The following is a 72,089-nucleotide window of genomic DNA, read 5'->3' as shown; positions in this document are numbered from 1 at the left end:
AGTAATCTGGGAGCTAAGTTGTAGATTTTCTGGGGTTGAGTAGGAGGTGAGGTGAATTTTCCTAGAAACGCCTTGTAATTATTGGAGCAGGTGCTCTGACTGAAGTTAGATTATTACCACCCTAAAGGGGTCAACGACAGGTATAATAGGGACAGATTGAAAACTTACAACTTGGAAGGGCAGACTAGGGGGAAATTGGACAGATAATAGATGAAGAGGGTGGTGATTCAGTGCTGGCAACACGATTCAGGATGGTTCATCTTCCCAATCTTTGATTGATTGATTGCCTATGCTGCAGTCAGCAGGAAGCTGCCTTCCACCCCTTCCTTTGGAGACCACTGATCTAGGAGAGTAGGAATCTCACTGAGCTGTTTTGAATGCCCTCCAGTATGCCATGACTATTCTTTAATCCTTAAACAGTAAAAGCAATAGAATCAAGAAATAAGAAGAAACTTAAAATCTGGCTCTCCAAACTGCTCTAAATTCAATGTAGTATTTTACAGTGGATGCCAAAGTGGGATTGCTATTTACGACTGAAAAAAAGACTAACATATCAAAGATATAAACAACGAAGGAATATGTGAATGAGACAATAAAATACCCAGAATGCTCTGAGATAGAACTTTCTCTATATAGTTAGAAAGTGACCATTATTGATTATAGGCATCAGTTAATATTAGCAGACGGAAAGCAATCCAGGTAAGTGAATAAATTGTTTTTTTTTTTAAGACTTACATTGGATTCCCTGTATTCTAAAAGATGAAAAAACAGGAAGGAAGTGAATCTATATGTATAAGGATATTCATAGTAGCTCTTTTCTGGTGGCAAGAAATTGGAAATTGGGGGGGATGCCCATCAATTGAGGAATAATTGAATAAATTGTGGCATGTGATTATGATGGAATGTTATTTTGCCATAAGAAATGATAAACAATAAAACCTGGAAAGACTCATTTGAGCAGATGCAATGGGAAATGTATTGTATACAAAGTAATTACAATACTTTACTGATCAACTGTAAATGATTTAGCTTTTCTTCATAAGTACTGTGACCCAAGACAACTCTGAAAGACTTATGGACTTATGATAAAGAATGCTATCCATTCTCAGAGAGCACTGATAGTGTCCAAATACAGATTGAAGCATACTTTCTTTTTTATTTTTCTTGAGGTTTCTTTTTTGGGGGGGAGGTCTATGCTTAATTTCACAAGGTGATACATTTTTAATCTATATCAAATAATTTTCTTTCTCAATGGGTGGTATGGTAGAAAGAAGGGAAAGAAAATGGAACTCAAAATTTTAAATATGAATGTTAAAACTTGTTTTTAAATGTTACTGGGGAAAACAAAATATATAGTTGTATTTATATATACATACATACATAACACACACACACACACACACACACAGACACCTATTGGACCCTGGGAAGAGAAATTAATTTTATTTTCAGCAAGAGAGCAATCATAAGTTTTAATACTCAGAATTTTTATTCAATCTTAATTGACTTTGATAAATGAATTTCTAGTTGTTTTTTTAAAGGCGATCATAAAGACTAGGCATTAGAAAAGACTTAGATTTGTAAACTTTTTTTTCAAATCTACTAGGAAACTTAGGGATCAACTAACCCAACCTCCCTGCCCCAATTTGGAGAAAGGGAAATTGAGGCTCCTAGTAGTTAAGTGAAGTAACAAGACTATGTACTTAGTGGCAAGGTCAGAATTAGATTCCAGCTCTCTAAGCCCTAGTCCATTTTTCTCTCCATTAGCCTGACACCTTTTACATGATGTCTTGTAAACCTATGTCTTACCATACTGCTTGAAACATGATTTGGAAGAGGAAAAAAGTGACAGTATTGGATGATTAATTGGCATTGTAAGAAATAAATCCACTCCTCCCACCCTCTCCAATCCTCAAAGCTCAGTCTTTCTGACTCCTCCTAAGTACTACCTCATTTCCCCAACAAAAAAGAATTTACCTTGCATTCACTTTAGATTTACTGATATTTATATATGTAACATATATACAACATATCTAACGCATATATGTTATATATAAATTTTCTAGGCTCCTTGAGGGCATTTTTACTTTTATGTCTCAACACTTAGCAGTTCTTAACTCTATTCTTAACTCCTTAACTCTACAAAATATTTTAGATTAATAGAGTTTAAATTAAATATACTTGGCATCATGTGGAGAGAATCATATATATATATATATATATATATATATATATATATATATATATATATATACACATCTATATATATGTGTGTGTATATATGTATTTGGCCAATATAGTCAGCCTGTGGTTTTTCTCCTGCTACATCTGGTTTAGCCACAAGAGGGAACCAACAAACAAAATTACCAGATATTGTTGATGTGCATTTTTTTAAAGCATAAAAAAATGAATAGGCACCAACCTCCTAGAATCTTTTTCCAAACACCTTTTGTTCTCTCTAAAGCTTTCAATCATTGTTTTCAGTGAAGTGCTAGACAATCCAGTTGCTCCACACAGTCAACAAAATGGAAGACTCTTAAGCTTGGGCTGTCTTGCCCCAGGTTAGATGAAGTATTAGTTATCTTAAAGAGAAGCACATGCATTATTTATTTTTGGAGGTTGCCACACAACCTGGAGAAACCTGATCTTATCTTTTCTTCTAGAGTGCTCCCAAGCAAACTTTCAGTAAGAGTGTTCTGTGGCAGACATAGACCTGTCTTTCCTCCATGTGCTTCCCACAAGGGAAATATCCCAACTGCTGGGATTTTTAGTTTGAGGGTATTTTTTGTTTTTCTTCTTCTAATGGGTTCAAGCCAACAGAAACAAGCAGTTAGATTTCTTACTTTATTTGGCTATAATGTCAAGGCTGAATCCATTAGTTGGATTTTAGAAGGATAGGGTTTTTTTTTTAATATATATTTTTGAGTCCAGGTTTGGAAAAACCAATAGTAAAATGTATCCAGTTTCAGTACTGAAGATTGATCATTGGTTGTTTTGGCTGCTTATGTAGAGTTTGATCCTGGACACTCTTATTCAATACCTATGGCTGGATGTTCAACCACAGGGTGGGGTTGGAGGGAAGGGGTGTGCATTCTGAGAACTTAAGCATTTCTAGTCACAAAAGCCTGGAGTATTTGAATACCTCCCTAACCCTGCTAATAATCTCCCCACTTCCTCCCCAACCTCTTCCTTCTAGATTGATTTCATGTAGTCATTCTGCATATTTTTAGATCATTACACAACTATCCTCCTTCACTTAACACTTGCAGTTCTTTAGAAATTTCTTCCAAGACCTTTTCTTGCTGTTCAAGGCCATTTTCCTCTTGTTTTGCAATCCCTATCTTCTCATACAACATTAAGCATCCTCACAACTGTTTTTAAGTTTTATTTTGATTTTTTGTTTTCTTCTGAGAATCTTTTGCAGATTTCTAGTTGTTTTTTTTTTGTTATCCTCCCATTTGAATTTGAGCACCAAGAGAGTTAAGATTGTTTTTGCCTTCCCCTGTACTTTCAACACTATGTCTGACCCATAATTAAGACTTAATCAAGGGGCGGCTAGGTGGTGCAGTGGATAGAGCATGAGCCTTGGAGTCAGGAGTACCTGGGTTCAAATTTGACCTCAGACACTTAACTTAGTGCTTACCTAGCTGTGTGGCCTTGGGCAAGCCACTTAACCCCATTGCCTTGAAAAATCTAAAAGAAAAAAGACTTAATCAGGGGTTCTTGATTAACTATGAGAATGAAGAGGAAACTGGTTACTGACCCCCATCTTCATAACCTTGAAAAGCACAGTCATTTCTGGCCCTCCAAATACCATTTAGTCCACTTGGGAACATTTTTCCTCAACTGACTCCTTTAAGAACCAAAAATTCATCGCTTTATCTAAAACTGAATTTTACCTAGAGAAGCATTGAAATATCCCTTTAATGTTTCCCTAATCCAGCTTTTATACTCATCACCTGGAATGCATGGCAGAGAGGAGCTTTAATGAGTGAGTGAGAAGAGGTATTTATTGAGCAGACCTGCAGTCTCTAACTAATGTGAATGAAGCACAATCTTGTTCTCTAGCTCCAGCCCCTTTCCTAAGATTACTTCCTCTCTAAGTTTCTAGTATGTAGCTATTTATAATTTTACTTCCCCTATTACAATGCAATTGATTTAGTTTTCCTTTCCACAATAATAGTATGGTCATTGGTACCTAATAAGGTGTTAATAATGCTTTATAATCATGGAGAAATGAGGGATAAGAATAGGAGAGATTTCAATCAGCTTCAAGGTTTGTGAAGTTCTTTTAGATATAATTTCATTAGATCCTTTCAACAACCTTATGAAATAGCTACTCCAGATCTTGTAGAAGAGCCAGATTTGAAGAGATTGTTAAATAATTTATTCAAAACTTTTCAATAATAGAGACAAGATTTGAAGTCAAGTCCTTTTAGATTCCTAGTCTAGTGTCCTGCCTACTTTAACATATATAGTGGAACAGGAAAGACAGATATTACAGAAATGGAGAAAGGAAATAAGAAAGAAACTAGATGAAAAAGGATGGAAATGTCATTCTCCTAATGAGGGGGTCCAGCCTCCGAGGGGTTCTTGGAACCTGACAAGGAGGGATAGAGTCGTTGAAATGAGTTGAGTCAAAACAGGGGTAAAGGCAGGAGCAGGTTGACTGACTGTCAACTGCTTGGATTTATTTTTATAGTCTCAGAATCATGTATGCATCAAGCAAGCTGAGATCATTTCCTTGGTTACCAAAGTGTACAATTTTCATCATCAATCATATAATTCATGTGGTTACAAGTTTTAATCATGTGATTACAAGTTTAATTAATAATCATATAGTTAATTGATTTCTTATCCCTACTCAGACCATGATGACCTCAACCTGTTACCTTGTTTATTACTACATTGTATAATTGTTAATTCATTTAAAGTTATTAAGCAATTCTTTTAATGGAAAGTTTTTTATATTTTTTGTAAGTAATGTTTTTTGATACACTACCTTAACAATCTATAGTGAGGGTCATTATGCTTGTCCACCCATCCGTTAACTCTTACAATAACCAATTTTTCTTTCAGGCCTTGTTGGTAGAAACCACGGTTTCTGTGACTTATTCTTTCCCATGAAACTAAGGCTGCTAGAGTTCACATGTTGGTCACCTGTACTATTTTCTCACCATCTTTTTCATATATTCCTGTGTATGGTAAGGGGGGAAAAACTATTAATTTCCCTGGAATTCTATCTGACCCATCTTGTATCTGTTTTCCCTCTATATATTCTTATATCTCCTTGGAATTCTCAGTGTTGGGTTTTCCAGAGATTTCATAATGTTGAAGCCTTTTGTATGCCTCAGGGAGAGGCAGTCCTGTTAAATTTGGACAGAGTTTACAATCTGTTTTATTCAAGGAATTTTTCTGAAATCCTTCCTTTATAGTCATTCCACTATTAGGGTGAGTAAGTTTTGCAATCTATAATAGACCTATAAATATTGGTATGCATGAAATCCATATACATATATATATATATATATATATATATATATATATATATATATATATATATGAAAGAAGGAAATGTTGTTCCATCAGGCAGTGTGAATGCCTTGAGTCTTCTTGCTGCTACTGTGTCAAACAGCTTAGAGACCCTGGCTCCCAACATCCTAAAGTCAATTTGTAATGGGAGGACCTGTGGGTCAGTCTCTCAATCTCTACTTGCTTGTTGTAAAGCATTCTTTTAGGGAATAGAACAGCAATGCAGAGTGGACTTGGCTATAGATTTACTTGAGTTTCAGACTCAACCCTAGACCTGAGAGTAGACTCCACCCTTAATAGTTTAAGGACAAACATGCTAATGTTAAGGAAAAACTGACTTGAATGTTTGACTCAAAATAATCAATTTAATTCTTCACATGAGTATTTAAGACACACTGAACCATTCAGTTCATTGTTTTATAATCATGATCATACAGATAAGATTTGAAATTGGAAAGGACCTACAAGGTCAAGTCCTTCATTTTATAAACAAAAAAAGTGAGACAGAGAGGGGAAATAGCTTGCCCAGAGTTAGTGAGTGGTAAGACATTGCTGAATTGCTTTGAGTAATTTTTGAAGGAGGGATAATGGATTTTTGACTAACTTCTCCTCTTTTTTCTTCATAGGCATCTTATATCATTGTCTATGTCTCATTTCTCCTCTTCCTGTCCCTACTCCAATTAGATTGAAATCTCTTTTATGAGTAGAGTCTAGATTAAATCAAAACTGACTTTTGTATTTGTGATGCTTGGCAAAATGGAAGATAATTAAATTGTAGTCTTTCTCACTTCATTTCCCTTAAGCAGATGTTCAAAGGGAAGAAGTGGTTGATTAAGTTTAGGGATCCTGTCTTGTACCCCTGAAACAGAGCAAAAGAAACTGACTCATTCAAATAGAGAACGCAACCTTGGCCTTGGATAGCGTTCTAACCAGTTAGTCCAGATGTTTTGGTGTTGAACAATTCACTAAACTGTTAATCAACCAGACTGATCTAAATGAGTTGAGACCTTATGGGCACAATGCATAAGTGAAATCATAATGAACCTTTAGCCTAATTAATATTTCACATATCAGCACAGGCTACTAGGAAAACATGATCCTACTGCTGGCATTATTGACTTTGCACCAGTGAAAAGCAATGGCTCCATATACTCTGTAGATAAACTCCCCTGGCTGAATTTCATTGGTTGAGGAAACTCCTAGGTGAGGAAATTCCTTCTATCAATAAAGGCCAGACTTTTTTTCCTGTAATTTATAACCTCAGATTATCTCCTAATAGCACTGAGAAGTTAAGTGAATTACCTGAGGTCATGAGACCTCACTCATCTTTAAGGAAACTTTAAGGCCAGTTCTCTATTTCTACCTTCTGTGTTTGTTCTTTGAAAAAAATCTTGGGCGGGGTGGAAGTTAGGCTGCTGCACAGTGGATAGTGCATTGGCCCTAAAGTCAGGAGGACCTGAGTTCAAATTCCACTTTAGACACTTGATACTTACTAGCTGTGTGACCTTAGGTAAGTCACTTAACCCTATTGCCTCAAGGGAGGGAAAAAAAAACTCATTTGTTTGGCCTCTCACTTGTGTCTCCACCAACCTCTTGACCAGAAACTGGACTGGGGAAAAGGTGTCTGAAGAAATACATTATAGTCATCAATTCCACATTAGGACTTTCCCCCATCGTGGTTGCAATATATCAAGGGTCAGCATAAGAAACTCAATGGCAGTTTTGTGGAAACAGCAGGTGACACAGAAAAGGTTTAGAAACTCAGAAATGCATAAAATATGTGTATGGTATTGTATAGTATCAACATGTTTTTATCTTTTAATGATTCAGACTTCTCTGCTACTAAGGTAGGGCCAAAAAATTTTACTTGAACTTTAACTTGCTGTTTCCACAAAATTCCCGTTAATTTTCTTATGCTGACCCTTGATATATTGCAACCACAAAGGGGGGAAAGTCACAATGTGGAATTGATGACTATAATGTATTTCTTCAGACACCTTTTCCCCAGTCCAGTTTCTGGTCAAGAGGTTGGTGGGGATACAAGTGAGAGGTCAAACAAATGAGCTGGATTTTATTCCCCTCATGGGGCAATGGGGTTGAGTGACTTCAATATGGAAGGGATAATTTTAATGTCAAGGGAATGGCCAATTTGATTTTAGTCAGTTTGTTTCAGTGCCTGCAAGGTAGAGGGTATATATATATATGGGAATAAGCTGAGAGCAGGGACTTTTATATTGGCATCTCCAAGCAGCAGAAGGAACTGAAAAGTTTGTTGACTGTTGAATCCTTCAGGACCCCAGGAAGACAGTTAAAAGTAATATTAAGTAGGAACAGTGAACCATGAGAAAAGGTTCCCCACCCCACCCCGTGAATAGTAAGTAGATTTAGAATTAGAGGAAAAGGCAAAGAAGCTTTGAAAGCAGTAATCATTTATAGGAGTTGACTCTGGGAGTTGATGCTTAGAAAAGAGGGAAGAAATTCCCTCCTGACTGTAACCTAGGCTAATATAATTTGGATTTAAAATCAGCAACCTAGGCAGCTTTCCAGGTTACATTGTACAATGGGAGGCAACAAAGAACCCTTTTTAATGCAGGACATCCCCAAAGACTTTTTAAAGTTTAAAACTAAGACTTTTGGGATACCCTCATTTGCTTTTTCCTAACTTTATCTATATCTATATATATCTATGTCTATCTATCTATATATATAATCTTTAACACTAGAAAAATTCAGTTTTATTCTGTAATGGCATGTAGATATTTTGTAGGTCCGTTTGTATTACAGTTGGAAGCCTAAAGCCTAGGGAATACAATTTTCAAAAATAGGACAGTGGCAAAATTTTCTAAAGAACTTGTTTCAGGCTCTGGAACATAACTGCCAATCTAACTATCCAGAATTCAGTTATTTTTGCTTTCTTTAGGAAAAATTTCCAAAAAATTGACAGCTGGGTGGCACAGAGCTCTGACCCTGAAGTCAGGAGGACCTGAATTCAAATCCAGCCTCAGACACTTAATAATTACCTAATTGTGTCCTTGGACAAGTAACCTAACCCCAATGTCTTGCAAAAACCAAAGAAAAAACTTACAAAAAGAATACAGCTGTGGATTTGGTAATACATGAAATTTCCAATGACCTTCTAAGTGTCCTTAAAAATTCTCTCATGTTCTATCTTTGCGACATAAGTGAAATGTTGCTAAGGGAGTCTTTGTTTCATGGAAAATAATGAAATTGTTCCGTAAGATTAGAGTTGTCATATCTGATTTTGAAGAACATAGGACATATCAGGATACTCAATGTCATGGGGAGCGGGGAGGGAAGGGAAGAAGAAAAATGTGGAACTCAAACTTGCAAAAAGATGAATGTTGAAAACTATCTTTGCATGCAAGTGAAAAAAAACCCAAAATAACATTTAAAAAAAGAAAAGAGCGAATGTGGCAGAATTACAAAGAATAAGCATGGCCTCAAAGAAGAGATATGAGGGGAAAAAATGCTTCTAACTTGTTTGCAAATACAAGAGGTTCGTGGTTGTAATAGGCCTGCAATCATGAAGATAGTAATTGTGTAACCCTGGACAAGTTACTTAACTTCTATCTGCCTTAGTTTTCTCAACTATAAATATAATAGCAGCCACAATAAAAGTGCCTCCCTCCCAGGGTAGTTGTGAGAATCAAATGAAATAATATTTGGAAAGTACTTAGCTAGTGCTAAGTAGGAGCTTAATAAATATTTATTTCCTTCCTCTTACTATGAGGTGAGCCTTTGGAGGGGACAGAAGAAGGGATACAGTGGAAAACTTAGGTCATGTAAAAAATAAAGACCAATTAATTTTAATTTTTGATCAAGCATTCATTTCTGAGTATGTATATATTGGGTGATCTTCAACAATAACTGATTCTTGTCTCTGACCTTTATGAATTGTCACCAAAGAGCTCTACAAGCCTTCCTTTAGATATTTTAATGTTTTTTGGATGTTGTTGATACATTTCTCTGTTCTTTCATCATGCTCTGTGAGCAGTTCACTCTTTTTTTAGTCCAACATTCTTGATCATGTCTTTTATTCAATTTCTTGCCCTCAAGGCATCACTGGTGACATCTTGCAACATACTTAGATTGCTCTTTGTGTCACCTGTGATTTTGATAATTTTGGAGAATGGCGTGTTCATAATTTATAGCCATACAGAACTACTTATGGGTTATTGGTGGTGAAAAGAATTGTTTTTGGTAACAGGGATGCAACTGGTGATCACTGAAAGTGCTGAGGAGGAAAGTGCTTTTCCTACTGACATTATTATCTTGCAAATGCTATCAGACCACTTTGTATAACATGTCAAGGAAGGTCCCTTCATTTGCTTTTGCCGAGTGTGTATGTATGTATGTTCATTTATACACATGCATATGCAGGAGTGATGGTATAATGACAATTGATCACCTGGTCAATCATGGGCTTTAGTGAACTGAAGCATCAAAGTTCCTTTCTCTCTCTCTTAATCTCACATCCCTTCCCTAGGACAACTTGACAATTAATTCTTGCTTAGTTGTTAGTTTTAAGAGGTTCCAAATCTCGAAGGTATTTTAATTGGAGACTTCTCTTTTTGAGTCTCAAATAATCTACTAATGATGGAATTTCAAATACTAGGAAAAACTGCCATGAGATTTTTGGGGGGGGGTGGAGGGGAAGGTAGGGACCCACTGGTACTTCTCAAATAACTCCAGGAATGTACCTCTGGGTACCATGTTTTTGGAAGAACATTGTTAAACTGTAGAAAGAGGGAGGAAGAGAACCCTATATAATTAAAAGTTGATGTATAAGGATCAGTTGAAGGACCTGGGGACATATAACCTAAAGAGAAGTTTAGGGAAGAAATGATAGATATCTTTAAGTATTTGAAGAGCTGGCATCTAGAAGGTGGATTAGATCTGTTCTTATTGCCCTAAGGGGCAGAATTAGAAATTGAAGAGAGGCTAGAGATAAGGAGAGGACTTTCTAACAATTAAAGTTACCCTCTGGGGCACCTTCAGACATGATTTTATTAGAGTAAAAACTAGATGACTACTTATTGGGTATATTGAAAAAGGGATTATTGGGGTGGGAATGGCACATGGCTCCTGAAGGACTTTCTAATTAACTCTGTGATTTGTGTCTATTTTTCATTGTAGTGGTATGTGTTTGGGTCAGCCAATAACCACAACTGGAAGGGGTAAGGCAATACAGCAGGCATGTGGTTTTTTGACTGATAGTTGAATAGCACCCTACCTGTGCTGAAATGATGACACTTGGAATTCTAGTCTCAAAGTTGTTTTTAAATGACCTTAAATATGAGTCTTGGCTCAGTTTCTGTCATCTTTTCCCATGACCTAGTTTGCCTCACACAAAAGTTAACAGCTTTATTTGAACTAGAATAACCAGAGTTGACATAGAAATGGAATCATTTGTTAATTGCCTGATATCTTAAATAAAAATAAAAAATTGTGTGCTATTATTTTTAAACATTTTATTTTTTATTTTTTGCTAGAAAAAGGGCCATGGATACTGAAGTGGCTATTGACGCCTCTTCCAAGCTAAGTGATGTCAGAAAGAGAATGAAAGAGAAAAGATGTGGATCTTTGAAAACTGCAAAACAGAATGCTTTTTTAGCATCCAAAATAAAAAATAAAATAAAAAGTAAGTTTCGCCTATTAAAATTTCACTTATTTCACCTATTTAAATAAACTGTTTTAAGGGATAGATCTGTGGTATACTACACTATTTCATGAGAGTCATTAGTTCTCAAAAACAAAAACAAAAACAGAACAACAGATAGAATAGAAAAGAGCTTTCTGGAGTGTTTTCTGTAAAAAATACAAAATTTTAAAAACTTAAAATTCCTGCTTCCAACTTCTTTGAATGACTTGCCATATTCTCTATAGAATGTAGCCACCTATTTGACAAAACTGGACTGACTGCTTCCAAGGAAGCATATCTCTTAAAACCCTAGGGGTTGACTTTTTTTCAAGAGAGGACAGATTAGTATCTCATGATCCTTTGTGGATTGCTGGTTAACATGTAGTTGGATCCTTCATGGAGGAACCACATTTTATTGCTAGGAGTTTGAAATGAAAGTCAAGATGTCTACTACCACCCAACATAGTGTGTGATTCTATTTCACTGTGCTAGCTAGACAATTAATAGACAGCTAGAAGTGGATAGATTTTTAGACCTGGGTTCAGGAAGACGACATGGGTTCAAATCCAACAGCTTTGTGACTCTGGGCAAATCACTTTACCTCTGTCTGCCTCTGTGTCCTCATCTGTATAATGGGGATATTATTATTACAATACCTACCTCTCATTTGAGATGATAATTGCTTTGCTTTGCAAACCCTAAAACACTATATAAATGGTGGCTACCATAATCATCTTAAGGATTTCAGGAAGTACATTGTTGGTTGCATGGACATATATATATTTGTAACATCTCTAGGCTAAATATCAGTATGTACTTAAAGAGATGGAATTATTGTTTGGATAGCTTGCTCTGCAAGGCAACGTCTAATCATTTAGAGCAGTAATTATCCTTTTAAACCAGAATTTCTGAAACTTCCAGTACCCTGATTGTAAAAAATAAGGATTTTATTAAAATGATTTGGTGTTTTTTTAAAATAGTCCCTGGTTGATGAAACAAATTAAGTCTATTCTTGTTGATAGCAGGTGATTATTCTTTTAGACTAAGAGTCTCTTTATATTATTTATAATTACTTCTTTGTACATTCAGAGAAAATGTTTCTAATGATACTGAATAAAAAACAGCTTACTTTAAAAATGATAGTAGCTCTTGTTCCTTCTTGAAATTTTATGCATTGATTAAAAACTATCTCTACTGACTTTAACCTTCTTTAAGAGAATACTTCATTTTCTCTTCTAAAGTTTCTTTGAGATTTTATCCCTAAACTAGCAAACGAGAAATTATTTGCGAACACATTCCTAAAGGTCGGTGATATTAAAAAAAAAAAGTTAATCGGAAAGAATGGACAAATGCTCTACTATGAGTCCCATGGATTGAGAATTTAGAATGAATGAACTCACTTGTTTATTCAGTGTGTGTGTGTGTGTGTATGTGTGTATGTGTGTATGTGTGTTTGGGGAAGGGAGTTGTGGACCTATTATTTCATTCCTGTGGGGAACACCCAGCATGGTAACTTTCCATATGTAGATCAGCAACTTTTCTGTAATTCATGGTCTTAAAGAATTACCTGAGACCCTGAAAAGTCCATTGTCTTTCTTCTCATGGTCACAGCTACTGTGTGTGTCAGAGGCCAAGTCTTTCTGCCTCTTCACCTTGCCATACTGCTTCTCTAATATAACACAGCAACACCTAAAATGGTCTCCAGAGAAATTCAAGGTAGTTGGCTGACTTGTTTGCCTCTATCTCCCCTTTTGTTTTCTTGATTCTGTGTCAGTGAAAAAACATTTATTAAGCTCTTAAGAGCAGCTAGATAGCTCAGGAGTAGAGGGCAGGACCCGAGTTCAAATCATCCCTCAGATACTTACCAGCCATGTGACTGTGGGCAAGTCACTTAATCCTGATGGCCTCGCATCCAGGGCCATCTCCAGTCATCCTCATTCATATCTGGCCACTGAACCCAGATGATTCCAGAAGAGAAAGGGAGGCTGGTAACTTAACAATGCACCCCCTCAGTCAAATTCAATTCACTTGCATGTCCTGGCATCACCTCTCTGATGTCATGGTCTTTTTCAAGAACAAAGGACAAACATTGTCATTGTCATTAAGCACTTATGTTCTAAGCATTATACTAGCCCTGGGTATACCAAAAAAAAAAAAAAAGACAAAATGGACTCTCTAACCTCAAGAAGTTAATATTCTAATAAGGGAGATGTCATGCAAACATCTATGTGTGTACAGATGAATACAGGGAAAACGGGAGGTAATTTCAGAGGGAAGACACTAGTAGTGGGGGAGACTGAAAAGAATTTGAGCTGATTCTTGAAGGAGATCAGAAAGAAGTTAGAGGCTTGGAATGTTTTGTACTATTTTTCTAGTGGGTCTAAATGAATGGTATCATTCACTTTGAAAAGCTCAATATCAATCAGGACCACTCATTCTGAGTCTTGAGTTAGACTGAATAGTTAGAGTTCCCCAGATTTAATGCTAGATTTTGAAATTAGTATTTTTAAACAGTACATGCAGGTAACTTTCATGAATTTTAAGCCTGAATTAAGAAAGTACTTATAATTTAAGAATCGTGGGAATCTTTGATGGAAGAAATTGATTCTGGCTTTGAGTAAGAGAGAGCATTGCACTTTTGTTTTTGAGGAAAGATTTACTATTTTTAAAAAAAGTAGGCAAACAAGAAGTTGAATGGAAATTAAGTAGAAAAGAGGTAGGTGACTAGGAAAGAGGAATAGTAGTATGTGAGCACAAGACTACTGTTTGGAGTTGGTCTCCTCTACCCCTCAGCAACAATCAAAATATGAGTTTACATTGAAAACCATGCATTTGAGCTTCAGTAGGTAATTCTGGCACAATCTGTTTCTAACTTTTTAACCACAGGAGCATAGGAGAGAAGATTCTGAAGAAGTAGAAGTAGAAATCCTTTGACTAAAATATTTTGTTTTTCTGTGTGTTTGTTACCTAATCTGCAGACAATTCTTCTATTATTACGGTATCTTTGAAACAAAACAACAAAGCCTTGGCCCTCGCCCTCAATTCTGAGAAGGTGTTTAGTCAAAGACTTTTAGAAGATAATAAGCTTCTGATGAGTGAAATTGAGGTGGGGATGTTTAGGAATGCCAGACTCCGGAAAGCCATCTCTTATATGGTAGGAAATCAAGAAGTCTTTCTTCTTATGCTTTGATTCTTGGAACTTAAGTAATTTATAATATGGGAGCACCCAATTTTTCTTTTTAGAAAATAATATTAAGTAGCAGATAAAGTAGGGTCTGTGTTATCATCAGAAGACCCAGGTTTGAGTTGTTACCTATGGGTAAATCTATGTCTCAGTGCCCTTCAGGAAAATTATATATATATATATATATATATACACATACACACACATATATATATATATACACATACACACACATATATATATATACACATACACACACATATATATATATATACACATACACACACATATATATATATACACATACACACACATATATATATATATACACATACACACACATATATATATATATACACATACACACATATATATATATACACATACACATATATATATATATACACATACACATATATATACATACACACAAATATATGTGTGTATATATGCACATACATATAGATATATAGAAATAGGGATACATATCTGAGTGTATCTGAATTTCTACTACACCACACAGCATGTGTATGTAAATTTAGATGTCTGCACTAGTATGCCTATTATACACACAATACATAAAATCTATCGACATGTGCACGTATAATGTGCATGTGTGTATGTGTGTGTGTGTATGTGAAAGAGAGAGAGAGAGAGAAATTTTGAGACCTGGTCTTCTATCTGTTGAGGCTACAATTATGGCAATGCCACACAACCCTAATCCCAGTGCTGATGGTCCAGAAGCTTTGACCTGCTCCTTTTTCAACTTGGGCCTGTTCATTCTTCTTAAGGAAGGCTGGTGACCTCCAAACCTCTTATATTAGTGCCAGACTGACTGTGGACATCTGATGTGCTTTAAGTTGACCTCAACTCAAAAAAATCTACCATTCTGTTGCTTCTCCCCAGTAGCAAGAGATTGCAAAAGTGGCCAATCTCCTTCTTCCCCATTCCCTCCTCACCAGGATCTATATGGATCTAAAAATTATAGAGAGTTTATCAGTTTGTCGTAGAGAGGTGGAGTTCCTTACTTCAATGAAATCTCAGGTCTACGCCAGATTTCTATCCCTGTTCAAGCCCCTGCCTTCAATGCCTTCCAATACATGGCAACTTAAGGTTTAAAACCTTGATTTTAATTATGTGGTTTTTTTTGCTTCTCTCTTTCTCTCTTCTTGTTTTTTTGGTTAAATTCACCAGTAGAATTCATATGGCAAATAAATAGAACTAGTTAGAAAGATTTTGGGGGGGGCAACATGTTGAGAACTATACAGTGGATGGCTATTTCCCAGCTAGTTCACTCAGTATCCACTGTATTCTAAGTGGAGTGGGGAATAAAAGTATGAGCCTTGGCTGTGGAGTCAGAGAAACTACAGAAAGCATAGAGAATGAAAATTTAATTAACTTGCAATTCTGGCTCAATATAGTCATCTGTAGGATCTCTTCTGGCTCAGCAGTCAGGGAAGCTCTTGGTCATCTGCCATTTTAAGTCCCTCAGAGATGAGGCATTCATCTCTGGAAGTTGAACCCTCCAGGCTTCTATATGGTCTCCATGAATAGTACTAGGTATGTTCCATAGGGGGTGAGGTAGGAAAGACCCCTGCTACAGAAGGACCAAGGGCCCCAGTCTTAAGATCTGAACTTTTAGCAGTGGATATCTTGATCCAGTCCCTCCTTGATTTTTTTTCTGATAAGACATGTAGTATTTCTTATGTACTGTAGTTTATATTTTAAAAAAATTATCACCAGTTGTTTTTCAAAGAGATTAATCCTGTTTTTTTCTTTCATGCAGAATAAGGTCCTCAGAGAATTGGAATCATATATAAGTGTTAAACTCCAGTATGCAATTAGAGAGAGTCATCCCTCTACAGTAAGTGCCTGTTTTTTTGTTTTTTGCAGGGCAATGGGGTTAAGTGGCTTGCCCAAGGCCACACAGCTAAGTAATTATTAAGTGTCTGAGGCTGGATTTGAACTCAGGTACTCCTGACTCCAGGGCTGGTACTCTATCCACTACACCACCTAGCCACCCAAGTGACTGTTTTCTGAGCATCCTCTAGGGGAACTATGATTGGAAGTCCATTACTTGTAAGGTTAGTCAGCTATATGGGAAATTAAATTGACTGTGGGCCAGATCAAGTTCTTTCTTTCTTCAGGAGATAGAGGATATCTGTCTACTACCATACAGAAAATGTATTGCCCTCTTTTGTCTCAATGCTTTTGATTTTAACATCCCTCTACCTGAGTTTGACCCTCTTCCTCTACCTGTCCAGCTCCTTTCTTTGAAAGCTCTTCCCCTCTCTTCCTGTTTTCTCAAGGCCCAACTCAGTTGCTACCTCCTCCATGAAGCTTTCCCTGATTCAAAGGGTCATAAATTAAAACCAGACCTTAAAGGTTGTCTAACTCAAACCTTCATTTTATGGATAAGAATCTGAGTCTCAGAGAGGTTGTGACTTGCCTAAAAAACCATACAGCAAATTGGCAGTTCAATTCTATGTCATCTGACTCCAAAATCTCCACCTGAAGTTATCCCTCTCTCCTTAAATTTATGGAACTCTCATTTCTATTCTTCTTACAATCCTTTGAATAGTAGTTATTTGAATACCTCTCCCCCCTGCCCTCACTCCCATTAGATTATAAATTCCTTGAGAAGAGAACCTGGCATTGTGTCTTAGTATTCCTAGCACCTAATATAATTTATAATAGTATAATTAAAAGCAACTAGATGGGTTCGGTGAAACGAGTGCTAAGTCTGAAGACAGGAAGATCTGAGTCTCAAATCCAGCCTCAGACACTAGCAGTGAGACTGGTCAAGTCACTTAACCTCTTATGCCTCAGTTTCCTCATCTGTAAATGAACCAGAGAAGGAGATGACCAAAGCACTCCAGTATCTTTACCTTGAAAACCCCAAATGGGATCCCAAAGAGTTAGACACAACTGAAACATCTTAACAACAGCAACCACAAAGTACTTTATATAATGTAGGGACTTAAAGAATGTCTATTGAATTCAATTGTCCCAATTGCTACATGTTCAGGGGCTCACCCAGCCTTTAGACAGAGGTTCTTAACCTTTTTGTGCTTCATGGACACCTTTGGCAATTAGTTTTGGTGAAGCTAACAAACACCTTCTCAAAAGAATATTTTTAAAGACATAAAATACAGAGTTACAAAGAAAATCAGTTATATTGAAGTGCAATCATTAAAATTATTAACCTAGATAAGTAGCTCTGCTTTAGATGGGGTCAAAAATAAGATGGAGCAGAAGAGCTTGGGAATCTAAAAAAACTCTATCCATATCTCCTCCTAAAAATCCCTGATCCATTAGAAAAAGGTATCTTTGTTGGAAAGTACTACCTGAGACTGCTTGATCCAAGACCAGTTAGGGCTCTTTCAGATGGAGTGGCACACAGGGTGAGGCTGAGCAGAGAAGGCCACAAAGATAAGATTAAAGTTTAGCCTATTGCCTGACCTTGGAGACTACAAATATTGACACAAGTTCTAGTCCTTGAAATGTGTTCTTTCCCTCATCTCCTCCCACTAAAGATTATGATTCTTTACCCTCCATCCTTCTGCCAAGATTTCAAATAAGTAATCCAGCCTACAAGTTACTATATTGTTTCCTTCATCCCCTCATGAACCAGGTTTACAATTGTAGACTGACCCTCAGGTTCTGTTAACCATCTGGTCCAGGTGTGATAGGAAAAATAGGTTAATCAATAAAAATTGATTAAATACTTTATAGTTTCAAAGAACTGTGCTAAGTACAAAAAATACAGTCCTTGCTCTCAAGATGTATAAGAAGTTATCTAAAAAGGGAAGACTTTTGAGGGATATAAGAGGGGAAAGAGACTTGTACAAACCATTTCAGAAGATAGGCTTTGGGATGAACTCAGATTCAACCTAGGGTTATACAACTGATAAGTAAGCCTGCATGACTTCTTCCTAAAATTGACTTTCCCTTCTGTAGCCCAATGCTTCTCAACTTTTGGCTAAGGAAAATGATTACATTATCTATTACATTGGTTAAGTAAGGAGTCTTTATAATTTTTATTTTTAATTCACAAATTTATGTTAAAGTTTCCTACTTTCACCCAAGTAAGCATCAGGTACTGTTTTTATGCAGTATTAGCAAAGTATCTGCTATGAATAGAGTAGAATGTAAGCTTCTTAAGAGCAGAGACTATTTCTTTTTTTTTTCTTTTTTGAATGGTGGGGGCGGCAGTGTCTTCATATTCCTGGAACATAGTAGCCATTTCATAACTGTCCAAAAATGCTAGAGGAAGATTTGAACCCAGGTCTTCCTTACTTAAAACCCAACTCTCTATCTTCTAAATCAAATTCTTCTGTGTTCCTCTGATCCTTGGAAAATATTTCTACTAAAGTAGAAAACTAAAATAAAATTTTGACAAAAATATTCATTTGTTTTTAAGTTCTTATAAAAATTTCTAGTGCCTAAGAACTATTTAGTTATGAGTTAGTCTCTTATATATAATGGATTCATATATATATATATACAGTCTTGATATTTCTTTACTCTATTTTCCTTTCTCTACCATTAGAACCCTTGTTTTCATACTTCCATGAGAAGTACTATTTTAAATATTTAGGGATTTTAAAGAATTTATTGGTTCAGATGGGGAATGCAATGGGGGAGGGGGAATTGAAATCAACATATTCTATCTTTTCTAAAATTTACATGGATTAGAAAGATCAGAAATCATAGGTTTAAAAATAAAAATACTTTTGAGAGACTTAAGACTTCAAAACATGTTGATGTTAATATATACAATTTTTTTATAGATTATATATATATATATATATATATATATAATAAGCATAGAAAGAATTGCCAAAGATTATGGAATCTTGGGTAAGAAGCTAAAGTTTTAAGGGACATAGATGCTATTTTCATGATCATGACCCATTGAGGAAAAGGATTGAAGAAGAGAAAATCAGATTTGAGAGGTGAACATTTGGTTAAGAAGATGATGTCAGAAAATGGGACTTGGATTTCTAGATTATAGGTTAAATTATAGGAAGGATTAGGGAAATAGCCTACCTAAAAAAGAGTTGGTAGGATGGTATTTGCCTGGGATATTGCCAATCTGAAGATATGGACTTTAAACTAAAAAGAAAGGGTGTGGAAGAAAATTGCCTATTTTTATTCTCCAAGCTAGATATCATAAGCACAGTCACAAGAAAAAATAATATCCCTTGAGGTACCCAGAAGTTCACAAAAGGACAAAATCCAAGAAGAAAAAATCCCAGCATCAGATTTCTTAAATAAATTCATAAAGTATAAGTAACAAGAAAAATGAACCAGAGATCTTAATTCAAGGAAAGAAATTTGACCTCAAATGTATCACTGATGGGATAAAATCCATAATTAGAATATGACTATGGAAGGGTTTTTAATGCAAGCAATAAGCATTTATTAAGTACCTAGGATGTTGCCCAAACTGTTAGGCACTGAGAATACAAAGAAAAAAAATGAAACCATTCCTATCCTCAAGAAGCCTAAAGCCTGACTAGTAACTTATTAATGATGAGGCATTTTCTAATTTAAAATTGATCCATGAAAAAAATAAAAAAAAAATAAAATTGATCCGTATACAGATGCAAAGGCACAGAAAAAAGTATGTATAAAAGATAAAAAGACTAGTTCTTCTGGTTTGTAGAGTGTGAGAAGAGGAGTGATACATATATATATATATATATATATATATATATATATATATATATTATATATTATATGATAAGACCTGAAAAGTACATTAGAACCAGTTTAGAAAGGGCTTAATCAGAAGAAGTCAGATAGGTTTGGAGTTTAGAACACTTGATACTATTAAAATATTCCAGGAAATCTTAGAACCAGAGAGACAAAACACATGAAGAACATCTCAGTAAAGGTCAATAGAAGCAAAAACAGAAGATGTCATTGTCAGGAGTATACTAGAGACCATCTAATCAGAAAGAGGAAAGAGAGGAGAGGTCCAGAGACAAATCGTAAGTCAATCATGGAGACACAATATGATATTAATGGAGGTCTATAATTATCTATTATCTGTCAAAAGCAGAGCAGCTAATAATTTAATGTTACCTTAATAATAACTTTATTCATCAAAAAGTGAAAGAACAAAATTGAAAAACAGACATTTTTCTTCTGTCTGATTCTTACCAAATAGGGAAGGACTAGTTGCTAGTGTAGAAATTCTAGGCATCTTGGGTAGGTAAGTGGTTGGAACAAGAAGGATCCATAAGAGTTGGTAATTGAAAAAGAGATGAAGTTTGGTAGTAGTCCAACAAGTACCCTCTATGTTGAGAGTGCAAATTTCAAATGGTTTGGGAGAAAGGGTAGGTAAGATCCCATTAATAAAAATTTTATAGGGAAAGTTAGCTCAGGAAGGACAGAAAAAAATCTCAAGAATGAAATTTTGAAGATGCAAAAAGAAAATTCTGATAATGCTTGCTGGACTAATGGAATCTAAGGCTGCTTGAAGAGAAGCATGCCCTGCAGCAATAAGAAAGTGATACATTCACTGTACTCTTGTCAGTCCACATTTGGAATATGATGTTCCTTTTTAGGGGCCACGATTTTGAAACAACTTTGCTAAACTGGAGAGCATCATGCGAAGAGCAACCTGGATGATCTAAAGTCTTGAGTTCCCTCCATAGAATCCATTGAAGGAGCTAGAAATATTTAGGCTGGAGAAGAAAAGATTTGGAGGTGCTGTGAGATAGCTATTTTCAAATATTTCAAGTCTCATATGAATTGTTCTGTTTGATCCCAGAAAGTAGAATGAAGAGAAATGAGAGGAAGTTTCAACTAAGCTAATGAATATACAATTTAAGGGAAAATTCCCTACAATTAGAACTATCTAAAAGTAGAATTGGTTGCCCTAGGAGGTAGAGGGTCTTCAAATAAAGCCTAGATGAATATTTGTGTTTGATCCCTCTATTCTGGCATGGAGTGGACTAGATATCCATTTCTATTCAATAATTTGATGATTCTGTGAAGACAGGTTCATTTATATACAGCAAATACTGTATTTCATTAGCTTTGACATATATTCCATAATATTTAACCATCTTATATGTAAACATAGCTCCTAGAATATCCTTATAGCTCCTTTCTTCACCTTCTCCAGACCCTTGCTCAAGACCCCCAGTATGTTCAATAGTTGGAGTTTGTAACTTAATTGAGAATCTTAACTCTTAGGAAAGTGTTCTGCTGATTCCCAATCTCCTTTTCTTATCATGTTTTTTATTATCTTTGCTTGAGTTGGCTCCTATTCATATTTATAGCTTTCAGAGGATATCAACATAGAAAATTCGTTCACTGATGTGCAAGCAGACAAGCACAGGAACAGTTCATCACATAGGTGGGTATGAAATGTTAGCTCTGTTATAGTTCTTGGGGTCTAATCTATCTATCTATCTTCCTTCCTTCCTTCCTTCCTTCCTTCCTTCCTTCCTTCCTTCCTTCCTTCCTTTCTTTCTTTTTATTAAAGATATTATTTGAGTTTTGCATTTTCCCCCCAATCTTGCTTCCCTCCTCCCTCCCCCCCACAGAAGGCACTCTGTCAGTCTTTACTTTGTTTCCATGTTGTACCTTGTTCCAAATTGGGTGTGATGAGAGAGAAATCACATCCTTAAAGAGAAGTCTAAGAGGTAACAAGATCAGACAATAAGCTATCTGTTCTTTTTTCTAAATTAAAGGGAATACTCCTTGCACTTTGTTCAAACTCCACAGCTCCTTATCAGGATGCAGATGGTACTCTCCTTTACAGACAGCCCAAAATTGTTCCTGATTGTTGCACTGATGGAATGAGCAAGTCCTTCAAGGTTGAACATCACTCCCATGTTGCTGTTAGGGTGTACAGTGTTTTTCTGGTTCTGTTCATCTCACTCAGCATTAGTTCATGCAAATCCCTCCAGGTTTCCCTGAAATCCCATCCCTCCTGGTTTCTAATAGAACAATAGTGTTCTATGACATACATATACCCACAGTTTGCTAAGCCATTCCCCAATTAAAGGACATTTACTGGATTTCCAATTCTTTGCCACCACAAACAGGGCTGCTATAAATATTTTTGTACAAGTAATGTTTTTACCCTTTTTCCTCATCTCTTCAGGGTATAGACCCAATAGTGGTATTGCTGGGTCAAAGGGTATGCACATTTTTGTTGCCCTTTGGGCATAGTTCCAAATAGCTCTCCAGAAAAGTTGGATGAGTTCACAGCTCCACTAACAGTGTAATAGTGCTCCAGATTTCCCACATCCCTTCCAACAATGATCATTATCCTTCCTGGTCATACTAGCCAATCTGAGAGGTGTGAGGTGGTACCTCAGAGAAGCTTTAATTTGCATTTCTCTAATAATTAATGATTTAGAACATTTTTTCATATGGCTATGGATTACTTTGCTCTCCTCATCTGTAAATTGCCTTTGCACATCCTTTGACCATTTCTCAATTGGGGAATGGCTTTTTGTTTAAAAAATATGTCTCAGTTCTCTGTATATTTTGGAAATGAGTCCTTTGTCGGAATCATTAGTTGTAAAGATTGTTTCCCAGTTTACTACATTTCTTTTGATCTTGGTTACATTGGTTTTATCTGTGCAAAAGCTTTTTAATTTAATGTAATTGAAATCATCTAATTGGTTTTTGATGATATTCTCCAACATTTCCTTAGTCATAAACTGTTCCCCTTTCCATATATCAGACAGGTAGACTAGTCCTTGATCTTCTAATTTGCTTATAGTATTGTTTTTTTATGTCTATGTCTTGTAAACATTTGGATCTTATCTTGATAAAGGGTGTGAGGTGTTGGTCTAATCTAAGTTTCTTCCATACTGACTTCCAATTTTCCCAGCAATTTTTATCAAAGAGGGAGTTTTTATCCCAATGGTCAGACTCTTTGGGTTTATCAAACAGCAGATTACTATAATCCTCTCCTGCTTTTACACCTAGTCTATTTCTTAGCCAATACCAAACAGCTTTCAAAACTGATGCTTTATAATATAATTTTAGATCGGGTAGGGCTAAGCTGTCTTCTTTTGCACTTTTTTTCATTAAGCTCCTGGTAATTCTTGACTTTTTATTTCTCCATATGAATTTAATTACAATTTTTTCTAACTCGTTAAAGTAATTTTTTGGAATTTTGATTGGTAGGGCACTAAACAGATAGTTTAGTTTTGGTAGAATTGTCATTTTTATTATATTAGCTCTACCTATCCATGAGCAGTTGGTATTTGCCCAGTTATTTAAATCTAATTTAATTTGTGTGAGAACTGTTTTATAATTGTTTTCAAAAATATTCTGTCTTGGCAAATAGACTCCCAAATATTTTATATTGTCTGAGGTTACGTTGAATGGGATTTCTCTTTCTAGCTCTTCCTGCTGTTTCTTGCTAGACATATATAGAAAAGTTGAGGATTTATGAGGGTTTATTTTATAACCTGCAACTTTGCTAAAATTTCTAATTGTTTCCAGTAGTTTTTTAGATGATTTCTTGGGATTCTCTAGGTAGAGCATCATGTCATCTGCAAAGAGTGAGAGTTTTGTCTATTCCTTCCCAATTCTAATTCCTTTAATTTCTTTTTCTTCTCTAATTGCTGATGCTAACATTTCTAATACAATATTGAATAGTAGTGGTGATAATGGGCACCCTTGTTTCACCCCTGATCTTATTGGGAATGCCTCTAGCCTCTCCCCATTGAGTATAATGCTTGTTGATGGTTTCAGATAGATACTGCTAATTATTTTAAGGAACAGTCCATTTATTCCTACACTCTCTAGTGTTTTTAATAGGAATGGATGCTGTATTTTGTCAAAAGCTTTTTCAGCATCTATTGATATGATCATATGATTTCTGATAGGTTTGTTGTTGATATAATTAAGTATACTAACAGTTTTCCTAATATTGAACTAACCCTGCATTCCTGGAATAAATCCTACTTGATCATAATGTACTACCCTAGTGATGACTTGTTGTAATCTTTTTGCTAAGATTTTATTTAGGATTTTTGCATCTATATTCATCAGGGAGATAGGTCTATAATTTTCTTTCTCTGTTTTAACTTTTCCTGGTTTAGGTAACAGTACCATATTGGTTTCATAGAAAGAATTAGTCAAAGTTCCATCTTTCCCTATTTTTCCAAAGAGTTTATATAGGATTGGAACCAATTGTTCCTTAAATGTTTGGTAGAATTCACTTGTGAATCCATCAGGCCCTGGAGATTTTTTTTTAGGGAGTTCAGTAATGGCTTGTTGAATTTCTTTTTCTGAGATAGGGTTATTTAGGTATTTAATCTCTTCTTCATTTAACCTGAGCAACTTATATTTTTGTAAATATTCATCCATTTCACTTAGATTATCATATTTATTGGCATAGAGTTGGGCAAAATAATTTCAAATTATTACTTTAATTTCCTCCTCATTGGTGGTGAGTTCACCTTTTTTCATTTATGATACTAGCAATTTGGTTTTCTTCTTTTTTTTAATCAAATTGACCAGAGGTTTATCAATTTTATTGGTTTTTTCATAATACCAACTTTTGGTTTTATTTATTAATTCAATAGTTTTTTTTTGCTTTCAATTTTATTAATTTCTCCTTTAATTTTTAGAATTTCTAATTTGGTACTTAACTGGGGATTTTTGATTTGTTCTTTCTCTAATTTTTTTAGTTGCATGTTTAGTTCATTGATTTCCTCTTTCTCCAATTTATTCATATAAGCATTTAGAGCTATAATATATCCCCTGAGAGTTGCTTTGAATGAATCCCATAGGTTTTGGTATGCTGTTTCATTATTATCATTATCTATGATAAAATGGTTAATTCTTTCTATAATTTGTTTTTTGGCCCACTCATTTTTTAAAATGAGGTTATTCAGTTTCCAATTTGCTCTGGGTCTATATCTCCTTGGCCCAGGATTGCATATGACTTTTATTGCATTATGATCTGAGAAAGATGTATTCACTATGTCTACCTTTCTGCAGTTGATCATTAGGTTTTTATGTCCTAGTACATGGTCAATTTTTGTATAAGTTCCATGTACTGCAGAGAAAAAGGTATATTCCTTTCTATCCCCATTCAGTTTCCTCCATAAATCTACCATATCTAATTTTTCTAACAATCTATTTACCTCCCTAATTTCTTTCTTGTTTGTTTTATGATTCGATTTATGTAGATCTGATAGCGGGAGGTTGAGGTCTCCCACTAGTAGAGTTTTGCTATCTATGTCTTCCTGTAATTCTTTCAGCCTCTCCTCTAAGAATTTGGATGCTGTCCCACTGGGTGCATATATATTCAATATTGAAATGACTTTATTGTCTATGGTACCTTTTAGGAGGATATAGTTTCCTTCCTTATCTCTTTTAATGCTATCTATTTTTGCTGCTACTTTGTCTGAGATAAGGATTGCCTCCCCTGCTTTTTTTTACTTCAGCTGAAGCAAAATGTATTTTGCTCCAACCTTTTACCTTTACTCTATATGTATCTCTCTGCTTCAGATGAGTTTCTTGTAAGCAGCATATTGTAGGATTCTGGTTTTTAATCAACTCTGCTATTTGCTTACATTTTAAGGGAGAGTTCATCCCATTCACATTTAAGGTTATGATTACTAATTCTTTATTGCCCTCTGTGCTATCTTCCCTCTGTATTTTCCCCTTTCCCCCCTTTTATCCATGTTCCCCAGTCTTTTGTTTCTGAAAACCACCCCCTTCAGTGTGTTTGCCCTCCTATATCACCCCCTCCCCTTTCTTTCCCCTTTCCCTTTTTCCCTTTTCCCTTCCCTTCCTTTTATTATTCCCCTTATTTCCCCCACTCCCCTTCCCTTTCTCTGTCCCCCCTCCCTTTTTCCCCCTTTTAATACTTGAAAGGTTAGATGTTTTGTAAGTTAACTGAGTATGTGTAGGTTGACTTTAAGCCAAGTCTGATGAGAAGAAGATTCAGATGTTTCTCCTCTGCTTCCTTCTTCCCCACTATTACCATAGGTTTTTTTGTACCTCTTAGTGTAATGCGATTTACTTGGGGTCTAATCTTTATAATTTTCAGTTACCATCACTGTTCCTATTCAGTGGTCTTCCTCTTTTTTTTTTTTAAGATTCAAAGCAATATAGGATAGTGTCCCTTCTTGGATTTAAAATAGTAACTGAAAAAACTCAAATGTTAAGAATTGAAAAGGCAGTAACTTGTGAACTCTGGTTTTTTATTCTCTAAGTTTATCTAGAATATAGTCTTGTTCCTCTGCTGACTGAATTTCAGTCAATGACATATTCCAAAACTTGATTTCTGCTCATGAAATGATAGAGAAATAGTTAGGTATTTATTTCTCTGTCCATTTCCATAATTATTGCAGAATAGTGTAGGTCACATTTAAAATTATTTTCCGGACTATCCAGTAAAATCTCTTGTTTTTATTTCAGGTCAATCAAGTTATCACTGAAGGATCCAACCACTGATGTAGAAAATGAGAAACAGCCAGATGTTGGCCTCAAGGATCTCTTCCTTCAACAGACAAAAAGCCCCCAAACACAAAATCACTTGGGGTTGGAGGAACCGTCAAATTCTGATGGAGGTTGAGTGAATTGAAAAAAAAAAAACCAAAGCGTCTCTCTTGAATTCCAATGTGTTATTCATTTCCTTTGCTCTTTTACTTCTCATCCTCTAACATACTTAAAATCACCTAGGGTATAATATCCATATATCCAATATATAAAAGAGCTGGCAATTGTTAATAACAGGATTGCAAAAATATCCTTTTATATCTCCAAATGAACCTATCATCCTATGCTGAGTCACTCCCAAAACTTTTAACTATTCCATATGTATTTGATACATGGTACAGAGTCTTGGAGAAGATGGCCTAATTGAGCAATGGGTTCTTGGGAAACAGTTGTTTGAGCTGGTTAAAGAAAGAACAAGCCTGATGGCCAGTTCAACTCTGGATTAATTAACCCCAGCATGAGGAGGATACAATTCATTCTGTTTTGTAGTAAAGGATCCTATTCCCACAGATAGGACAAAAGTGAATCATTCCTATTGTCAAAATAATGGTCAAAGAGCAGATAGAGGACCAGTCTTGGAGTCTGAAAGTTGTAGGTTCAAGTCCTGGCTCTGGGACATAGGATCATAGAAAGAAAATCAGATGTAACCTCAGAGGCCATCACTTCCAACACTTCAATTATACAAATGAGATCTAGAATAGGAAGGAAACTCAGATAGTGCCTGGTCCAATTCTCTCATCTTACAGATTAGGATACTGAGGCCTAAAGAAGTTAAGTGATTTACTCAAGATTATAAAGATGATAAAGGCAGTTTGATGGTATCATGGATAGAGTGTTGGGCCTGGAGTCAGGAAGACCCAAATTCAAATGTGACCTCAGAAACTTACTAGCTGTATGACTATGGACAAGCTCTTAATCCTGTTTGCCTCAGTTTCCTCATCTGTAAAACGAACTTGGGAATGAAATGACAAACCACTTCAGTATCTTTAACAAGAAAAACCTCATTGTGTTTGTTGTCACTTGGTCATTTTTCAGTTGGACATGACTGAAAAATGACCAAGTGACAACAAACACAATAAGAGGTAGAGGCAGGATTTGACTCAAGCTAGAACTATAAGCTAAATACGGGTAAGTTATTGCTCTAGTGGCAAAAGGTAGGTCAACACAGTTGTTCCCTAAATTTATGAAATCAAAGATTCAGCCTCCTCCCCAGGCCCCAAAGTAAAATAAATTTATATTCAATAAAGGCTTTGTTCCATGAGAAAAGAGTAGATATACTATTCTTCTGCCAGTTAAAGTTGTTTCCAATAAATGGAATGTTTTTTTTTCTTTTTATAGAAAGTCAACAGGTGAATGCCATAAGTATCTTGGAATCTGAAGTGGCTGATGCTTTATCTGGAAGGAAGAGTGAAGGACCATGCTGTGAAAACAAGTCAGAATTTTGGCCACATGTCACTCAGAGGAAGAAATGGGCCCCTTACCCCTATCTAAACTGTCAGATCACAACTATGATCTTTGAGAGGGATGTGTGTTCAAATCGTTTTTCCCAGTGGACCAATGGCCCTCAAAGTCCTGTGAGAGAAATTAATAGACAAGAAGCTTCTAGCTTCTCTTGGCTCTCTGATCCCCTCTGTGATCCCAACAGCAATATCTCTAGACCAGAAGATGCAATGCCTTCTGGGCAGCTTCCAGAGGAAATAATGAGTAATGAGAAAAGGTCTTTCAGTTCTAGTGAACAGGATAGATCAGTCACTACCTCCAGAAAGAACCAAAACAAAATCACTGGCAATGCTGACAAAGATGTTGCCTCACCTTTGAGATTTGTGAAGTGTGTTTTTACCGAACAGGAGCTCAGAGATACAGTTGGAATATATCCTATTAAGAATTTAGACAATAATAGCAAAAACCAGTCCCAGAATCTTATCACATTGAGCCCAGAGGCCCAGACATCAAGTAAATTAGCCCTGATACCATCTATATTCCCAACAGAGATGGATTCTTTGGGAGAAAATCCAACCCCCATAAGTGGGCCTCCTGAGGACCAGTTTTACCACATAAGTGACAGATTTAGCAAATGTAGGCAAACCTATCTGTGCAGTGAGGTGTGTTCAAATAAAGAAGAAAAGACAGCAACTCCTCCCTCTGGAAAGAGAAAGAAAACTTTGTCAGAAAAACAGATTGAGGTGAAGAACCAGAGCCCAAATTCAAACTGTGGTCCTATTTCTATGTCTCTATGTGGGAATTCAGGTAGGAAGCAATTACTTCAAAAGAACAAAGTCACTGACAAGCTCTCAAATGAGATAAATAAGGAAACAAAACAGTTAAGAAACAGGATGTCTACTGATAAACATGACGCTCTTAGCAAAGGAAATGACTACAAAGAAAAAAGCAGAAAAGAGTCAGACAGGTTAAGGAAAACTATGGACCAGCAGATCCCAAATACAACTAACCAGACTACCCAGGATTTACCTACAGTGAGAACGCTCAGTGTAGAAATTCTGCAGAAAATGACTGAAAGTCCTTTGGAACAGGAAGTAAGCAGAAGGGTTTATGACACTAAAAACTGTGACTGCAGAGAGGAAAATGTGATTCCATTGGAAGGCAAATTGAAACCTGATTCTCAAGAATATGAGCTCAAACCTAGAGGAAGACAATTAAAATGGGGTAAAAGTCAGCAGAAGAAGGAAGGTTCACTAAGTAATAAAAAGGAAACTCCTATCTCAGACAGTAAACAAAGCAGTGTAAGGGATCTATCGAATAGAAAGAGGCAAGGTCAGAAAAGCTACATAGGCAACTCCAGAATTCCTAAACTAACTTCCTGTTCTGTGGAACCAGGCTTAAATAAAATGTGCCCTGCTTCTGCTAAGAATATGAAGGACATTCAAAATAACGTGAATAAAAAAACCCCATCATTAGCTGGTAGGCTCAATGCAACTAGGGATGTGGCACCATCAATGACTAAAGCAAAGCAAAAGGCTGAAAATGTTCTTCCAGCCAAAGACCAATCTGATTTTGGAAAGAAAATTGTTTCTGAAACTCTTTCGGGAAAATATGAATCCACAGAAGTTGACCGAATGATGCAGAATGAAGTATATAACAGCCTTTCTAAAACAGATAGAAACTTCTGCCAGAGGACCATCCAAAAATTGGTCCTGAATAGTCCTATGTCTTTGGAACTCTCCTACGTGGTGACCTTGTCTCCAGAGAAGACTGTCAGGACTTCTCTAACAGCCTTCCAAGTTCAGGAACCCCATCTGGCAAATGACAGTGTTTTAACAACCTTTCCTGCTGGGTTAGAGAGCTGCCAAACCACCAAGGGAAGGACCTCCTCTTCTGGACCAAAAGATAGATGGAGTGTAGCAGTTTTTCCTAGAGGTTCTTCCCTGAGTAATAAAACTCCAAAGAAAGGTAAGAAATAAGGTGGGTAGCCTTAGAACAATCTAGAAGTTGAGTTATAATCAGATCCATGTAATCTGATCCATTCACTTAACAAATCCCTTGCCTTCTGGTATCTGGACTTGCTACTCTGAACTTGATTTTTGGCCAGGACCCATGATCAGCCCTTAAAATCCTTGATTTTATAGCAATTTTCAGCACTATTAACCATCCCCTTTTTCTGGATGTTCTCCAGAACCTCCAGAACCTCCTGGTTCTCTTCTTACTTATCTGGTTTCTCTTCTCTAGATTTTCATGATAGCTCTACCTCCTGGTTCTCCTTCCATCAATCTGATTGCTCTTTTCTGTCACTGATACTTCATTTTCTTCTTCCCTTTAAGCAGAGATGTCTCCCAAGATTTGATCGTAATTTTAAGTTTTCTCTTCTTTGAGGAAAAGGTTGAAGAAGAGGGAGTGTGGGGGGCTAAATCCTTTGAAGCGATGAGACTGGGTTCAAGAATATGAATAGAGGAGTTAGCCTGGAAGAGATAAGGGCCCCTTCTGTTATGGGCACAAAGGAGGAGAGGAGATAGGTAATGAGGTTTTGGGCTGTGGAGTAGGGAGACTGAAAAATAGCACAAGGCAATTGAAGGTTGCTTAGGGTTTGAAGTTCCAAGAAGCCTTTACTCAGCACTCTTATCCTTTTCATCTCCCTTCTATCACTTGGTTTTTATTATCTTTACTCAAGTTGGCTCTTGTTTTTATTTCTGGGTTTGGGTTTTTTTTTTTTTTTTGGTGTTTTTGGGTTTTTTGCAAGGCAATGGGGGGTTAAGTGGCTTGCCCAAGGCCACACAGCTAGGTAATTAAGTGTCTGAGGTTGAATTTGAACTCAGGTACTGCTGACTCCAGGGCCAGTACTCTATCCACTGCGCCACCTAGCCGCCCTTGTTTTTATTTCTGAATTGTACCTTGCACAATTTCTTGTACTCCATGAACATCTGTTGAAATGAATGGCTTGGTTCATGTGGATCTTTGCCTCCCCAGAACTCTTCTCTTTTACCCATAGTACATAATATAGTGATTTATAGAATAATATCTGTAAAACTGTATATATATATATATATATGTATATTTCATTATTATTTCATTTTCTATTCACATACGTATAGATGTGTGTCTAATTTCCTTTACAAGGTTGCAAGTTCTATCAGTACAGGGACTGTGTCTGCTACAGTAACTAGTATAGTGTCTCAACAAATGGGTGATCCACAAACTCCTAGGTTTTCATTGTTAAAATTCTTTTCCTTAGCAGATTCCACAATTAACAAATTAGCTTTCATTTGGTTTTGAAATGTTAATGACTATGGGTTGTGTCTTTTGTGTACACCTAGAAAACCAAGAGTCCCACAACCTGGAAAACACCAGACTAGCTTCCCCTTTTTCCACATCAAAATTCCTGAGAGATTCTAGTACCATGTTGAGAAGTTCCCTAAGAAGAAAAGATAATCTTATTAGCTATAGAGAACCAAGACTCAATTGGTAAGTATTATTTTTTTGTCATTATTTTCTCCCCTTATTGCATTTGCCTCCATCTTTCAGTCCCTGAATTTTTGTTACACATCCCTTCTTCTGGAAATGTCTGGCCTTGTCCCCTGCTTTTGAACATACCAACTTTTTCTATTGAAGATCCCTTTTTTAATTTGTCTAGATTTTCCTATTGAGGTATTGCCTTCTCAGAAATAACTGTATCTTATTTCTATTGTTCTATTGCACGGTTATTCACTCTGGGATCTGTTTCTTCCCTCCTTTGAGACTGTACATAAACCCAGTCCTCATTTTGATGATTCTTTTGCCTGCTAAGAGGTAAATGCAGGGGCAGCTAGGTGGCACAGTGAATAGACACCAGCCCTGGAGTAAGGAAAACCTGAGTTCAAATACAACCTCAGATGCTCACTAGCTGTATGACTGGGCAAATCACTTATCCCTCATTGTCTCCAAAAAAAAATGTGGTCAGTTATCACTTTCTTAGCAAGGCAGTACATGGTATGGACCCCTTTTCAATATGTCTTAGTAATTTGTCATCATAGGAAACAGCACATTGTCGATAGAGAACTGGCTTCTGAATTGGGATCAATTCATCTCAAGTTGTCCCCTGGCCATAGAATAGTTGTGTTTGTGCTGAAACCTCATCCAGGCTCTTGAGAGCCTGCCATTTTTTTTAAACAAGGCAATAGGGTTATGTGACTTGCCCAAGGTCATATAGCTAAGTAATTATTAAGTATCTGAGGTTGGATTTGAATTTAGGTCCTCCTGACTCCAGGGCTAGTGCTCTTATCCACTGCACCATCTAGCCACCCTGAGGGCCTGCTGTTAAAATTTTAAATGGGAACATTTTCATCTTGGAAATGGGCCACCACTACAAATTGGGGCAGGATATATATTGTTTAGATTTAAGGCAGTGATGGAGAAAATATTAATTAGTTTAAATATTTTACAGAGGAAAGTTGGTTATAAAAACATTTAACAGCATACCTGTGTGTGATTCTAACCATGTTTTTTAACCTATTAATACTATAGACAACTCTCTTACTACTTAAAATTGAGGAAGAGTTGTGATCTGTATTGAGTGAGGAATTTTTCCTCACTTGGTGCTACCTACATCATTGAAATCATGGATCCAATGCAAGTTTTTTCCATGGCGTTTTAGGACTAAGATCTGGAATGCGCCTTAGACATCCTCTAATCCAAGCCTATTACTTCTCAGACAAGGAAACTGAAGTCCAGCAAGGGGAAGTAATTGCCCATGGTCATGTAGCTAATAAGTAGCAGATGCAGAATTTGAACCAAGATATCGTACAAGGTGCAATCAAAAAGTCTGAAAAATGTCTCATCTTCACCAAATAACTTCCAGTTTAAAATTTTTAGGTTTAGGCTGCAGTCTAAAGCAGGGCTCTTTAAATAAATGAATGATTAAATAAAGGCCAATAGGAACAGGAAATGTTGCTATACCCATTCAGAAATGAACCCTTTGGCTGCAAAATCTTACTGGATCAGAACTTTGTAAAAGACATTTTCACATTTTTGCATTAAAATAAGCTTATCCCCATGCAAAGGAGAACAATAATGCTCTTTTTCCTGTTCTGCAGCAAATTGAGGCGTGGAAACACATTTACAGATGCAGCTTCTTCATTCTCCAATAAACAGAAGACAGGAAATAATGAAAAATAGTAAAAGATGCCAAATAGAGGAAGAGCTATGAGGGTCATAAAATTTAGAATTTAAAAGGCTTTAATTTATTTTAAAAGTTATTTGAACACCTAACATACTTTATGCCAGTGGTATTTTAAGGGTTTGATGGCACCCTGTGACTTCTTTTTTTTTGTTGTTCTTTTAATAAATTATTAAAGTTAAAGTTTAAAACAAAGACAAATCTTTGAATTCTCAATTTTATATGCAAGGGTTTAGTTTTCTGTTTGAAGCTTCTTTAAGATATAGATTAATGATAAAGAAATCAAATATCTATTCAGAGAATAGATTCTAAAAGTAATTATATAGGGAAAACTGATAGATTTAACTAAACTAAACCATCCCTGAGTCATTCCAAAGGTACAATAACATCCAAGAGAATCTCAATGAAACATAAGTCCTTTGAAGATAGACTTTCATTTATTTATATTTCTAATTATATCCCTAGTACCTATGATGGAAATGCTTATTGATTGGGTTTTTGTATAGCCATCATTTTACCAGTGCCTACCAGGAGGAATGTATCACTCTACAATAAACTGAAATATACTTTTGAAGATGGCACTCAGAAAGTCTGATTCTCCATTCCCTATGTCACCTGCCAGGTCAACAGTTCTGATGTCTTTATTAGATGATAGTTGCACAGCAGCTTTTTTTTTAAAGACTGATGCAATAATAAAGATTATAATCTATGAATTTATAAGCTGCTGAACAAATAAATGAGTGAATGGCTGTTTCTGAAAGTTATTGAGATAGCTGTAGTTCTGCTAGGAACTACATTGACATACTCCAGTCAGACACAATTCTACAGTTGATTTGATCATGGTTTATGGTTCCAGAACATGGGGATGTAGAATGTGGAATTTGTGAAGGACCAAAGTAGCAAAATGGTCAGTGATACTACAGAAGATATAGCCAGTGAATAGGAGGATGAAGTGAAGCATTACCAGAGATTTCAATAGATTAGATAGAATGATACACTGTGTGAAATGCTGAGGATATAAATGCAAGCTGCCACCCAAGAAATTTATATTTTAGTGAAGATAACATATAAATGGAAGCTAGAAAGGGAGGTGGAGAAGTGGAATTTTGTATATGGTGGCATAGTTTGGGGTTGGTGGTTGGGAAGTCAGCCCGTTTTCAGACAAAATTAGGTGAAAGCAAGAATGCATGTACAACCTAAACAAGATTGTTTACTGCCATGGGGAAAATGGAGAAAAGGGAGGATGGTAGAAGAATGTGGAACTCAAGTTTGCAAAAGGATAAATGTAGCAAACTACCCTTACATGTAATTGGAAAAAATAAAATTTAAAGGAAAAATAAAGAGCAGGTGAAAGGTCACTTATCAGAATCTAGGGTGGTTCCAGAGTGTGGTCCAGGTACCAATCTAGATAGCAATACTAAACAGATAATACCTGATTTAAGGACAGCTGTTGTGGGGCAGACAGGGATAAACTTCCATATCAACAAGATTTTTTGAATGTTCTTTTAAGTCTTTCTGTTCAAGGATTGTCAGTTGGTATGGTGAAGGAAAGAATTAACAGAAGACTCAGAATCCAATCTCAATTCAGCTATCATCTAAGTCATATATCTTCAGGGGAAATCAGTTATTTATTTCTATTTCTTTGTAAAATTAGGGATTAATAGCTGCCTTATCTGCAGCAAAAACTCTTGTGGAGATCAAATGAGAATGTAATCATTCTCACTTTGAAAAGCATAAAGAATTTTTCCATTAGAGATGGGGGAAATGATATCATAACAGTTTAGGCAGCCAGCTGGGCCACTCTGGGCAAATCACTTCACCCTGTTTGCCTCGGTTTCCTTATCTGTAAAATGAACTGGAGAAGGAAATAACAAAGTACTTCAGCATCTTTGCCAAGAAAATTCCAAATGGGGTCATGAAGAGTCAGATGACTGAATAATAACAACAAAGTTTGAAAGGAGTAAATTCAATTTGAGTAAAAAAAAAAAGGATGGGAAAAAATACATTAAAAATCATCTTGGAAGTGGCAGGACAAAGTGATGAAAACCTTAAGTGTCAATTTTGGGGAATGAATCATTTATTTCTAACTGTTGAGGAAGTTATTTTTCCATATAACTGAAATTTATCCAGGGATTAGCACATGATCTGGCACATATAAAGTTGCTAGATAAATGATTGGTCCCTTTTAAGAACTTTTTTAAGTTAATTTTTTTAAATTGGTATTTGACTTATATACAAATTACACATCTTCCTGATTTCTTGAAAAAAAGGCATTACTTTTTAAAGGAGAGCTGGAGGGGATCATAGGAATCATCTATTGTGTGAGAAGGAACCTGAGTTCTAGAGAAGAGAGATTCCAGCCCAGGTCCTCCAACTTGATCTGTTTCTAACATAATATTACATTTTTGGATGACTCAGGTTCATTTCTATGAATATCTGCTATACTGTGCTATGTAGATATAACACTGATGACTTGAGAAATTTTTGGACTATATAAGTCTACCTACTTCAGTTAATGATTCTGTTACATATTAGCATCAAAGTTTCTCCCATCATGTCCCCTTTTAACCTGTTACTTCCAATCTATTATCCCTAATCAGGAAGCTGAATTTCAAATAGGGTTCCAAATTCCCCTTGAAGTTCATTAATTTTACAAGTAAAATGCACGGGCTTTGTGACAGCTGTTTTCCTCAACAATTTATCCCCTTAGTTTCAAAGTTCTAGATGCTTGAGTTGCAAGAAGTTTAGTTTCTAAATTAATGAAGTATCACTATAAAAAGAATTGCCTCAAACCTCTAAAGTAAAACAATCAGACACATATACACTGTTCATGGTAATCCTTTGTTTATTTGAGATTAGATCTTCTTAGTTTGTGAGATTGTCTACATAATAATGTAACAGAATAGGCTTGGACTTTCAGACATATACAAATTTATACATACTTTTCAGAACAAGAGCTGAAATTAAAGAGAGTCTTGATGTAGGGACAAATGTCTTGATGATGAAAGTCATCCAAAAATAGAATGACTTGCTTTGGTTTTGCAAGGTTTTCATTTATAGGAGGCCTTTTAAAAAAAGTGTCAGCAATATTATGTGTTAAGAAGGATGTAAAAGTCTTACTTAGGGTGTGGTTGGATTAGATTCTTTTTAAAATTCCTTCCTACAAGTGAGGTGGCAGGGCTAAATGATGACTGAGATTCCTCCTCGATTCAATGTTCTGTGACATATGATCTCAAATTACCAAAGACAGTAGTCATGACATGGCTCTTATGTTCGCAAAAGGAGCCTTTTGGAGATATATCAAGGAGATGGGAATTTGTAAATCTCCTGTTTATTAGAAAGTCCCAATCACAGGATTCTTTTTAAGTGTGCCTATTTACTTAAATAATTTTATATATATATGTGCACATATTTATACTTGCATATGCACACGCACACACACACACACACACACACACACACACACATCTTTGAACTGAATCTAATACTATATTTAGTCATTTCAGACTCATCCCACCCCAACTCTTTTCTTGGTTGTGAAATGAGCTAGCTTATGGAGGTTGCAGGACTCATATAAGCCTCCCCCTCTTAATTCAGTATAGAACTGGATGAGGGCAAAAGATTAGGGAAATAACCTTAGTGGGGTATTCCCAACATGAAGACTTCTAAGATGTCAAACATAGTTTTCAGCAATTGTATTCCTTGGACCTTTAAGACTCAGAACAATAATGACCATGGCAACTAGGGGCTTAAATTTTAATTCAAAATTACATTACAGTTTAGACAAAAGCCAGGTTGAAATTAGTGTTTAACAATAATTCTAAAACATCACAGTTATACAAAAGAAATAAACAGGCCTGCAGCGGTCCAAAAAAAGTAGCTTGTTTTATTGCACCTGGGTGAAATATGCTATTTTTGGTAGCATAATACTCATTGTACCACATAAGGAAAGGAGGGCAACATACAAGTTACCATTGCTTTACAATCCTAACTCATGTGGGCCCTGTAAATTAAAAAAAAAGTTTATATCTAAACATTCAGCAAAGCTCTTTACAACTGTTAAAGAAGGCTTAACATGCTTTCCTTACAGCAGGCTTTAATTCCTGATGCATATAGAAATTCACTTTTTCAAATATACTGTTCACATGATGCAACATCTGCTAACACCAGAACCATCCAGTGACCTGGTCCACAAAGAGGGCCGGGAAGGGAGGAACGTTCAGTCTAATTTATAAGTGATTTTACAACACGGTACCATGGCTGCCATTTTTCCTTTCATAGTAACTACTCTTGATTTTGGTCATCTACTTGTGGGGACAAGGAAAAGTGACAGTGAGGATAATAACAACAACACTCAATAAGAAAGTAATTCCTTGGTTGCTATATATATATAAAAAAAAAGGTCTCCCGTCACATTATATATGGCGGGCAAACTGGAACTAACTTCAGGAACCATATAAAAAAAGGTTGTAAACTCATAGAAAAGATAACTTGTAGCCTGGAAAAATTACAAAATTGATTTCATTTAAACCTTGAGTGTCATACAGAAAAACCAAAGAAACCAGTTACCCCATGGGGCTCTTTGGTGAGCAGAGATGTGGTTTTTAAAGTTTAGCCTGAGCAAGTTTGGCCTTCAAGTTTTCTCCAAGTTTGTCCATGAACTCAAATGTATTCAGGTAGTCAGATCGCGTCACACTAAAGAAGGAAGGAAAAACAAACAAAACCCAAAACATTCAGTAAAACTCAGTCATGGAGTTAAACTCAGTCATAGACAGACATACAACCAGAAGAAAGAAGGAAAAAAATTCTAGGAACAAAGTCAATGAAGAATATAACCAATTTATCCTGTTTTATCTTTTTTTTAAAATTATTTATCTTGTTTGTATATCCTTGTTGTCATGTTGCTTCCTGCCTTTGGGGAGTTCAGAATCTAAAGGGGGAAGCAACATGAAAACAGGATATATAATTGATATCTATATCTAGATATCTATGTTTATGGACTGAATTGGGGACAAAGATCCCAAATGAAGCTGGTAAGCAGACCAAATGCCTAATCACTATACTATTTGTGGTTCTAGAGAGACAAGTCCCTAGCAGCACCACTTGAGATTGATTTATTTCCACCTTGGCTCTAGACTTCTTTGCCCTCTAGGTCAAAGCACTGTATTGTTTAGTTACAGTTCAGCAAGGTAACAGACATTGCCTTGGAGGACACTTCTATTTACTGGCTGTCATACTCTTAAAGCATCCACTACTAGACTTTCATTTATATGTCAGAAATTTCTCACATGTCCTTGAAATCACTGCAGGGACTCATTTCTATCACAAGTGATTGGACCTGTGCCTACCCTCTGAGGCCAACTAGTCATTTCCTGCAATAACTTGCTTTGTACCTCAATTCAAGAATAATAAGATGATTTTGAAAATACATTATTGCCATTGCAGTATAAGACTTTTTTTTTAATTAAAGAGACTCAGTGGTTGTCTATTCCCATCTTACTGGTGGCAAACAATTTCCGGGTTGGTCTTCCTGTTTACTTCCTGAGGAGTCATTGGGGATGAGGGGTAGAAAAGTTTACTATCAGGAGATAAACATGGGACATTAACAAGCAAGTCCTTAGGAGAGTGCTTTGTACTAATGTATGCATACTCAACTAGACTTAATAAGCAATCAGGTTAACCCTATTTAATGAGAAGTCTATAGTCAATGAGTTATCCTATAGCTTGCTTAGGTAGTCTAGGAGCTTCCTCATCTGCTAAATGGGCAACTTAAGATTTTACTAAAGACCTTCTCCCTATGATGCTGGATGTAATTAAGTAAATTTTGGCCATCAGATATTTTTCAAATAAATAAAATCCATTAAAGTATTACCACTGGACCTTTCCTTCCCCCCCCCCCCCCCCCCTGTAGACTTCAAAACCATGCCTCTACTATCATCTCATCTTGGAACTTCCCTCACAGCCTGTGGCCTTTTACCCTGGATCTTGCTACTACTCACCATGGATTACCCTTTGCAAGACCTGTCTTCCCCGCATTGAGGAACTCATCCTGGATTTAAAATATGCCCCCATTAAGTGCCTTCCATTTTCCCATTCCTTTTATCTTTCTCCCACATTTTTCAGCTTTTTTTTTTTGTACACTGTTTTTCCTCACTAAAATGCAAGGGGAGGGATTATCTTTCTGCTCATATTTGTATGCTCAACACTTAACCTGATGCATTTATTATTTGCTTCTTTACTAAGGGTAATTTTTTTGTATTAACACCTTACACTCCAGAACATCTGTAAGTTCACCCTCCAACAATACCAATTGTACCCCATTTCCCTACCTGCCTATCCCATGCAATTCTTGTCTATGAATTCCCATAATTCTACCAGAAGGAATCCTGCCTTTGGGGAGTTTAGAATCTAAAGGGGGAAGCAACATGAAAACAGGATATATAATTGATATCTATATCTAGATATCAATGTTCATGGACTGAATTGGGGACAAAAATCTCAAATGAATTTGGTAAGCAGACCAAATGCCTAATCACTATACTATTTGTGCTGAGGATCTTCCATTCCCGTCTTGCACTTTACAGTTTAGAGAACAATTTCATTCATTTCATTTTCATTATGGATTTATACAACAATCATCTGAAATATAAGTGGGGGCAGGCATTTCCCCTGCCCGCAACCCCAATTTACTGTTTAAGATTCTGATTAAATGACTTAACAATAATCACTAAGGTGTGGGTGATAGAGTCTATCATATTGGAATAAAATTTCAATAAACATGAATATTCTGGTCAAGTTTTGTTTCAGGCAAGGCAGGACTTCCAACAGGACAAGAAGTGCTAGTACTTACTTGGGCAAACCTTTAATACAGGCAGCTAAGTCCTTGGTCATGAAACCAGACTCGATGGTCTCAACACAGACTTCTTCCAAAACTGTTGCAAATGTACTGAGCTCTGTATTGTTATCCAGTTTAGCTCGGTGAGCTAAACCTCTGGTCCAGGCAAAAATAGAGGCTGGGGAAGAAAAAGAGTATAGTTTGGTAAAAGGAAGGATTAGACAAGGGGTAGTTCATGGAAGCCTGAAATACTGCATAAGAAAGATTAGATGCTAACCTTTAAAAGGACTCATGTAAGAGATAAACCACACAGAATTAAATTTAGATTTTTCAAACACATTATTATATAAGAAATTTCTTTTTAAGAGAAGTTTAAGATTCAACTGGAGCATCATGATATCAGTAACAGTGCATTTTCCTCACTAGGATGACATTTGGGGTACATAAGTAGTTGGCAAAGGTTAGTTTCTCTCCCCTACACTTGTCTGTATCTGTTCCTTCTCTTCTGCAATCTCTTTTCAGAGAGATGCCCTTGAAATGTAAATGGAAGAATATATCCATGTGGTCTTTAGATACTTAGCTTCCTGTTCCCAAACAGAAGAATGATTATTAATAATCCTTATTGTGGATAACATATACATGCATTTACTCATTCATTTATTCATTCATTCGGTGTACCATGGAAATTGTGCCATAGAGACATGGACAATGGGTTAATGCCAAGAAAACCACCAGTTAAAAATGCTCTTATAATCTGGGACAAAGTCCAAAGGTTAATATAAATAACACTTAAGTCTGGGATATGCTGACAACTTTGGTACAAAGAACCTAGCTACAATAAGAATTGTGTTAAGATCTTTGGTTAAAAATAGAGTAGAGGACATCTTACCAATTGGATTAGTGGATGTCTCTTGACCTTTCTGGTGCATGCGATAGTGACGTGTGACTGTACCATGGGCAGCCTCTGATTCTACTGTCTTGCCATCTGGGCAGATTAGCACACTAGTCATCATTCCCAGAGACCCATAGCCTGGAAGTGATAAAGCACAGGGTGTCAAGTTCATCTGAAAATAGTATCATTGAGCCTCTGGTGGAAGGGATAGGAAGCTTAGGAGAGTTGGGGTAAGGATATAAAAAGACCAAAGCAAAATCATTTCCCTTGCCATGTCTAATGATATTACAGATATATCACATCTTAAAAGTCATGGGGTAAGCCATCTGGGTATAGCAAGAATTATACTCCCGTGAATTGATCCAATATTTCTACAGTCCAACTTGAAACTATATCCAAAGGGATATAAAACTGTGCATACCTTTTGATCCAGCAATACTACCACTAGGTCTGTATCCCAAAGAGAGTTTTAAAAAAGGGGGGGAGGGAAGAAGAACCTATTTGAATAAAAGTATTTATAGCAGCATTTTTTGTTTGCTAAGAATGGACATTTGCCACAAATTGTGGCATATGATTGTAATGAAATATTACCATGGTATTAGAAATGATAAGCAGGGAGTGAAGTGAGCAGAACGAAAAGAACATTAAACTAACAGCAATGGGGTGATGATCAACTATGATGGAATTGTTCATTATAGCAGCACCATTATCAAAGACAATTCTAAAAAAATTGTGATGGAAAATACCATCCGTATCCAGAGAAGGAACTATGGAGTTTAAGTGCAGACCAAAGCTCACTATCTTCAATTTTTAAAAGTTGCTTATGTATTGTTGGTTTTTTCTCTTTAATTTTCCCCCCTTCTGTTTGGATATGACTCTTAGGTGCTTTCTCCAAAATATTTCAAAAACCTTAAAATTATGACTTTAACTAAATTTTTGAGAGACAGGACCCACAGAAAGATCCAGTGAGGCAATTCTCCCAAGGTAACCTGGAAAATAGTAGGAAAACTTTGTTCCACCAGGGTTGGAGGGGTGGCACCATACCTGAGAGAAGAAACTTCAGCCTCCTAGAACTGCCTAGGAGTGCTGGCTCCCAGCAACAGAAGCAGTTTCCTGACCTGCACCCCAGGGAGCACCAAGCACAACTTGGAAGATCAGCAGGGAGACCTCTGCCAGAGTGAGCGTGAAGCCCAGGTCCTCAGCATGGGTGCAGCATACAGCACAGCCCAGACCCCAAATAATGCCTGTGGAGCTGCCCAGCAGGAACCTCCAGGCAGCTGTTCCCTGAGCACTCAGCCCACCGAAGGCAAGGGAGTAGAGGGAGACTGCCAAGGTCTGTCCTCTCTCCCTGGGACAGGACTCTGGAGCTTTGCCCACATTCAGACCCTGGTTACAGTCTAGGCCCCGCATTGAGCAGGGACCCCCTCCCCTTCATAGCCCATTGGCAGAGTGGTGCGCTTGTTCACAGACCAGGAGAGCAGTCAAAGCCTCACACACTGAGGTTCGTGTGTATGTGTGTGTGTGTGTGTGGGGGGAGAGTCCCAATAATATTCAAAGCTCTGGAAGTACCCTAAAACCAGGGCACAGGCTGGGGAAATGAGTAAACAGGTAAAAAAAAGGAACCTGACCATAGACAATTACTTTGGTCCCATGGAAAACCAACCCATACAATCAGAAGATGACAAAGTACAAGCTTCTGCATCTAAAGACTCCCAAGAAATATAGAAGTTGGGCTCAGGCTATGACAGAGCTCTAAAAAAATTCTGAAACTCAAGTAAGGGAGATAGAAGAAAAATTGAGAAAAGAAATGAGAGAGATACAGGAAAAACATGAAAATGAAGTCAGCAGCTTAGTCAAGGAGATCCAAAAAAATACTGAAGAAAATAGCATGTTAAAAACCAGCATGGGTCAGATGGATAAAACATTTCAAAAAGTTATTGAGGAGAGGAATGATTTAAAAAGCAGAACTGGCCAGATGGAAAAAGAGATAAGAAAGCTCTCTGAGAAAAAAAAATGATATTAGTACACTTCAAAACTTAATGAACACTCTCATATGGAGGCCAAAAAAATTCAATTTAGACCTCATTAAAAACACTATTCAAAAAAATCATATACACAGAAACAACTAGAATCCAGTTAACAATAATAACTAATTAAAATAGAAAATTAAGATAGAGAATATTGGTAATAATACCTGCCACTTAGCCAAGGTAATAAATTCTCTTTAATGCTCAAGAAATTTAGTAATATAGTAGATTTAGACAACTAAGAGGGCATGAAAACTTGGTTGCAGTCTTGACTTTTGCACATTCATGTTAAGTCCTTTAGTCTTCTAGGCTTCTCTTAAATTCTAGGTCAAAGAGAATGGGTCAGTCCATATTCATATAGGGAGTTTCATCAGCCAGGAGTTCCCTTTTACCAATGAAATCACAGATTTTTTTGTCTTAGTTCCTTCCATCATGCAATTTAGAAAATGAGTTACAAAGCTGATTTTTTTTTAGGTTTTTTTTTTTGCAAGGCAAATGGAGTTAAGTGGTTTGCCCAAGGCCACACAGCTAGGTAATTATTAAGTGTCTGAGACCAGATTCAAACCCAGATACTCCTGACTCCAGGGCTGGTACTCTATCCACTGTGCCACCTAGCCACCCCTACAAAGCTGATTTGAGGGGTGGCATAATGCCAAACTTGCTTCAGCTTACAGGGCTATTTTTTCCTACAAGCAGATTGGAAAACCTATGGGACTTGGTTCTTTATTGCTTGGTTCCTCTATGACTTTAGCTGATTTACTTCATTTCTCTCTTTATTTGTAAAATGAGGGCATTAATTACTTTTGGCTAGAGGCATAGCAATGCTATATAACTGTGTTAAAAGTTATACAAACTTCAGGAACATTTTGTGTATAATTCCAAATTGCTTTCCAGAATGGCTATATTCATTCATAGGTGTTATCAAGTGTATATTCACATGCCTGTTTTTCCACAGCCCTTCCAGCAAATGTCACTTTCTTTTTTTTTTCACATTTGCCACCCTGATGAGTATAGGATAGGATCCAAGGATTACTTTAATTTGCTTTTCTTTAATTTTTAGTGATTTGGAGCATTCCTTCATATGGCTATAACCTGAGCTTCTTCTCTTGAAAACTATCTGATCCTAATTTTAGACATTTATCAATTGGGGAATGCCTCTTTTTCTGATAAAAGTTGATATAAATATATAATTAGAATATAAATTTATATATAAATAATATATATCTATAATTATACAAAATAACTATAATCATAAATTATATAATAAAATATAGCAATAAATTATAATAACACAAAATTGTAATATAAATAATATAAATATAAAATTATATAAATTGGAAAAAAGACAATCAGAGAAGCCTGCTGCAAAGAGTTTTTCTCTTTCAGTTAATTGTTTCCTTTTAATTTTAGCTTTGTACTTTACTGTATTCAATAAAATATGATCAAAGAAAAAAATATGATTACTGAACTAAATAATCTCTAAGATCTCTTTCAGCTCTAAATTCATGATACTATGACCAGCACCTTCTGATTTCAAGTAGCAGTTATTGTTGGCACAAAATTTTGTTGTCTATCTTGGATGAGGTGTATGGTACCTTTCCCCCACAAACAGAAGAGCCTTCTCTCTGAAAACCGTATGGCACTTCAAGACACCATTTCTTCCAGTCTAAAGTCCCAACATTTATTATTAGGAGTTTCTTAAATAGCACTTTACTTAGATACTCCTCAATTTACCAAAATGAAGCCACTGTTGCTTCAAGTAAATGGACTAATCACATTCTAAAACTTCATTTTGAGGCTACTCCTTGGCTACGAGTGTTAAGTGGGACTGGTGGAAGCTGTGTGAAAAATCAGTGAAAGGTTGGTAGAAGATCCAAAGATTATCTCCAAAGAAAAAGCCTAAAATTCTGCTGACTTAGTTTTGTTCAGTAGCTTGAAGCTGCTCTTTTAAATAATCAACTCTAAGGATGCTTTTTGTTTTCATATCAATTATTTCTGGAAGATGGTCCTGGTGTGAGAATCACCTCTTATAATAAAAGGAAAGCAACTGAACCATTGTTCATATCTGACAGCAGATGCAACAGTCTGCGCCTATAATTCCTCTACCTCTTCTACTTGGCATTTGGCTTTACCTACTGGCCTCTTAATTTTCAATATGGTACATTTGGGCACATTTTTATCCTTTTTGCTTACTTTATCAGTTCACTTAACTCTTTCCACATTTCTATCAATTCTTTACATTTCCTATTTCTTATGACACAGTAATATTCCATTGCATTCATAAACCACAGTTTATGTACCAAACTGATAGACATTTCTTTCTCTTTCATTCTTCCTTTCTCTTTATCATGCGACCACAAAAGTGCTGCCATGAATATTTTGGTACTTAAAGAGTCTGTCCTTTATCTCCTTAGGATATATCTAGTAGAGGTATCTCTGAGACAAAGGGTGTGAATAGTTTAGTGACTTTTCTCAAACAATTCCTTTATTGTTCTCCTGGATGGTCAGTCCAATTCAAGACTTCACAGATAACTAATCAGTATTTGCTAAATGTAAAAAACAATGGAAATGTTTGGTTTAATTTACACATTTCTAAAGAGTGATTTGTTGATAACTGACAATTCTTCTTTTTGAAAACTATTCAAGTCCTTTAGTCATTCATGAAGGAGAATGGGGTCATAATTTCACAGATTAGAATTAGTAGGTACCTTAGAAAGCAAATTACTTAACCTCCCCCTCATTTTATGAATGAGAAAATAGTGGCTAGGTTGTGACTTCCCCAGGATGATAAGTGATAAAATGCCAGAGAATGGACCTGGCCCAAGTCTCCGGTTCCACAACTAGTTATCTTTCTACTCTTTATTCTGACTCAGTAGTTCTTGGCTTTATTTATACCAATTTCCAATTTACATCATGGATCTCAGACTTTCATCAGAGATACTTGAATCGAAGATATTTTTCTTATTTGACAGTTCCCTTCTTTATTTTAGCTACATTTTTTCCAAGTGAAAGTTTTAAAAATTTTATACACTGAATTAATGTAAATATATTCTCTTTTATGATTACCACTTTCCCTTCTGCCCCATACATAATTGCAAAGGATATCATCTTCTATTTTCCTCAATTTTTTAAAAATGATATGATTAAAAAATATTTAATCATGTACTTGGAATTTATGGTACATGATTTAAGATATGTCTAAATTTATTTTCTATCAAATTGCTTTCTAGTTTTCTCTGTGATTTTTGTTAATAAGGAGTTTCCCCTCTAGATGTTTCTATTTTTTAGGCTTATGTATTCTGGGCTGTTGGGTTCAGTTACATCTGAGTCTTGCTTACCTAGTCTGTTCCACTGCTAAGACTGGGAAGTTGAAGCTACTTTTTACCTGCAAGCCTTTCTGAAGAGGACAAGGGGCGTACATCTTTCAGATTTTTCTTCTATATCAGTACACTGCTAGGAAGGGGTTGGCACAATTATTTTATTGTTTTCTGAATATAAGTAGGGAGCTACTAGTTAGTTAGAACTTCTATGGCATTCATTTACTCAGTAATTAGTTTCTTGCTATATTTAGGACCTTTAACTACTATCTATCTATCTATCTATCTTTGACAAGGCAGTGGGGTTAATTGACTTGCCCAAGGTCTCACAGTTAGCTAATTATTAAGTGTCTGAGGCCACATTTGAACTCAGTCCTCCTGACTCCAGGATTGGTGGTCTATCCACTGCATAACCTAGTTGCCCCAACCTTGAACTATTATTAAATCTACTATTTGATATATTGTTTAATTCACCAATCACAATTCAATTACTTTCTTAAATTAACCATCAGACTCTCTTTAAAGGGAATAGCTTTCTTTATATATCAAATATAGAATATTTGATTTATATAATAATTATTAAATAAAATACTTTCAATAAGATCTCATTTTTTTCTCTTCACAAAGGAGCCCCAATGGTACCTTCTAATTCTCTGAGCATTCAGAAAGGACTGGGAGAAGCTATTGCTGCTAGATCAGTGGGTCAGACAGGGTGACTTACACTATGACTGACATCAGAGCTAGCAAACACAGGGCCTGTGGGTCACATGTGTCCCCAAGATTCCTGAGTGCAGCCTGAACTAGCTTCAAATACAATAAGGAAATATTTAACAAAAGAAACAAAGGCAATGCAGTAGATAATGTTGCATTTTAAAACTTAAGTCAATATACAGTTCACAGGGTTAGTTTGCAATGGAGCAGAGGTCCCATTTCTACTGACAACTTGGACAAGAGCAATGCTGCAGGTGTGTCTGTGGATGTGGAGAAGAAAGGCTGGGGAATCATATGGCAGTAATTGAGGGCATAGGATAATGATGGGTATACCCCCAAGAGACTCTTGGGGGAGTGGGCCCTGGGGATGGATGCTAATTCAGATCTCTGGCCACAAACTCCATCCATCTGTGATAATATCATCACTCTAAAGAAGACTCAGGAATCAGCATAAGGTGAAGAGACCTAGCTGGATTTTATATATATATATATATATATATATATATATATATATATATATATATATATATATATTTTTTTTTTTAAAAAGGACTATTAGTGAATTTTGTTTTCTAGGTGTAGCACTGATATATGTTTAACTCTTAGGAAAGAAAAGTAGCGTTAACTCCTAGTTAAAAGTAAAGTACACTGAAGGCACTGTGTGTGTGTGTGTGTGTATGCATATGTGCGTGCAAACTCTCAAGCTTTTTTAAGATTCTATCCTTTCTAGGGGGCATCTGAAACTCAAACAAACACCTTAGTACCATTAAAAAAGCTGTAGAATCAAGTTTTAATTGGCTTGGTCCTCATTATTGATCTCATTTAAAAAAATTTATTTAAAGCAATGGGTTAAGTAACTTGCCCAAGGTCACACCGCTAGGTAATTATTAAGTGTCTGAGGCCAGATTTGAACTCAGGTCCTCCTGACTCCAGGGCTGGTGCTCCATTCACTGCACCATCTAGCTGTCCCCTAAATTTGTGGTACCTTAAACTGTTGAGGTGCTTTATTCCTAGCCTTTCTGTAATTAGAAATGCTCTTTTCCCATTTAAACCCTAGCTCTTGAAGCAAACTTGAAATGCATTTTTTTTTGTCTCAAAGAACCTATTTATTATTCATGAAATACAGGGGACCCAACAGGCTGCAGTGAGGATGCTAGTATTTGACCGAAATGCCTCCACACCTTTAACATCACTATCTGGTTGTGTACAAACTCAGCAGCAAGTTAGCCAACTAGAACATACACCCACCAGTTAAAACCAATCACTGAACTGGAAAAATGCTCTTTGAAAGTTTAGCCTATCACATGGGTGGAAAGAAGACGAAGGGATGATCTCCTTCTTTTGGTCCATGGCTATTTTGGAGGCCCATTAATAAAATCATAAAAATTCTTCATGAGCTCTTATCTACTACCCCAGAGTCAATTTAGTCTATGCACTCTCAGACCAGCCCATAATATTCAGAGATTCCTTACCTTGTGCAATGGAGTCAGACTGCACATCACCATCATAATTCTTACAGGCCCAGACAAAGCCTCCTTCTGATTTCATGGCTTGGGCTACCATGTCGTCAATGAGTCTATGTTCATACCATATCTTTTTGGCTTCAAACTGGGATTTGTATTGCCTAGGGAATGAGAAGAACAACAACAAATGGAAGATCAAATTTCAGATCTGAAGATGATTGTCTATGTCTTACCCTGAGGGAAAACTGAAGGGGACCTAAGTTAAAAAAAAAAAAAAGCTTGATCATTAATGTTCAATATTTCAGCTATAAAACTGAGAATGGCATTTCTGAGTTAGATCACCCTGAGATCAGTCCCATTTTTTTTATTATGTCCATCAATCTAAATTTTCCTAAGTTATTATATTTTTGCAACATGTCAATACTAAAAGGAAGAAAGTCAAAATACCTCTTTGTAGGCGATTTACTACTAAAATCTGTTCTCAGGAAAAGATGTCATTATTATAAAGTATTTAACACACAATTTCTCTAAGGGCTATGGATGAATACTCTGTATGAATACCAATGACTTTTACAGTTAAGGAAGGCCTATGGTTCTGGATCACTGTGCAGTTAACACTTTTCCTTCTCAGTGAAGTGGGGACAAGAAAAGCCATACTGTCAATACCATCTGGTGGTTTAGAAGATCAAATGACCAGTATTTACTCATTCATTTGACAAGCACCTACTAAAATTTGTTATGTGTGAAGTATCCTGTAAAAGGTTGGAGATAACATAAAATGCAGATTCCTGTTTTGCATTTGAAGCCCATCACAGTATGGCTCCAGCCTATTTTTTTGTATATTGCTCTCCTTTCTATCCTCTCAGGCTGACCTTGCAGTTTCTCGTAACATTTCATCTCCATGCTCTTGTACAGACTGTCTGTCTTCTATGCTGGGTTTCATTCCCTCTTCACCTTTACATCTTATAATCCCCATCAACCAACTCTTCTGCAAGTGCTTTACAGATCCTTCCTATCCAGAGTAATTTTGGAGTGCTTAGTACATCCCAAATCACTTTGTGTGTTACGTTTGTTTAAGTAAGTATATACTGTTCCCCTTTATACATGGTGAACTTTTCCTGGAGAGCAAGAACTGTCTCATTTTCAGTCTTCTTCCCTAATGTCTCATTCTATGCACAATTATGGTATATCCAAAGTGGTCTATTCTCTGCCCTCAAACATACTACACACACTATTTCCCTATACCTGGAATGCTCTTCATCCACTGTCTCTTAGTTTGTTGAAATCCTATCCAATCTTTGTAACTCAGATCAAAAAAGTCAATTAGAATTCTGAACTTGGGAGTCAGAAATACCTGAATTAGAATCCTGCTAGGATACCAGTTGGGTGACATTAGATAAGGCACTTAACCTCTCAGCTTCAGTTTCCTCATCTGTAAAATGGGGTTAGTAATAGAAAGCATCTCACAGGGTATTGTGAGGATCAAATGAGTTTAGTGCTTTGCAAACATAAAAGCAATATATAAATGTGAATTATTATTATTATTATTATTTAAAAGCCTTATTGACACCCATCTTTTTTTAACCTCATATAACTTTTCAATTCCCTGATGTATTTAATCTGTGTTTGTTTCTTATCTCCCTACTAGACAAGAGCTCAAAATGGGCAGGGATCCTGTTTTAATCAGAATTTGGAAACATCTTAACTGCAAGCAAGTAATTACTTCATAAATGTTGGATGAATGTTGTTATTATTGAATCAGAGGAGGATTCTTTTCTCCAAGGCAACAGAATATAAATTCTCTGAAAAGGCACTAACTTATAAAAACAAAAAGAAATAAAATAGCTTTCTTTACTTGTCATATATTTCCTGAAAGATATCTTTAAAACGCCCATCATATTTCTTCAGAATAGTGTTTTTGGTACTCATGTACAGAGGCCAGCCTTTAGATAGAGCCATTTGGAAGGAACTGTGTGCAAAATTCTTGATTGATGGGTCAAGATTGAACATTCCCATAGCAACACCACCACAATCTATGGAGAGAAAAAATATGAAAGGCAAAGGTAAACGAGAGCAATATAAATGAGGTTTGGCTAGAAGCCCAACGGTAACTCCCAGTTCCTGGTCATGTGGCCACTGGTCTTCTCCAAGCCAGGCTTGGGAGCTAAAGTTTTCTGTATAAACCACAATCCAGAAAATAGGAAGAAAGCCAATTTTATACCAAACATAATTCTCATTTCATTTCTCAAAGAGCTCCATTCTTAACTGCTGAAGAGACTTGGACTCTTAGCCACATTGGGGTAGACGAAGTTGTCACACAGAAATGCAGATATACTTCATGTCAAAGGTTAATTTTAATATTTAGCTTGTCATTAGCATACCAATTTGGCTTCATGCTGAAATCATAAACCATATCCAACCTTTAACAAATACCAGTGTTGCTAAAATTAAATTAATCTCCATTTCTTGTGGGATTTGGGATCTTATTAGTGAGTAATAATTATAGTTAGTGGAAATAACTAGGCTCTGTTTCATGAAAGGTAAAATTTTATATCATTTTATTTCATTAAACTTTGAAATTTGTACTCAACTTTTTTTTTTACTTAAAATTTATTAATTTCTTGGTGTATTCTAAGCACAGAAAGTACTGAATTCAGATACACATGATCCCTGACTTCATAGGGGTTACACTCTAGTTGAAAGATCATAAAATATATAACTATAATATACAACACTGTGTGACAAGAGGATAAAATCAAATCTGGAAAAGCATGATGGTGCTAAATTAGAGAAGGGTTTTGAATGCTGTATAAAAGAATCTGAAATTTAGGCAATGGGGCAACCACTGAATATTTTTAAAGAGGAATAAGATGAAAAGATTATTTTTAAGTAGTTTGAAAAACTGACTAAAGTGAGTAGGGCACTGAGGCAGTTATATTAGTTGAGAGGCTAATGTACTAGTCAAGCCTGACAAAGTAACAATAGGAATAGTGGTGTTGTTTCCTTATTCAATACTGGTTGAATAAGAAATGAAGGAAAGGTAAGAGTCAAAGTAATAACAGCTAGCATTTATAGAGTATTTAAGTTTTCAAAAATTATCACATTATCCCCCAAATATACTTTTCAAATATCACTTCACTGAATCCTCACAATAAGACTGTGAGGTAGTCAATCAGTCAGTCATTAAACACCTGTAATATACCAGGTGAGACAGCTGGTGGTTCAATAGATACAAGGTCTAGAGTTAGGAAGACTGAGTTCAAATCTGATCTCGGTCATTATGTGACCTTGGGCAAGTCATTTAGCCATTGTTTGCCTTAATCCAATGGAGAAAGAAATGGCAAACCACTTCAGTGTCTTTGGCAAGAAAATCTCATGGATAAAATTTGTATGCTTTAGCCCACAGGATCACAAAGAGGTGGACAGGACCAGATAACTGAACAACAAATGTTATGAGGAACTATACTAAATTCTGGGAATACAAAAAAAGTTAAAAGACAGTCCTTGCCCTCAAAGAGCTCACCATCTCATGGGGAGGACGAATTACTATGTACAAACAAGTTATGGATAGTATAAGTTGGATTATCTCCATTTCATTAATGAGGAAACTGAGGCAACAGGAGGCTTGCTCAGGGTCATACAGTTACTAAATATTCAGAGGTCACATCTGAACTCAGGTCTTCCCATCTCAAAGTCCAAAACTCTATTTACTAAATCAACAAAGTTCTGAACAAGGGAGATGAACAAACAGGAAAGGTTGCCCAGGATATATAGTTACTAAGTATTCAGAGACCAGATCTGAATTCAGGTCTTCCTGTCTCAAAATCCCAAACTTTATTTATGAAGTCAACAAAGTTCTGAACAAAGGAGACTGGATAAACATTAGAGGTACAATGGTATAGTGGATGGTGTACCAGCCTCCAAGTCAGGGAAGACCTAGGTTAACATCCTTCTCTGTTACTGCCCAATGGAGAAGGCACTACAACAACAGGGAATAATTAATATATCACTTTAAGTGCCAGAAACTGAATACACATTGAGTGGGGGAGACAAAATGAGAAATAACTAGGCATGGGGCAACTAGATGGCATAATGAATAATGAATATGGCATTGGCCCTAGAGGCAGGAAGACCCGAGTTCAAATCTAGCTTCAGGCTTACCAGGTGTGTGACCATGAGCAAGTCATTTAACCCTGATTGCCTAAAACAAAGAGTAAAGAATAGAAACAACTAGACACATACAAAATACATGAAGTAGAAATAGAAGGTGATATTAGGAAGGGACCAGCAGCAGAGGGATAGGATTTGACCAGAGTATTAAGGAAGCCAGGCTACAAAGGTGAGGAGGACAAGTTACATACTCTATACATCTCTCTATTCTCAGAGGAAATGAACAAAGTGGATTTCCTAATACCTGGAATTCCTCTAGTGCAGGTTTGTTCTGAGATTCAAATGAGATAATTTGGGCAAAGCACTTTACAACCTGAAAACACCATATAAACACCAGCTATTAGAAAGAGTACAATGGACAGATAGGTCAGATTTAGGGAGAATGGAGAGGAAATCCAATTTTAGGACAACACACTGAGTTTGAGATCTTTGTAGCATCTTACTTCCTCTACTTAGCTTCTGAAACCCTACAATTACCTGGCCCCAACCTATCTTTCCAGCCTTAATGGTCATTATTCCACCTCTTGGACAATCTGATTTTGCCAATAAGCACCCCCCCCCAATGATACTCCCATCTCTGTACTTTTTCATTGGGCATGTTCTAGCCTGGAATGTTCTCCCTCCTTCCCTGTGGTTCAGAATTCCTCTCTTCCTTTAAGATTCAATTCAAGCACCATTTGCTATCTGAAGCCTCTCCTCACTACCCTTCTAATGCCTTCCCCCTCCCCTTCCAAACTACCTATATAGCATAAACATAAAGTCAATAAATATAAGGTATCCCAAAAATTATTTGTTGACTTGATGTTTATGCAATACATTTTTAATTAAGTATTTCTGCCTCCCTCATTAGAAATTAGGATACTACTGTGTCAAAGAATTGAAAGTCGAGGGGCTACTCATCATTTGGGAAATAGCTGAACAAACTATGGAATATTAATATAATAAAATATTATTGTGCCATGAGAAATTATGAGGGGGGGGGCAGCCATGTGGAAAAGTAGATAGGACACTTGCCCTGAAGTCAGGAGGACTTGAGATCAAACACTTATTAGCTGTGTGACTGTGTCTCCCTCCCTTCCTTCCTGAAAAAAAAAAAACCAAGCATACAAAGAAAAAAAAGAAATTATGAGAGTGGTAGGTTTTGAGAAAGCTGGGAAGATTTCTATGAACTGATAGAGAATGAAGTGATCAGAACTAGGAGGACAATAGCAACATTGTAAAGATGGACACCTCTGATAAACTCAATTTCTGATCAACATAATGACCAACTATGATTCCAAAGAAATGATGATAAAACCTGCTAACCACCTCCTGACAAGGAGGTGATGGATTCAGGGTGCAGGATGAGACTTTTCTTTTGAAATGAACAACACAGAAATTTTTCCTGACTATTCATAATTATAATAAGGGTTTTAATGGGGGGAGGCAAGGAAAGAAAAGAAACTCTTGTTAATTGAAAAAAATGAATTTAATTTAAACAAGAATATAAGTTCATTTTACATAAGAATTGTTTATTCTTTGTCCTGTATTTCTAATACCTAGAAGAGTGGCTGGGATATAGCAGACACTTACTCATAAGAGAAACAGGGTCTTAGATGAACAAACTTGGTCAACAGATATCTGTATTTTGTCTAACCGTTATCACTTCTGGACTCATGAGTAACAGAACAGACTGTACTTTGAACTTCTATGAACTAATGGGTATCTTTTGGTATAATTCATAAAACTGAGACAAAACCCAGTTTTTCACTGTCTGTCTTACATACACATACACACAAACACACACACACCCTCCCCCCCACAATGTAAAATCATCTACTTGGCCATGAACAGCTCAATCAATCAATATATATTTGTTAAGGACTTAATATGTGTTGATTTTGGTGCTGATGATACAAAGACAAAATAAAAATAAAAAAGCTTATATTCTATCATGGGATACAAAATAGACATAAAATACATGAAAAGGATACACACATGTTATGTGATGCATAACATTTCACAGCAGATACAAAATACCTTTTTTTTCTGCTGGATTTTCTGTTCGACAAACAATACAAACACTAAACTTGTTTATATGGTTGATCCTACAAGGTTTACAAGTTGAATCACATGATGAATTTTTAATATAACCAATGATTCAATCAAAAACTAACCTTGATTTTTTAAACTTAAAAAATTTAATAAAAATTAAAATTTTTAAATAAATGAAATTTTAAAATTTAATCTAATTCAATTTTTTTTAAAAAGCACTATTTTCCATTGAGTTATTGTACCTACCTTCAAAATTATGGACCAAATATGTCACTTTTTTGCCCCCTTCATTTGGTGTATAGGTTATCTCCACTTTTCCAGGCCCAGGAACTACAAAGTCAGTTGCTCTGTACTATTTAAGAAAGATTACAAAGTCTGAAAGAATGTCATTCAACAAACCCCAAATGAAAATATTTTAATTTGAATTCTAGAGAAATTATAATATAATATTGAGTTAGTAGGATATTTCTGTTCCCTAAATGTTATCAATAATAAACTGAGGCCCAGAAAAGTGACATGCTAAAAAGCTAGTGGCTGGCACCATTTCATTGCCACTAATAGACATTTCCTGAGCAAATTAGGCAAAAAGTAATATCCAATCCATTGAAGGGCACTGGGGATGCATCAGATTTGATCCCTGCTCTCAAAAAGCTTACACTCAGTTAATGGTATGTGCCCATGAAAGAATGGTCAACAATACAAGGCAGTATGAGTGCCAAATGAATGGTATCAAAGAGGCTCTCATTGGCCTTCAGAGAAGAGAGAACAGTCCACATTGTAAAAGATGAAGTGTTATACAAGTGTCCTGGCAATACCAACTGGCAAATAGGATTATCTTCACTTTTTACAATGGGGAAACCAAGACTCAGAGTGATTTGTTTACTAATGGTGGAACTGACTTCAACTTATCCCTTCTAATTCTAAATGATAGCAAACACGTTTGTCAGCCTTAAAAAAGGCTGGCAAACGTGTTTTATGTATATTAACCCATTTACTCTTCAGAATAGTTAACTGTGGGAGGTAGATGATATTATCATCATCCTCATTTTAGAGATGAGGAAACTTAAGTAATTCATCCAAGGTCAATTATCTAATAAGAATATGAGGCAAGATTTGAACTCAGTTCTTCCTGGTGAAAAATCCTGAATCCTAACCATTGAGTTAAATAGTTACCCAAATCTAGGGCTCTTTTTTTTTTTTTTTAATCACCCAGCCTCTTATTATGGGCATCTTAGTTGGGCAAAAGTTTCTTTTTTTTTTTTTTAAAGCTTTTGCAAGGCAATGGGGTTAAGTGGCTTGCCCAAGACCACACAGCTAGGTAGTTATTAAGTGTCTGAGGCCTGGATTTGAACTCAGGTATTACTAACTCCAGGACTCCAGGGCTGGGCAAAGTTTCTTAGTAAAAGACGGTGGTCTGACCACATCTGTATCAGACAGTCTAATACCAACATGAGGTATCAGCTACTTGAGCCAACAGTGGAAGAATAATCTAGCACAACTTCTAGGTTCTACGAGAGGTTCCCCCAAGAAAATCAAGAGGCCTGTGGGACATAATGGAGAAGACACTGGTCTGGAAGGCAGGAGGCCTATATTTGAGTCTTGGCTTGGACACATAATGACTGAGAAACTACATGCAGATAACCTCCTTAAATGTCAGTTTCTTCACTTGTAAAATTTGTATATTTATATAATATATAATAATATATATATATAATTATAATTTATATAATGTGTTTTATAAAGCAGTTAGTAAGGGAAGTTATATAGAAATGAGGAAGAAATTTAGGAAGTAGTTATGCTATTTTCTAAATAGCAGAGTTACTGTCCAAATTTGAGCTGCTCCCAAGCAGTCTGCTTTGGTGATTCTGGGCAGTCATGGAGTGAGAAACTTCAGGTCTCAAAATAGGACCAGTCAGATCCATTAATGTAGGGTGAAACAACCTTCCAGGATCTATTTCCTGGTAATTTCAGAGATAACAAGGGAGAAGAGTCAAATGCTGTGGGATTGTCACCCTACTAATGACAATGACTGAATATTACCCTAAAAAAGAGCAATCTTGAGATTTAATGTATTTCATCAAATATTTAAATTCTTACATTTCTCCAGGGGGAAAAACTGGCAGAAGAACTTGGCTCATGTTTTTTTGTAGGAAATCTTGATTTGATTAGGGATTTACCTAGTGGCACCATGGGTAGAGTGTTGGATCTAAAGTTAAGAAGACTCAGATTCCTGAGTTCAAATCTAGCCTCAGATTCTTACTAAATATGGGACTTTGCACAAGTCACTAAACAATTCTTTGCCTTGAATTCCTCATTTGTAAAATAACCTGGAGAAGGAAATGGTAAACCCACTCCAGTATCTTTACCAAAAAAAAAACCAAAAACCAAACCTAAAAGCAAATACCTCAAATGGGCTTATGAAGAGTCAGATTGAACAAAAAAGTAAAATGATCTCCTGTATATCTGACATAAGAATGTCCTTCAGGAAGAAGCTGGGTGATGCAATGGATAGAACACCACTCCTAGAGTCAGGAGGACTGAACAATTGATACTTACTAGTATCAACTTGGACAAGCTGCTTAACCCTACTGTCCCACCAAAAACAAAACAATAAAAAACAAAACTCAGTGTCCTTCTTCATACATGACCCAATTTGTTTTGATTTGTTTATCCCTGTGTAGGGATACATTGTATGGAGGGATCCATATCTCTCTTGCCTGATGCCTCTAGTGATCTACAGTCCATCACTGTTACCATCACCAGTAAGGGTTAAAGAAGTCATGGAACAGAGGGGTGCTAATTCATCCAATGCAGGGAAATGAAGCAGTGAAGCAAGCCCCTTCAGCAAAGCTTTTTACCTAGTCAACTATTAACATAAAAATATTTTACTAACCAGTCTTATATCAAAAGTCTAAATCTCCACTTGGATTTTGCTTATTATGTGCTCTCTATTTAATTTGGCAAAGGGCCCATTCTTGCAGAAAGAATAACAAAGCAAGTGTTTCTAACAGGAAGTGATACTTTAATGAGAATGCTTTAAAACTATTGGGTAATTAGTACAAGAGGGGATCATTTTAAATATTACCTTGATAGAAGAAAGGGAAGAAAAACAAATTTGGGGAAAGTCAGGATGAAAACTTCTACCTCTGAGATCTTAACTCTTGTTTAGGAAATTGAGGTGGGTATAAGGAAAAACTGAAAAAGAAAAAAATCAGGAGGCATCTAGTCCTGCTATGAGGAGGTTTGGAATGAAAAATCTTGCTTCAGATTCTAGGGCAAGTCATTTGATCCTGATTTGGAGAGAGAGGAAAGAGAGACAGAGAAAGAGACAGACAGAGACAGAGACAGAAACAGATATGCTTTGCTTAGAATTTTTTCTGTGCTTCTAAAGATAAAAAGACTAGGCAAAAATGAGATTTACCAAACCCACTTACTTGATCCCCATAAGCATGGCGGCCTATGATGATTGGTTTGACCCAGCCATTCACAAGCCTGGGGATATTTTTGCAGATGATTGCTTCCCTGAAGACGGTCCCACCCAGGATATTTCGGATAGTCCCATTTGGAGATTTCCACATGTTCTTCAATTTGAACTCCTCGACTCTCTTCTCATCAGGGGTGATGGTAGCACACTTAATGCCCACATTGTATTTTTTAATAGCTTCTGCAGCATCAATGGTGACCTGGTCATCTGTTGCATCACGATTCTCTATCCCTAAGTCATAGCTTGGGACAAAAGTGGGGACAGGGAAGAAATACAGGTCAGAAATTTCAGATGAACCCTTGAATTTCTGATGTTAATTCATTCCAATAAACATCTATTATAAGCACTTACAGAGTAAAAGCACTATGATAGAAGTTGGAAAAAGGGAAAAAATATAAATAAATAAGATCCTTAAGGATCTTACATTCCAAGAGATAGTGTCTACTTAGTAAAGTGAAAGAGTTAGGTATCTTATTCCTCCACTTTTCATTTAAACCAATTAAGTATGAGAACCATCAGGTTGTAATGTCACTATAACATAAAAGTTACCAACAGAGAAATCACTGAACTTCAGACTTGGAGAGGACTTTGTATAATTGGAAACAATTAATAGAATTTTTTAAAAAAGGATTTTTATTTATCCTCTCTATATATGTATACCAAAAAACTACAAAATAACACAGAACCATAATTATAATTATTAAATATTTTAACAGTATTTTAATTTTAAAAATTAACAGGGGTTAGGTAAACCATATGGGCATTTTATCTTTTTTTTTTTTTTATAGGTTTTTCCAAGGCAAACAGGGTTAAGTAGCTTGCCCAAGGCCACACAGCTAGGTTAATTACTAAGTGTCTGAGACCGGATTTGAACCCAGGTACTCCTGACTCCAGGGCCCATGCTCTATCCACTACACCACCTAGCCACCCCAGGGCATTTTATCTTTAAGTAGTCAGAATTTTCCATGAGGCAGTTATTACACAAATGTAGAGATCTTTCAGTCAGCTGAAGTCCATGATTCTTTCCCTAGCTCTTGAGTAATTTTCTTTTGTTCTGAAACTGCCATGAGGTTTTATTATTAGATTGTAGCCGCCAAGGCTTCTGCACATTTTTGGAGTGGCACAGTCTATACTATACTCATCCACTGAATCTGGGGTTTCATCACTTAAAAAACACTGAATGGGTTTTCTGCTGAAAATACCAAAAAATGGCTAGGCCTGGCAATACTTAAGGGAGGACACAAAGCTAACGGGCTACAGAGGAGCTATCTAAAGTGAAGGATTATCAATAATGAAAGCCATTCACTTTTCTCTATAAGCAAGTAAGTTTTAGAATTACTTTTTTGGCCTCTGGCATACCATTCCAGCTTTCACAACATTCTTGTTCTTGAATGCCTCAATTGGCCACCCATGCACACAGACACTTTTGAACCACTTTGCAAAACAAAGTATTTTCAAGATCTTCCATCTCTAAACCCATGATTCAATTAACTTTGGGCTAGAAGGGCAACACATCCTTTTTATCTTTTTGAGTTAAAAGCAGCCTATTTACAATTTTATCTCATGAATTGATGAAATATTTTCTATTTCACTTATATTTGGTTTAATATATTATATTAATAAGCTTTTATTGTCCCTAGAATATTGCTCTTGCCTGAGGCCCCAACCTGAAGTAAGACAGTAGAATTTAGTTTATTTTCTTATGTGGAATTTAAATAAAAAATCAGAAGTCAGTTGAATAAAATATGTGACAAGTCACCATGATTCAGCAGTTTTTTGATAAAACAAACCAAATATATATTTTGATAAAAGTCTTTAGGTCTGCAAAAAATATCACAGCTCATACACATTGATCCACTCACACTCCTCCCCCCTCCCCCTTCTCATATTTATTGCCTCAAAATCATTCTCTTCACTGTTCAGGTAGATAACTTGGCATGTTGTCGAGTATTTATAAAATCAGAAAAAGGCAGTAGATTGGTTCTCTCATTGGTGAGAATGATCAGCCGAGTGACATAGACCACAGTAGACTTTGGTACCCCTGAAATACTAAAAGAGAAGATCTTGGCCAGATCTTCTTTGGAGGATTTGTGGAGATGGGTGGACTGCTTCTGCTCAGGAGCTCTGAGATGAAGGCAGGCTAAAGTCCAGATGGTATCCATACTAAGTCTAGCACCAATATGGGGAGCTCCTATAAAAGCAGGAGGTGGGGGGCTGCTAGGTGGTGCAGTGGATAGAGTACTGGCCTTGGAGTCAGGAGTACCTGAGTTCAAATCTGGCCTTAGACACTTAATAATTACCTAGCTGTGTGGTCTTGGGCAAGCCACTTAACCCCGTTTGCCTTGCAAAAAAGAAAAAAAAGCAGGAGGTACCCAGGGTACTCAAGAAGGACAAATTGGCCAAGTAGGAAACAGAAGGTCAAAGGTTCTCTGCTAATCAAATTGGGATTAGGTCCTTGAGTGGCTAGTCCTCATAAGAAGTGATTGTTTTTCACTTGTTAAATCTTGTTTGTTATCCTATGGATGTGCCAATTATGTTTAGGGAATTTTCTTGAAAAGATAAAGGAGTGGTTTGCCATTCCCTTTTCCAGTGGGTTAAGATAAACTGAGATTTGCCCATGGTCACACAGCTGGGCAGAATTTGACCTTAGGTCTTTTGGACTCCAGGCTCAAGGCTCTACCCACTGAACCACCTAGATGCCTAAGATGGGGAGACAGTCTCAAAAAATAATAATTAAAAAACTATTTGGAAAAAAGTCAATAGGCAAAGGAAAAATGTTTCTGTATATTAAATATAATAAAGAGTTGGATTAGAAATTTCACCTAAGAGAGTTACCTAAATATATTTTAAAGCCACGAAGAGATTTTTGTTTGTCTGTTTTCTAATAGCTTGATGCCCTGTATTAATTAGTCTGGGTAGGTATTTGCTCACTTTCATGGTTACAACATCAAACTGTCAGTATCTTGCAAAACAGCTGATATTATAACAGTGTCTACTTGCAGAATGATTAAAACACACATCCACAAGAAAAATCAGCCGAGTCCCCAAGAGTCCTTTTCAGTTAGTGACTAGACGAAAATAATTTATAACTAAAAATCACTTGACTAAAATAACTAGCTCAATAGTTCCAGTGCCCTCAGGAAGAAAAAAGATCTCAACAAATCTTTATTATTTTACCCCATACTGTACTGAGAAGATAGAAAATTTAGATAAGCATTTACCCTTGTGGTTCTTATAGTCTAGTAGAAAGAACAAATAACCATAGTATGCAAGCATATGAGACAAATACAAAGTCAAATGTGAAGTCCAAAGAGATCATTACATTGGAGAGAAGAATTGACAAGATGATCTTTTAAAGCTTGTCTAGGGATTTAAAGTGGCGGGGGAGGGGAGGAGAGGTAGGAGCTGAGGAAGAGAAATGCATTCCAGTTATGGGTCAGGTCAGGTCAGGAGATAGGAAAGTTTGATTTAGGTGTGGTGCTGCCTGAAGATGGAAGGTTAGACTTTCTGGTCACTTCATTGTCAGTTACAAGATGGTATAAAAAAGGAGAAGAGGCAAGAAAGGAAGCTAACATTCTACTGAGAATCACAGTAGATGGAGCAAAAATGCAACTAGTAATGACAAAATTTCATTTGTTATTTTATTCTTCTCTATGGGGTAAAAGAAACAAACATTTCCAAATATAAATCACTGTTCCTTAAAAAAAGATTAAATAATTCCAACTGGAATTCATCATGCTTGAAAACATCACACATCAACAGATTCCTAGAAAGAGTGGATTTTCCCCCTTCGTAATCAATGACCTATTATCCCCACTTTTTCAACCCAAAGAGGAATGCTATGACTTTTTTTCTTATATCACGGTGACCCTTCCAAGGATATTTTGTCCATATCAACCCCAGTAGGAAAAAAAAAAACAAATTTTCATCAGAATTTTAGACAGTAAAGTTAAATCAGAAACTCTGTCCTAATATTGGAAACATTAAATTGTATATCCCTTGAGTCAGTCACCCAGAGGAAAAGAGAATTAATTACCTATGTAGATCCAAATTCACATATGGGAAAATGAGTTTTTCCTTAATCAGCTCCCAAATAACTCGAGTCATCTCATCTCCCTGCATTTCCACCACAGAACCTCCATTGATTTTTTTGGACATGTTGCTTTCAATCTATCTTTAAAGAGAAAAGAATAAATGATTTCTAAGAATAAATTTCATTATAAAATGTAAAAAAGACAAAATATATTGCATTTTTTATTTAGAGATGAACTCAAAATGACATTTTTTGTTAAATTTATAAATAATACTGGAAACAAAGCACTGGGTTAATCATAGTATGGTACAATGAATAGAGTACTAGGCTTGAAGAACTGGTTTCCGATCTTGCCTTAAACAATTACTAGATTACATATATATGTATTTTTTAAATACATATATGTGGGGTGGGCTAGGTGGCACAGTGGATAGAGCACTGGCCCTGGAGTCAGGAGTACCTGAGTTCAAATCTGGCCCCAGACACTTAATAATTACCTAGTTGTGTGGCCTTGGGCAAGCCACTTAACCCCCACAGCCTTGCAAAAAAACCTAAAAAAAATACATACATATATGTGTATCTGTATCTATATCTGTCTGTGTGTGTGTGTGTGTGTGTGTGTGTGTGTGTGTGTGTGTGTGTATCTTGCCTTAGTTTCATACATACATGGTAAATGAAATTTCCCATCTGGATATTTAGGCGCATATATATATATACACACACATATATATATATATATATATATACACACACATATATATATATATATATATACACGTATATATATGTATATATATATATATATATATATGTGTGTAAACCTCTCTCTCTCTCTCTCTCTCTCTCTCTCTCTCTCTATATATATATATATATATATATATATATATATATATTACAGGTATAAGCCATAAAACAAAATCAACCTCAAGTTGTAGAAGTAGATAGCTGTCTTAAAATATCTAGGCCAGAGAAAAGGTCTTTAAAGCCATGTTTATGATTCATAGAATCACAATTTTAGAGAGGACCTTTCAAGGTCATTTATTTCAGCACTCCCAGATGAGGAAATCAACTGAGATTTGAAGATAAATTCTGAGATGTTTAACTTAAGCTTATTTGATAAGGAACAGAGGGCAAAACCAAGAGGTGGGCCTAAGTCCTCTGACTCCAAATTAGTCCTGGAAAACCGCTGCTACCTTTTTTGAAAGAAAGTAAACCCCAACTCTCAAAAGATAAAGAATATATTCCTCTACTCATTTAGATTCAGGGTATGTATTCAGATGGCAGGGAAGAGATCCTGTAAATCCTTTAGAAAGGTTCCAGTGGCCTTAGATCAGGAACCAGGATAAAAATAGTGAACTGAATTAAAATGCAATAATTATCAAACCACTAAACAAAGAAGAAATGGTCACATTTCCATAATGGGGTAGAGGGTGAGAGAGATGTAGGGAGAAGAGAAGGGGAGAAGTGTGAGGCTGGTTTGATTTTATTTCTATGAATTGATCCTAATGAGTAAGTGTCAACTGTGAATCATCCACCTCTAAAAGTTACTTCTAATAATATAAGTACTAGCAGTATTTTTTAAAAGTTAATTTCCATTTTGTATTCCACTTATATGTATCTTGACTTGAAAATTTATCAAAAATAACAATCCTCAGGGCAGCTAGGTGGTGCAGTGGACAGAACACTGACTCTAAAGTCAGAAGGACCTGAGTTCAAAGCTGATTTCAGACACTTAATAATTACTTAGCTGTGTAATCTTGGGCAAGCCACTTAACCCCATTGCCATAAAAATAAATAAATAAAAAAATAACAATCCTCTACCTCAGCACATTTACAGGACTATGGTCTTTGGCCTAATATCTATTACACAACAGTAATGACTAGGCAATTTTTCTTAAAAACAGACATAGTTAATAGTATAGAGTTTCTAGCTATTTGGAGTATTAAGTTTAGTTTCCTTTACAGTAAAAATATTAGTTTTCCATCTTTTTTTTTTCAGCAACTTTTCTCCATTGCACTAATGCCAGATTAAAACATTTTAGGTTTCTTTTATTTACTTCATTAGAGGAGAGAGTCAGTCTCAGTCAGGAAAAACAGAGTTCAAAGGTTACTTTAAACATACAGACTTGGGGCAGCTGGGTGGTCCAGTGGATAGAGTGCCAACCCAGGAGTCAGGAGGCCTTGAGTTCAAATTTTGAGCTCAGACATTTCATAATTATCTGAGTAACCTTGGGCAGGTCACTTAGCCCCACTACCTTGCCAAAAAAACCCACCCTCCAACTGTGGTCTTTTTGTGAGACTGTGAGACAGCGGGCAACTAAGTCCTAGAAGCTCAGTCAAAAGCTAAGACTGGAAATTATAGAGATTCGTGTTTGGTGTGCTTGGTTGGGTCTGACTTGCCCAGGGTCCTGCTGTTTCCGGTCCTTTTTGTAAAAGGGGTCCAGCAGGGAAAAAGAGGCCAGAAAGGAAGCTAAAATTCTACTGAGAATCACAGTAGAGGGAGCACAAATGCAGCTAGTAACGGCAAAGTTATACTGGTTAGAGAAGTTATACTGGTATAGAACTTCCTACCTGGAAATTCCTTCTGACAAATGTCCTACATGGTTTCTCCTCAAACTTTTGCTGCCTTTATTTTTATTTTAACATTAAAGAGGATTTATAGTTCTCATGCAAAGCCCCTTACATACTGTTTCTTTTATATACCAGGAATGTTGTGCTCCCACTTCATTGCCGTTTCAAGTTCTTTTCAAATAAATAATATTTTCCGTGTAACAACCACAGCAAACACATTTGGATACAATGTTCCCAGGTTCTTTTGTTCCTTTTTTTTGCAAGGCGATGGGGTTAAGTGGCTGGCCCAAGGCCACGCAGCTAGGGCATTCTGAAGTGTCTGCGGCCGAAATGCGGGCAGGTCCTCCGGACTGCAGGGCCGGGGCTCTGCCCCCTGCGCCCCCCAGCCGCCCCTCCCCCCGGTTCTTTGGCCGGGCCCGTCACTGCACCAACAGCCCCGGCACCGGGGTTCCCGGTCCTCCACCCACCATTCACCTTCCTGGTCTTACCACTGCGAAGCTCGCGACCCCCGGACCGGCCCAATGCCCAGCGTGGCGGCAAGGCCCGGCAGCCCCGAGACCGGCGGCGGCTCCTCCCCGGGGCGGGCCCCGAGCGGCGCCCGTTCCCGGAGTCCGCCCCGGCCCGGCCGCGCCTCCCTGGTGGGCTGGGGGCGGGGGGGGCGCTTTCGGGTCTGGGGTCGCCGCCTCCGCCAGGCGGATGGGGGGGGACGAGCAGCCCCCGGAGCCCCCCGCGGCCCCGCCCTGCCCGCGGCCATTCCCCTCCCGGACCCGCCCGGGGCTTCGTGGGCCGGGCCCGGCGCCTGGGCTCCGAGCTGGGCTCGGCCCCGTCGGGCGGATCTCAGAAGGGACCCCCCGCCCCACGCACACCCAACCTCGCCCCCGCGGGGAGCCCCCAGCCCCCCGCGGGAAAGCGCGTCCCGGCCCCGCCAGTCCCGGCCGGAGCCCCGGCCCCGGGGCCTGGGCTCCCCCCCAGCACCGAGACCTTTAAATCGGAGAGTCTGGGGGGAGGGGCGGCGGCACCCCCGTTCCTGCGGCCGGCCCCCCCCCCCGGGCCGCCCCCCCGTTCCCTGCGGCCGCCCCCCCCCCCGGGCCGCCCCCCGTTCCCTGCGGCCGCCCCCCCCCCCCGGGCCGCCCCCCCCCCGGGCCGCCCCCCGGTACCTGCGGCCGGGCCAGGAGCGCTCAGAAGCCGCGGGCCGCCGAGCCGAGCCCAGACTGTCCCCGCAGCGCCGGCCCCGCCCCGCCCCCCGCCCAATCCGGCTGCCCGAGGCGGGGGGGCGCGGTCAGGACCGCGGGGAAGCCGCCTCGGGCTCCTGGGGTTCCGGGGACCCCCGAGAGCCCCGCTTTACAAAAGGGGCCGAAGCAGGGGGAGCCTCAGTCAGGCCCCCCGCAGCACCTGCCTGGCCGCCTCCGCCCGGGCCGCTTTGTCCGTGGGGGCGGGACCGCTTCATCTCTCTGGTCCATGTCGGTGGCAGAGGAAACTAGGGGCCGCCTGGAGGCGCAGGGCCCGGAGTCAGGAGGGCCCGAGTTCAAATGCGCCTCAGACACCTGTAATTACCTAGCGGTGTGGCCTTAACCCCATTGCCTTGCAAAAACCTAAAAAAAAGGGGAGAGGGGAAACAACCCTTTTTTTTTTACTCAAGAGTCTGCCCTCTTGCCTCTGGAGTCATCACAGTGCCTCTGCCTCTGAAGATCACGCTTCCAAGGAAACGCTGGTCGTCTTCAGCAGGGTCTGGGTTCGAGGGGGGGTAAAGAAAATCCTAGGGGGCTGGAGATGGGGGAAAAGGTGAGCCAGAGGGAGAATAAGGAACCGAGCGAACGCCGGAGAAGCTGGACGGAAAAAAAAATACGGCGTCTCCTAAATGAGAATGCAAAAACACTCCTAGCACGACCTAGAACTTTTTCTTAAGAAAGATTTTATTTATTTTTTTTAGTTTTACAATTTTGCCCCCATTCTTGCTTCCCTTCCTCTACCCCCCACAGAAAGCAATCTGTTAGTCTTTACATTGGTTCCATGTTGTACACTGATCTCAGTTGAATGCGATGACAGAGAAATCATATCCTTAAGGAAGAAAAAGTATGAGATAGCAAAATTACATAATAAAATAACGTGTTTTTTTTTTTCTAATTCCACGGTAATAGTCTTTGGTCTTTGTTCAAAGGTCATAGTTCTTTCTCTGGATACAGATGGTATTCTCCATTGCAGTCAGCTCAAAATTGTCCCTGATTGTTGCCCTGATGGAGTGAGCCAGTCCATCAGGGTTGATCTTCACCCCCATGTGGCTGTTAGGGTGTACAGTGTTCTTCTGGTTCTGCTCATCTCACTCAGCATCAGTTCATGCAAATCCCTCCAGGCTTCCTTGAATTCCCATTCCTCCTGGTTTCTAATAGAACAATAGTGTTCCATGGCTAAGCCATTCCCCAACTGAAGGACATTCACTTAATTTCCAATTCTTTGCCACCACAAACAGGGCTGCTATGAATATTTTTGTACAAGTGATGTTTTTACCCTTTTTCATCATCTCTTCAGGGTATAGACTCAGCAGTGGTATTGCTGGATCAAAGGGTATGCACATTTTTGTGTCCCTTTGGGCATAATCCCAAATTATTCTCCAGAAAAGTTGGATGAGTTCACAGCTCCACCAACAAAATATTAGTGTCCCAGATTTCCCACTTCCCTTTCAACACTGATCATTGTCCTTCCTGGTCATATTGGCCAATCTGAGAGGTGTGAGGTGGTACCTCAGAGATGCCTTAATTTGCATTTCTCTAATAAGTAATGATTTGGAGCAATTTTTCACATGACTATAGATTACTTTGATTTTCTCAGCTGTAAATTGCCTTTGCATATCCTTTGACCATTTACAACCCAAAACTTTTACAAAAATTGACCATGTATTAGAACAGAGAGATATTGCTAAAAATGTAAAATGATAGAATAAACTTTATGCTGAAATAAGGTTTCCTTTCCTTCTCTCACAGGGTTAGAGCATTTGCCTCATTTATTTTTTACTTTTTTTTTGTTTTTTTTTTTTGCAAGGTAATGGGGTTAAGTGGCTTGCCCAAGGCCACACGGCTAGGTAATTATTAAGTGTCTGAGACCAGATTTGAACCTAGGTACTCCTGACTCCAGGGCCTTTATCCACTGTGCCACCTAGCCGGCCCTGCCTCATTTATTTTCAATACTGGTTATATACTGAATACTGTTATTGGGGTCTGATCCGGATGGCAGCAATGCTATCTGTAGGTTGAGAGAAACTCATTCCCAGGAGGAAGCAATACAAGAAGGGATTTGGCAGTTATTTTCCTTCTCTGCCTTCTCCACCTCTCTGCAGTTCTCTTCAACCAAGCTCACAGTAGTCATCCTGACTCATTAGGTCAAAACAAAAGCCTTAAGGAATGTATTGTATGTCCCTAGTTGGATGGAATTCAAGAGAGGAAATTTCCTAAGTAGCAGTAAAATTGGGAGAGAAGATTTATCTGTGGGGGCAAAAGGGAGCCAACAGCAGTCTTCTCTGGGACTTCATAATAGTCCCTGGACTCTTTTGAATTTTTTTTTTATCACAGTCTTATAAATTCCTCTGTATAGAGCCAAGGTTCTTGATCTGGAGTCTACATTCCTCCTAGATTGGAGGGATTCTATGAATATGTTTTTATACTATCTTGATAATTATTTCAATATAATTGATTTCCTTTGTAATCTTATGTATTTTGTCTTTTGCATTAAAAAAACATTATTTGAGAAGTGTTTGTCCTAGACTTCACCAGATTGCCAAAGCTAGGATACCAAAAAAAAAAAAGATTAAGACTCTCTGATGAAAAGTGATTTCCTGGTGTAGAAATTCTCCATAACCGATATCATTCAACAGCTAGACTGAGACCTGGTGCGTCCTGCAGCCAGTCCTATGCATTTGGGAGAGCTTTTGCTAAATTTTCAGGGACAGCATTTTCATTTCTGAAATCAGCCAATGCTAATAGACTTGATTTATTGTTATGGTGATCATATTAACTTAAAGCAGAAAGAAAATGTTAATACAGAAAATGTCTTTTTTTTCCTTTAAAGAGAGTTACCAGTACACCCCCAAGTCTTGGAAAGCTTTCAGGAGCATTGAGAAATTAAGTGACTTGCCCAGGGTCCTGCAGTTTTAAGCTTTTAAAGTTTCTGAGATATCATATATGGATGTATGTATTCATGCATGCATGCATGTATAATTATGTGTATACATACACACATTTCAGTGGATCCACTATCTTACTCTTTTCACTAGTGCAGACTAAAAACTACATTCTTGCCTGTGGCCCTCCATAACCTTGAAGACTGACTGAACAGAGATCTTTTGTGTCTTTTAACATTTTCTGGCTATCAGGGCCACACTCCAAAACAATTCTGGCTGTCTGTTCTTATCTCTGACTCCTGGTAGATAACTCTCTCTCTCTCTCTCTCTCTCTCTCTCTCTCTCTCTCTCTCTCTCTCTCTCTCTGTCTCTCTCTCTGTCTCTCTCTCTGTCTCTCTCTCTCTCTGGTTTTTAAGACTCAGCTACCCTTTGCCTGAAGATAATTCATGCTTCCAAAGAAAATTATTTGTTTTTCAATGTGTAAGCTATTGCTCAAAATGTAAAATGATGAAAATAGTAATTGGTCTAACAATTACAAACAAAAGAGACTAAACAATGAAATCTTAAATAATGAGTGGCTCCCTGGTAGGAGGAAAGGGAGGGGGAAGGATACTTGTGATAACTATGGTGATATAAAAAACAGAAGAAACTTATTTTTTTTAAATCCCAAACAACTTGGCCACAACCTATCTTTTTTTGGTTCTTTAGATGTTATTCCTCATATTGGATTTGGTGATCCAACTATACGAGTCTTCTCTCTGTTCCCCCCTACAGGACACTCCATCTTTCCTTCTCTGTAACTTTTCATCGGCAATCCTCAAACACTACGCCTGGAATGCTCTCCTTCTTTGATGGTGGTTCAGAATTCCTCAGTTTCTTTAAGATGCAGCTCCCAACCTCCCTCAAAATGAATTAGTATTTATCAACTTAAATTGTGACCTTCTTGAGGACAAAGGCTGTCTTTTGCCTCTTTGTATCCCCAACTCTTAGCAAAATACCTGGCTATTAGATGCTTATAAAAGCCAACAATGATTCTGTGTGTGTGTGTGTGTATTCATATATATATATATATATATATATATATATATATATATATATATATATACATACATATATATGTGTGTGTGTGTATAAATATATGTTTTTATTCAGTTTTTATTTATGGTATGGCAATTTTTCTGTTTTCTCTATTAATGTAATATAATGTAAGCTCATAAGAAATCAGGATTGGTTTTTTTTTGGACTTGCCTTTTCAGTGCCTAATATAGGTGCTCCTGCTCTCAGTAAATATTTATTGATTGACCAAAAAAGATGTATCTAAAATACAATGTAAACCTTAGAGTTCTATAAAGATGTGTAATTGTTTTTGTTAAGACAAAAAAGTTTTTGACAGTAACTCTGTCATGAATACATTTATACATGGTATGACTTGATATTTGTTTTTTGCTAGCTATCAAACAGTTTTTCTTCCTTCAATAAAGTAGTGAGATCCACTGGTAACAAATGGAAGCATTTCTGCAATGAAAATTATTCTGAAAAAGAAACAAAAGTAATTTGAAGATACTATCCAATGTAATATTAATTTTCAAGTGATAAAAGTGATTAGACAAAGTTGTACTTGGAAGAAGTTATATATAAAACGAGTAGTTTTTTTAGGTCTTTGACATATCCAAGGCAAAAATATCCAGCTGATAGTCTTCTTTTACCATAATGCCAATTGTGTATTCTATCTCAGTTTTTTTGTCTGCTTTTTATGAACTGCTAAATATATATGAAGAGAAAAGGAAAAAAAGAACTCCCCCCCCAGCATTTGGTTGGATCCAAAGTTGGAAATTTGTGGGATAAGAGTCACACAGGCTAGTTGGCATAGATAGATTAAAATCTGCATTGTTGGAAGGAACCATCCAAAGTATCTGATAATACTTTAGTTATATTCTGAAATCATTATTATTATAATGATTGAAAAATTACCCTTTAAAATTTTTTAAAATTTATTCCCCCTCCCCAATTACATGAAAAGGTAGTTTTTTAACATTCATCCTTTTGGCAGCTTTTGAGTTCCATGTTTTTCTACCTCCTCCCCATCCCCATGGCAACAAACAATCTCATATAAATTGTACATATATAATCAATCCTTTCCAAAAAAATATTCTAAATTAACGAAGTGCCTTTGGAGCCATAAAGTATATAAATATATATGTAAAGTACAACATATTTTGAATTTTCTTTAATGTCAACTTGATTTTTTAAAATGGGGCTGCTATTTAATGTATTCTGATTTACTCTCCTATATAAGCTCTGGTAGTCCCAGTTCCATTTCCTACTCAGACTGCAGATCATTTAAATATAATACAAGTATATTTTTCTTTGGGTCTCCAGACAATGGGAAGGAGATGAAAGTTAAATGGAATTGGGGGCAAGCGTGACCCAATAGTGATAAATTTGTGAAATATACAGTAATGAATTTACATTTTAAACCCTAGATGGACCAGAGAGTCAACCTGGGGGCATTGGCAGGAGGCTGCCCAGAGCATGCACAGAGATCCAGACTCGTCTTTGCTTGCCCAAGAGGGAGACTGACTGGGAGGACTAGGCTGGTTCAGCCAAGTTCAGCTCGGTTAAGCTTAAGTTTAGGGTGCCACTTGGTGGCTTATGCAGAGATTGCATCTTGAGTAACCATTCCAGACCATATTCCTAGGAGGCATCTGGGCATTGATGCCATCTACATCTCTTTTCTCTTTGGGTCCCTACATAAGGCACAAGTGTTTTATCATAATAAAAAGTTATCTGTTTTCTAGGAAGAGGGAATGATTGAAGGGGTATGCTTCAAGAGGAAAGCCACATTTTAGCTCTTGCTACTGAAAAAAATAATTTGAAAGGGTAGCACTTTGCTTAGACAGGTTTGTCTTTTTCATCTAAGTGAACAGGACATTTAGCGAGTCAAGGAGTGAAATTCCA

General features: G+C 37.0%; 2 protein-coding genes across 5 annotated transcripts; one reads left to right on the top strand and one right to left on the bottom strand.

Moving 5' to 3' along the window:
* Positions 1-29,196: 29,196 nt before the first annotated feature.
* Positions 29,197-31,953, top strand: LOC141491715 (uncharacterized). The gene is made up of 2 exons (XM_074192571.1): positions 29,197-30,287; positions 31,646-31,953. The coding sequence occupies exons 1-2, from the start codon at positions 29,213-29,215 to the stop codon at positions 31,795-31,797; spliced, it is 1,227 nt and encodes a 408-aa protein (XP_074048672.1). The 5' UTR covers positions 29,197-29,212; the 3' UTR covers positions 31,798-31,953.
* Positions 31,954-37,225: 5,272 nt separating this feature from the next.
* IDH1 (isocitrate dehydrogenase (NADP(+)) 1) lies at positions 37,226-66,252 on the bottom strand. 4 transcript variants are annotated; one of them, XM_074191495.1, is made up of 9 exons: positions 66,178-66,252; positions 62,453-62,590; positions 58,367-58,658; positions 55,179-55,284; positions 50,584-50,761; positions 48,738-48,889; positions 41,208-41,348; positions 40,334-40,496; positions 37,226-38,178 (listed from the first exon to the last, which is right to left on the bottom strand). In XM_074191495.1, exons 2-9 carry the CDS (start codon positions 62,572-62,574, stop codon positions 38,088-38,090), a joined length of 1,245 nt encoding a protein of 414 aa, XP_074047596.1. In that variant the 5' UTR covers positions 62,575-62,590; positions 66,178-66,252; the 3' UTR covers positions 37,226-38,087. The 4 variants fall into 4 exon arrangements, with proteins under 4 accessions (XP_074047596.1, XP_074047598.1, XP_074047597.1 ...); XM_074191497.1 differs by having other exon boundaries at positions 62,453-62,586; positions 66,178-66,238; XM_074191496.1 differs by lacking the exon at positions 66,178-66,252 and adding an exon at positions 65,509-65,587.
* Positions 66,253-72,089: the final 5,837 nt, after the last annotated feature.

Source organism: Macrotis lagotis, chromosome 6 (genome assembly GCF_037893015.1).
Source record: "Macrotis lagotis isolate mMagLag1 chromosome 6, bilby.v1.9.chrom.fasta, whole genome shotgun sequence".
Classification (NCBI taxonomy): domain Eukaryota; kingdom Metazoa; phylum Chordata; class Mammalia; order Peramelemorphia; family Peramelidae; genus Macrotis; species Macrotis lagotis.
Note: the sequence above shows the minus strand (reverse complement) of the source record. Positions and strands in the feature narration are given on the sequence as shown.

Coding starts and splice junctions, on each gene's coding strand:
- LOC141491715 (XM_074192571.1), top strand. CDS start 29,213: ATGTCTACTGATAAACATGACGCTCTTAGCAAAGGAAATGACTACAAA. Junction 30,288..31,645: donor TAATAAAACTCCAAAGAAAG/GTAAGAAATAAG, acceptor GTGTACACCTAG/AAAACCAAGAGTCCCACAAC.
- IDH1 (XM_074191495.1), bottom strand. CDS start 62,574: ATGTCCAAAAAAATCAATGGAGGTTCTGTGGTGGAAATGCAGGGAGAT. Junction 48,890..50,583: donor TTTCAGGAAATATATGACAA/GTAAAGAAAGCT, acceptor CTCATTCCCTAG/GCAATACAAATCCCAGTTTG. Junction 40,497..41,207: donor GACATCCACTAATCCAATTG/GTAAGATGTCCT, acceptor TTTCTTCCCCAG/CCTCTATTTTTGCCTGGACC.